The sequence below is a fragment of the Schistocerca nitens genome, chromosome 4 (genome assembly GCF_023898315.1).
Source record: "Schistocerca nitens isolate TAMUIC-IGC-003100 chromosome 4, iqSchNite1.1, whole genome shotgun sequence".
Classification (NCBI taxonomy): domain Eukaryota; kingdom Metazoa; phylum Arthropoda; class Insecta; order Orthoptera; family Acrididae; genus Schistocerca; species Schistocerca nitens.
Window position 1 is genome coordinate 748,252,694 of NC_064617.1, and position 72,089 is coordinate 748,324,782.

The following is a 72,089-nucleotide window of genomic DNA, read 5'->3' on the forward strand; positions in this document are numbered from 1 at the left end:
ATCTCTAAACAGCTACTGGGCGATTCTCGCACTGCATGACTTGCAGTGTCTCTTCTTCCGTCAGCTCGTTTTTAATGACCAGTTGCTGGGATGTGTAAGATACGTGAGATGTTGGTTCATAATCATCCAGACTCTTTTCTTTAAAAATCGCATGCTTGTCCAGAGTGTTATAAACAAATTTTGATTCTGCTTCTATCCTTGCTCTGTTCCGACCAGCTGAAGCTATAGAGATACATTTTTTTCTGATCTTGGGGCCTAACGAATGCAAAATGCGTCCTATTTCCATGGGATGTAAACATCCGATATTTTGGTTAACGCTTTTAACAATAACTACAGACAGGCCTGAGTGGTATTATTTGTAACGAATAGTGGCGCTTCTCCTTACCTGCGACTATAGATCTACAGGTGTTGTGGCTTCAACCAAGCGCGAAAGTGATGTCCCCATCAGAAGGAGGGAGAACGTCGCCCTCTAGATCATAATCTTTTCCTAAGAACTTACCTCGTTCTTCGCAAGTACAATGTTCCAGATTCTAGAAACGTTTTCTGCTGTATCTGATGCCTCTTTACGTAGACTCCGTTTCAGAAAATTACAGCCTCTTCGACAACTACTGTTTGAGTGGCCGTTCTTGAGTTCATATGCTCGTCGTTGATGGAGGCAAGAGCTTGTGTAATCATGCAACTCCGTGTTGACTGAAGTATCCACCGGCCTTTACGTGGTCATTCACAGTCCCGACGACCTGCTTCGCCATGGGTCCTTCCACCCATTGTATCCAATTACACTGTGTCTCTTGTTTCAGTACATTGTGCACGACACAAAGATAATAAACGTGAAACTACGAAAGTTAGTGCTTTGAACCAGGTTGTTTATTCTCCTAGCCACGGCTGCGCTCTTCCATATTTACCGGCTAATACCTATTGTGTCTTGAGTGGCCCTACTGAACTCGTAATAATAGCTGGTGGTAAGAATTCTAAACCTCCCATGTGTCATTCAAGGACCACAGACCTTAATATGTCAAATCTAGATACACTTTCACCAAATGAATCGACCCATTACCCAACAAATGCTGCATTCTTATCGGGCGTTCTGGATGTCGTCATCCATAAAAAAATGTGGCAACTCTTACAGATGTTAATACTAATTGTATCCTAAATTCTGATCATAGCCCGTTATTGATAGCCGTCAGATACATAGCCAGGCAGAGAGATAAGTCAGCCGTATAGGAATATTACGTGGGAACCATATAATTATTTACTTATTTATTTAACCTGACAAGATTAGGGCCATGAGGCCCTCTCTTACATCTAACCAGGCATTCTACTTATTTTACATTCATATGTTTTAGTAGGCATGTTAAACTACATCTAGTACAAAATGTGAAATAAACAATTAGAAAGGTACACCTGGAAAAATACATACATATAGAGTTTATATTCGTAGATCATAAGTACTGTTATAATTAGACATTATTGAAGAGACAGATTTTATATAGGAGTGCTGGCAGCAGGGAATATGAGGGAGACTCATGGTGAAGGGAGGAGAAGAATAGAGACATGATGAAACATAATTAAGAAAATATAAAGGAAAAGAAGATTGCGTGGCTAATAGAGATAGATGAAGAGGAAGGCATCTCAGGAGCAAGATAGGATGCGCTAGTTTTGCTATTTGACAGATGAGAGGATTGGCCTTGTACATTAATTTTGTGGAGAACTTTATGAGGATGATAGTAGGAAATGTTTCAACTTCTTCTTGAAAGCAGCAGGACATTGAATTTTGCGCAAGGTCAGGGGCAATTTGTTCCAGAGGCGGACAGCGGCAACTGAGAAGGAGTTTGCAAAAGTTTTTGTTTTGTGAGTGGGCACAGTTACGATACCAAATAAGAGTGACCTCGTGTTTCGATTATGATGGCATGACAGGTTTTTAATCTCTGAAGCAAGGTACTGGGGTGCTTGCGCGACGAGGAGTCGGTGAAGTAGACATAGAGTGTGGTAGTCACGCAATTTGTCCGGCCGCAGCCACCCTAGCTCGGAGTATGAAGCACTAACATGATCATATCGGCGAATGTTGCAGGTGTAACGCACACAGGCATTCATGGTTAACTCTAGCCGTCTTTTGTTTTCACTACTCATGCCTTGTTGAATCACGTCACAATATTGCAGGTTCGGTAGAACGAGTTCTCGCACGAGCTGGCGTTTCAAGTCCTGTGGAAATATGTTCCGAAACTTTTTGAGAGTATAGAGACAAGCAGACGTCTTTCGGCACACTGCGACTGCATTCTCCGCCCAGTTGAGGTGCTCATCCAAAGTTACACTCAAGTTCTTCACTGTTTTCTGATATGGTATTGGAGTACCGTCGAGCAGAATAGGAGGTAGCCGTTCGCGGGAATCTGAACTTATTAATTTCTGATAGGCTATTAAGATTACTTGCGTCTTTTTTGCATTTAGTTTAAGCCCCAGGTTTTTCGTCCATGTCACTACTGAAGACAGATCATCATTCATCTGGGCGATTGCAGTGTTTACATCTTCAGGTCTGACGCTTAGGTAGAGCTGGAGGTCGTCGGCATAGAAATGATATTTACAGGAGGACAGAACCGACGAAATATCGTTGACATATAAAGAAAACAAAAGTGGTCCTCAGACTGATCCTTGTGGCACACCCGAGGAAACATGTTTCCAGGAAGATTTTTTCATTTACGCAGACAACACATTGCTGTCTGTCTTTTAAGTAGCTTTCAAACCATCTCATTGCACTATCAGAGAAATTAAGCTGTTGCATTTTTCTGAGCAATATGTCCGTCAATATTGTTGCCTTTCGATTGTCGATGGCATATTTCAGGTCATCAGTTACTTTAATTAGAGCAGTGTTTGTGCTGTGATGTTTACGGAAACCGGATTGAAATTTGTCATATAGGTTGAATTCATGCAAGTGTTCAGTGATTTGGTCATGAACAATATATTAAAGTGCTTTGGAAACAGCAGGCGGTATGCTAATTGGTCGGTAATCACTAGGCAGTTGCGGGTTTTCGATCTTAGAGATGGGTCGAATTATGCTTCTTTTCCATGCAGTGGGGTGTATTCCGTTCACGAGGGAAACATTAAATATGTCAGTTAAGACAGGTACTAAGATATCGGCAACATTCTTAATCATGGTTATACCGATAAGCAACGACTTGCACTATCACTGGTGTTTTCTCCCATATATAGACTATTGAAGAGCTGGGACGGCAAGGTATGTTATTGGCAGATCTTTTGACCACAGCGGCTAACCTCAGCACATGGCCTTCCTTCCGTCGCACAAATTAGGTCCTGAATCTCCTCCCACGTTTCGTAGGTTGAAGATAATTAAGTACTGCATAAGGAACTTCTGGCAAAGGAAGCGTGATCCAGCACTAAAAACTGAATTAATTACCCTAAAAAATGCAAAAAATAAAGGAAACACGTAATCGACGCATGCCACTTTAGTCTCAAACTGAATCCCAGCTACTAAATCTGTCTGGAATGTTATTCAGAAAATCCTTCGTGAGCTGACCACCATTTAACAGACCTACTGTGGCTACGTCACCTAGAGAAAAGCCTCAAGCTTTGGCAGAATAAACTGCATCGTCATGGACTCAAAATTCTACACCCTTCAATCCCTGCAACATTATTACTGTCAATCACCAGTTACATTAATGGAAATCATAGCATCGATTTCACTAATCTGCTGGAAATTAATGAAGTTACATCTCACAAAAAATCATGTAAATCCCTCTGTATAGGTGGGATTATCAATATTATGTTATTAAACTTGCCTCCCAGAGTCCGAAGATCGTTGGTCGTCAGTAACTCAAAGTTAAAAGTAAGGCATCTTTCCAGTCAGTGGAAGCATACCAAGGTAATTGCTGTACCAAATGCAACAACAGACGATAGATATCACACAAATTACAGCATAGTTAGTCTCTTATCAATTTAGAAAGCATTAAAACGGGTCGTACTTCTCGGCTCCGCAAAGTATGCAACGACGCATTTCGTTCAAAACATTCTGCTCCGCTATAGTTGCTATGGCTAGTGGAAGCAATTACTGGTGGTTATAATGATGGTCAATCCATGGCTCTTATATATTTAGATACTGTTCTATCCCTCTGTAGAGTATGACATAATATTTTACGGTAATTACCGATGACCTCGCTGTTTGGTCTCTTCCGCGAAACCAATCAACCAATGTTTTACAGTACAAGTTAGTAACTTTACAGCTCTCACGGTATGTTGTCAGCTTAATTAGTGCGTATTTCTGAAAAGTAAGTCTAGTGTCTTTGTTAGTGATTCTGCTTCTGATGTCTACTCAATAGCCTCCGGCGTACCACAAGGTTCCCTTTCGGAACCGCCGCAGTTATCTGCCATACCGGACTAGCATCCAGTCAAAATAGTTCCTTCGCTGATGATACAGTGATACATTACGCTGACGGAAACGTACCGAACATTCATGACAATCTACATTGGGCTGTACTACTGCTGAAAAAATGGTGTAACCCAATTAACGAAGACCTAAAACGGAGAACAGGGGAAAACATTCTCGTAGTCACAAATTTTTGTACAGCGGTAGGAGGGAATGAACAATATACTAAAAATGGGTCTGAGCACTATGGGACTTAACTTCTGAGGTTATCAGTCCCCTAGACTTAGAACTACTTAACCCTAAGGACATCACACACATGCCCGAGGCAGGATTCGAAGCTGCGACCATAGCAGTAGCGCGGTTCCAGATTGTAGCGCCTAGAACCTCTCGGTCACACGGCCGGCATACTAAAAATCTCTACAAATGAAACGTGGGCTTTGGTGGGGGAGGGGCTGGTAGGCGGCCGTTTAAAGGCCACATTTTTAGGTTCTTTTTGAATAACGAAAACGGCGTCTTCTGGTGAAAACGTTTCCCAATATATAATTAATTTGCATTAATGTCACTACAAGAAAGGTCGTATGACGGGTGAAGATAGATTTAGGCCAAAGTCAGGCAACGTTTCATACAGGAAAAAGTCAACATCTACATACTCCCCTGCAGCTGTTCAATGAAGGAAATTCCTGGGACTGACTTCAAAACTATCTTGTTCTCTTTTAGTAACGTCTTACCTATAAGAAACACACATATAATAGAAGCTGCGAACAAAGCACACTGTGTGTTACTTGCCTTATATCCTGTAAATAAACAGAAGGTCGTAGCTTAACAGGAAACACAGTCTCCTACTTTATAAATCGGTAATACGACCAGTCATATTGTATGCCTGCCCATATGGGGAAATGCCAGGTCGACGCATCTTCATAAGTTTCAAGCTGCTCAGAATAAGGCTTTCGTATAATATTAAATGTCTGATAGTTCATTAGGAGCACAACAGTTGACAATGACTTACAAATAAATGTTGTTCTAACGAAGACCCGTTTTATATCTGAAAGCTTTTATGCTAAACTTGTTTCCCCCACCAACGCACTCATTCTTCAGTCATCCACGTATGGTATCAATAATCAGCAGAAACAGAAGTACTAAACTGTTACTGTTATTGCGTCGATTATCCGGACATGGGCTGGCATGCGGCATGCAGTATCCTAACCACTGTTCTCATTTATGTATGTTCTCGGTCACTCATCGTTGTAAATAATGTAATATCGCAAACTTTAATGTTGTAATTTTAATATTGTACATTATATATAATTTGTTTCTCTCTTCATTTTGCAATGTATGTTGTCTAATACTTATGTATAAGACTACTATAATTACACTCCTGGAAATTGAAATAAGAACACCGTGAATTCATTGTCCCAGGAAGGGGAAACTTTATTGACACATTCCTGGGGTCAGATACATCACATGATCACACTGACAGAACCACAGGCACATAGACACAGGCAACAGAGCATGCACAATGTCGGCACTAGTACAGTGTATATCCACCTTTCGCAGCAATGCAGGCTGCTATTCTCCCATGGAGACGATCGTAGAGATGCTGGATGTAGTCCTGTGGAACGGCTTGCCATGCCATTTCCACCTGGCGCCTCAGTTGGACCAGCGTTCGTGCTGGACGTGCAGACCGCGTGAGACGACGCTTCATCCAGTCCCAAACATGCTCAATGGGGGACAGATCCGGAGATCTTGCTGGCCAGGGTAGTTGACTTACACATTCTAGAGCACGTTGGGTGGCACGGGATACATGCGGACGTGCATTGTCCTGTTGGAACAGCAAGTCCCCTTGCCGGTCTAGGAATGGTAGAACGATGGGTTCGATGACGGTTTGGATGTACCGTGCACTATTCAGTGTCCCCTCGACGATCACCAGTGGTGTACGGCCGGTGTAGGAGATCGCTCCCCACACCATGATGCCGGGTGTTGGCCCTGTGTGCCTCGGTCGTATGCAGTCCTGATTGTGGCGCTCACCTGCACGGCGCCAAACACGCATACGACCATCATTGGCACCAAGGCAGAAGCGACTCTCATCGCTGAAGACGACACGTCTCCATTCGTCCCTCCATTCACGCCTGTCGCGACACCACTGGAGGCGGGCTGCACGATGTTGGGGCGTGAGCGGAAGACGGCCTAACGGTGTGCGGGACCGTAGCCCAGCTTCATGGAGACGGTTGCGAATGGTCCTCGCCGATACCCCAGGAGCAACAGTGTCCCTAATTTGCTGGGAAGTGGCGGTGCGGTCCCCTACGGCACTGCGTAGGATCCTACGGTCTTGGCGTGCATCCGTGCGTCGCTGCGGTCCGGTCCCAGGTCGACGGGCACGTGCACCTTCCGCCGACCACTGGCGACAACATCGATGTACTGTGGAGACCTCACGCCCCACGTGTTGAGCAATTCGGCGGTACGTCCACCCGGCCTCCCGCATGCCCACTATACGCCCTCGCTCAAAGTCCGTCAACTGCACATACGGTTCACGTCCACGCTGTCGCGGCATGCTACCAGTGTTAAAGACTGCGATGGAGCTCCGTATGCCACGGCAAACTGGCTGACACTGACGGCGGCGGTGCACAAATGCTGCGCAGCTAGCGCCATTCGACGGCCAACACCGCGGTTCCTGGTGTGTCCGCTGTGCCGTGCGTGTGATCATTGCTTGTACAGCCCTCTCGCAGTGTCCGGAGCAAGTATGGTGGGTCTGAAACACCGGTGTCAATGTGTTCTTTTTTCCATTTCCAGGAGTGTATATCATTAATTATACTTCACTAATGGCCTAGTCCTTGTACCACAAAATTTGAATTCAAGTTCTATACTCATACTCCCCGCACTACCACCAAAAAAGGTCTAGGATTCACAGTAAATTGCGAGCAGTGATTTCATAGCGTATCATGGAATTAACTGGTGAAGCTAGAATATCATAAGAGGTGTAATAGCATGCTCTACCTGGACAATTAGTTAATTATGATGGCAGTCTCGGGTGTACCGCCAAGTAACAGCCAACTATCGATTGCATCCAATCATATTCATTAGCTCTTAAGAAGAAATCGCTCTCATTCCAATCGTATTTATAGATTCAAATCACAGCGAGCTGTCACTTGAGAATAGCACAAGAGTCGAAATCGATCATAAATAAATGATCGTAAAAACGTCCTGCACAACTCTGCACGCAAGTAAACATTGAATGCAAAGATAGAACCTTTTTTATGGTTCTTAGTAGACCTGGTCACTATTCTTGAGAAACTGCAATACTGATGTGAGTGGAAAAATTTAATAATAAGTTCCCTCTGCTATTATTTCAATAATGTTGAGAGAGACAAGTTACTCTCTCGCCTATTTTTCGCATACGAAAAGTTATTAAAGATTTCATTGCAAACTGATGCACCCTCGGCGAGTCTCTAGAAAGTTAACGGCCTGAGCAGACGATGATGGAGCCTGGTAGGGTGCTAAAAGCATGAGGTATTTTTATGATCCTTAGCCCTTAGAAACGGCTTGTTGGGAGTTGAAAGCAAATGGCTGCGAGCCCATCCCTTAGTAAATCTTGCCGGACGGGCCCACAGCCATACAGGGCAGACAGGGCAGTCCCTCGCCCAGACAGGACTCGAACATTACAACCGTGCTACGTACCGCGGCGCTAGTGGAAGCCTGGGATTGGGCGATGGTCTAAAGGAGCGGGTCTTCACAGTGCAGTCGTAAACAGGGCATTGTGCAGAGCTATACATACAAAAATTTCACCTGTTTTCGTGTTCGCCGATAGTGCAAATAGGGAAGTGGTCCCACAGCCGCCTCGGTTGTATAAGAAAAACCCGGCGTCTGATAAACGTTTGGAGATAGAATCTGTATTACACCTTTTAGCTAGGAGTAACAAGCTCCAAGGCACAGGTGATTCAGATAACGGTCTTGGAGATTGCATATTTTCGCTTGTTGCCGTGGGAAGAGACACGACTTCGGAAAGTGTCATCTTCCCCCTCTGTGTAAACTTAAAAAAAGCCATTAATTGACGGTTTCTTTTTTTTTCAGAGACGCAGATTTTACTCTTGCCCTGGTTGGACATTAGTTTGTGCTGTCGTGGGGTAGGGGAGGTTTAGCAACTCTAGAGCTCTGTGGTTAGCTCAAGATGGTTTGTAGGCGATGTTGTTCATGCATTTTGCGGGATTGGTTTTTTTTTTTGACAGGTGCGGAGCACTTGGGTACGGGACTTTGGTCTGGTAAGCACTTCTGGTCGAACCTCTGGCATGTGTGGTTGGTACTTGGGACCTGTCCTGAGACTGACTTTACTTGCAAGTAGTTTAGACTGGGGAACCTGTAGTGAAGTTCTTACTGTACTGACAATGTGACTTCAAATGTCTCGGACTACTCGTTTGCCGAGGACACTTATTCGTTTTTGGTTTACCAGTCTTGACGTTTGGTCTCCTTGTGTGCTCTGTAGTATAAGTGAGCCAAATTGGTCCTTGGTACGACCTACAATTGGGTGTGTCACACACTGAAATCTACCGTGATTTCAGGGCTCTGGTAGAGAGTAAATTGCGATCCGCCTGCCTGATAGCTAGACGGTGAGATTTTTGCGTTTCTTTCGTGGCCGCGATCTATTCACAGGTGCCTCCTGCACGTCTCATCTCCGCCGCACATATCTCGCCAGCTGCAAGTTACATCGCCACACGAAGTAAACAGGGTAACGTACTACCACTCCAGCACTGTCAGGGCGTACAGATCTGTCGCCACTTGCTCTCAGCTGCACCTATATAGAGAGAAACTTCCGTAGATTTAATCAATCAAAGTCTGCTCAGCATCAGATCAATTCAGATTGCGTTATCCACATATTTAGGGCCAGAGAACTTGACGGACTACACTAGTTAAACTGCCTCTGCCACCCAGGATCCTTGTCCTGTGATGTGTTAAATTACCTGTTAGTTGTTTCTGGTTTTCAATCAATAACTTGTTTAGCATAATTTATGTCAGTTTTGGGAAAATAAATAATGTTAGTGTGGTGTCACCGCTAGACACCACACTTGCTAGGTGGTAACTTAAATCGGCCGCGGTCCTGTAGTACATGTCGGACCCGCGTGTCGCCACTGTGTATTCGCAAACGTAGCGCCACCACAGGGCAGGTCACAAGACACGGACTTGACCTCGCCCCAGTTGTACGGACGACATAGCTTGCGACCACACGTATCACGTCTTCCTCTCATTTGCCGAGAGACAGATTAAATAGCCTTCAGCTAGTCCATCGCTACTACCTAGCAAGGCGCCATGTGTATCATTGCTAATTGCTTACTACTATGCAAGAGATGTATTTCAACAAGAACAAGACTACATTAAAGTTAAGTATATTAAAATCTCTCTTCTTTTCTTTATAGTTTTCATCCAGTCTCCTGTTTCAGAATTTACGCCCGTCTGCGTTAGTTTCGCGTGCACCTAGCCACTCATTGTGTCGAGACCTTAGGGAATCGACACAACAATATTTTGGCGACGAGGATGGGATGCCGCGCCCACGTTGCAGTCTTTGTGTTATACTTGCTCTAATTTGCTTGTGTCATGGCTTCGCCGCATTCTCCAGATGTACTGTCCGAATTTTTTCGCTTGCAGAATCAGCAGACGCAGGCGTTATTGGAAGCCCTTGGACAGCTCGTCCAGGGTCAACGTGCGCTGCAAACCGATGCGGCGGCAGCCGCTTCATCGCTACCGCAGCCACACAACGCTGTCGCACCGCCATTTAGGCCCTTTGAGGCCACAACCGAAAGCTGGACTGAGTGGGCCGATCAGTTCAACTTCCACCTCACTGCTTATGGAATTCAAGGTAAAGAGCGGCAGCCGTTTTTGCTTTCTTGTGTCGGTGTGTCTACCTACCGTGTGATAGTGAAATTGTTTCCCCGACGCGACGTAGCAACTCTGTCCTACGAGGAAATTTTGTCGGCTTTAGATGCCTATTTCAAAGAAACAGTAAATGTAGTTGCCAAACGGTATACGTTTTTTCGTACAAAACGTACGGCCGGTCAGACTAACAGGGAGTGGGTAGCAACTTTGCAAGGACTTACTAGAGACTGCGCGTTTGCCTGTGAATGTGGCCTCCCATATTCAGATACTATGGTGCGTGATGCAATTGCACAAAACGTTTCTGATGTTCGCATAAGGGAACAGATTTTGAAGCTAGTTAATCCCTCCCTGCAACAAGTGATAGACATATTGGACAGGCAAGACACACTTGACTTTGCTCAGGAATCATTTGAAACTTCGCCAGCAGTGTGTCACATTAATCGGCCCGCCGGGCCCGCTGCACGGGACGCTAAGCGGCCCTCGCGCCCGACTTCGCAGCGGCCGCCTCGCTTGCAACCACGTGCGCCGCGTAAGCAAGCAAATGCAGTGCAATCTTGCCCGCGGTGTGCCACTAGACATTCGCGTGAAAATTGCCCGTCACGCCAAGCTATTTGCTTTTCCTGTCACAAGAAAGGACATGTACAAAGTGTTTGCCAGAAAAAGTTAAGATCAGACAATCACACAAATTCCAGGCCCTTTGCTTCGCGCCGGAATCGAACCCAGGACAATCAGGCTCGTGGACCTTCGCCCATGGACATTCATGTGGTTCATTCCCACCCGTCCAGTGACACTTTCGCTAACAGTGACTGTGTTCGTCCCACCCAAAGTGTGCGTCGACGTCGCCGGAAATCCCGTAACGTCGCAAGTGCTTCTGTACCTGTCTCAGTTCAATTTGCACGAGACAGTCGCTCTTGTCGTCAACAAGACAATAAACTTTTTGTGGACTTAGACTTTGCAGGAAAAGTGATACCATTCCAGCTCGATACCGGAGCTGCTGTTTCATTGCTCAATCACGACACGTACAAACAACTGGGCAAACCGCCATTGCGTGCCGCAAATGTTACGTTAACTAGTTACTCAGGACAGCATATACCTGTGTTCGGACAGTGCAGCCTTCTTGCAACATACAAGGGACAGACAAAACTTGTGTCATTTTATGTTCTTCGTTCCTCTAGTGCAGTGAACTTGTTTGGTTTAGATTTGTTTCAATTGTTTAATATGTCTATTGTAAATCAGGTCCTATCAGTGAATCAGACTGTGCCTTCCGCCAGTGTTTCTAGTCTTTGTGAAGAATTTGCAGACATTTTTGCACCGGGCCTTGGTTGCGCTAAGAACTATGAAGCGCATTTGGAACTGAAAGATAACGCGCAACCGAAATTTTTCAGAGCGCGCAATGTTCCCCACGCATTGCGTGATGAGGTCGCAAGAACATTGCACGATTTAGAATCTCAAGGTGTAATTGAACGTGTGCAGGCTTCTCTCTGGGCCTCACCCTTAGTCATTTTGCCAAAACCTTCCGGAAAATTGAGACTTTGCGTGGACTTCAAGGCCACTGTGAATCCACAACTTGTGACTGCTACTTTTCCTTTGCCCCGCCCGGAAGATCTTTTTGACAAACTGTGCCCGGGAAAATATTTTTCAAAATTGGACCTAGCAGATGCGTACTTGCAAATACCTGTGGACGAAGAATCCCAGCGCGTCTTAGTGGTTAACACGCATCTTGGCTTGTATCGCTTCAAAAGACTGCCATTCGGGTGTGCATCCGCCCCTGCTTTATTTCAGCAATATTTACAAACTATTTGTGCGTCGGTCCCTACTGCTGCGAACTATCTGGACGATATTGTGATCTCAGGAAAGACAGAAGCAGAACATTTGCAAAATCTCCGAACATTATTTCAGGTATTGCGACAAAATGGTCTTCGCTTGAGGAAGGACAAATGTGTGTTCTTTGCTCGGGACTTACCGTACCTGGGCCATGTCCTTAACGCCCAAGGTATACATCCGAGTCCAGAGCACCTTCGTGCCATTCAGGACTTGCCGTCACCGCAGAACTTAAAACAGCTACAGGGTGTGCTGGGTAAGGTAAATTATTATCATCGATTTGTGCGCAATGCTTCTTCCATTTCAGCTCCGCTTCATCGCTTACGCCGTAAAGGTGTTCCGTTCGTCTGGACGACGGAATGCGAACGCGCCTTTCGCCAGTTGAAATCGGCGTTACTTTCAAATACTTGCCTTACGCCATTCGATCCCCGAAAACCCCTTTTGTTGATGGTGGATGCATCGGATTTCGGGATCGGTGCTGTGCTTGCGCACAAGGATGGCTCGCATGATCGCCCTATTGCCTTTGCGTCAAAATTGCTCTCATCTGCGCAAAGAAATTATTCACAAATAGAGAAGGAAGCTTTGGCTCTTGTGTTTGGTGTAACAAAGTTTCACGATTTCTTGTATGGTCGTCACTTTACCATCATCACGGACCACCAGCCTTTGACATCGCTTTTTCATCCGAACAAGCCTGTACCTCCACGTACAGCGCAGAAATTCATTCGCTGGTCGCTTTTTCTCTCGCAGTACCGCTACGATATCTTGTATCGGTCCACTGCTAAGCACGGCAACGCTGATGCGTTGTCCCGTTTGCCTGTTGCTGAGGATAAAGCATTCGATTCTTCCGAACTTGCTTGCATGTTCATTGATTCGGAAGCCGATGACGTGGTCGCATCGTTTCCGATTGATTTTCGTCGTGTAGCTACAGCCACAGCTGCTGACCCTGTCCTTGCTCCCGTTTTGCGTTTTGTTGCTACGCAATGGCCCTTGTCAAAGTCACGGATCGAGGATCCTTTGGTTCGCCGTTTTTTTGCTCACAAGGAGAGACTTTTTGTACGACGTGGTGTTTTGTTGTTGCGTTCCGATAATGATCAATCCCGAGTCGTGGTCCCACGTTCGTTACAGTCCTCTGTCTTACGGCTTCTTCACCAAGGACATTGGGGTATAGTGCGAACGAAACAACTTGCTCGACAGCACTGTACTTGGTTCGGAATCGATGCTGCGATTACGAATATGTGCTTCTCTTGCGTGGCGTGTGCCGAACAACAATCCGCACCGCCGCGGAAATTCTTTGCATGGCCGAAAGCCACTTCCCCTTGGCAACGCTTGCACATCGATTTTGCTGGTCCATTCTGGAATGCTCGATGGTTGGTTGTGGTCGATGCTTTCAGTAATTTTCCTTTTGTTGTCCGGATGTCTTCCACGACGTCTTCTGCCACAATCCAAGCCTTGTCTGCTATCTTTTGCATTGAAGGTCTTCCGCAGACTATTGTTTCCGACAATGGCCCACAATTCATGTCCGCAGAATTTCAGTCGTTCTGCAAGGCCAATGGTATTCAACATCTGACATCCGCGCCGTTTTCGCCTCAGTCGAACGGTGCCGCTGAACGATTGGTCCGGACTTTCAAGTCACAGATGTTGAAGTTGAAAGAGTCGCATTCACGGGAGGACGCTTTGTTGCTCTTTTTGTCTTCGTATCGCTCTCAGCCCCGCGATGGTCGCTCGCCGGCTGAATTGCTCCATGGTCGATCTCATCGAACTCTGATGTCTTTGCTGCATCCGCCACATCAGGTTCCTGGCAGCGGCAGACTCCTGCTTTTGCTCCTGGCGACGTTGTCTATTATCGCAACTATCGCGGTTCACAGCGTTGGCTCGCAGGGCGCATTCTTCGCTGCCTCGGCCGCGCGATGTATTTGGTTTTGGGGGCCTCTGGTGAGGTGCGTCGGCGTCTCAATCAGCTGCGCCTCTGTCGTCGCCTGGGTTCTGCCGCTCCCCGTCTGCTTTCAGCGACGGAGCCGTCAGGTCAGCGCCCTGGGGACCCATCTACTGGCTCGCCTCATCCCCAGGTGTTACCGACGATGCCTTCCATTTTGCCTCATGGCGTCGCGCCGCCGCAGCCGCCGCCGGCGCCGCCAGCAGCGGACGCTTCGCTGCAGCCGCCTCGCGCCTCCCTGGGTCACGCGCCGCCGCTTGCTTCCCGTGACCAGCCGTCCTCCGCCATGGACCTCTTGCCCGCTCCGGACCAGATGTCGTCTTCGCCCGTCGGGTGCTCCGACCACATGGAGGTCGACCCCGCGGCTCCTCTTATATCATTCCGTGCGCAAACACCTCATGTTGACGTGCACCCTGGACTAGGTTTGCAGGCGTTTCCTAGCTCCCCTCGGACCGAATGGCCGGGTGCGGGTGGCACAGCCTCGCCTGTTGTTAGGCTCCCCACCTCATCGCATACGTCAACATGGGGTCCTCCCCACGGCGGGCGGAAGCCTTATCTCACGACCGTTCGCCGATTTGCGGGGGAGGAATGTGGTGTCACCGCTAGACACCACACTTGCTAGGTGGTAACTTAAATCGGCCGCGGTCCTGTAGTACATGTCGGACCCGCGTGTCGCCACTGTGTATTCGCAAACGTAGCGCCACCACAGGGCAGGTCACAAGACACGGACTTGACCTCGCCCCAGTTGTACGGACGACATAGCTTGCGACCACACGTATCACGTCTTCCTCTCATTTGCCGAGAGACAGATTAAATAGCCTTCAGCTAGTCCATCGCTACTACCTAGCAAGGCGCCATGTGTATCATTGCTAATTGCTTACTACTATGCAAGAGATGTATTTCAACAAGAACAAGACTACATTAAAGTTAAGTATATTAAAATCTCTCTTCTTTTCTTTATAGTTTTCATCCAGTCTCCTGTTTCAGAATTTACGCCCGTCTGCGTTAGTTTCGCGTGCACCTAGCCACTCATTGTGTCGAGACCTTAGGGAATCGACACAACAGTTAGTACACTAAATTTAGCATAAATTCTCAATAATTTATATAGCCGCATTAGAATTACCTTTCAATGTATTACATTTCCTAGTGTATATTTCGAAACACTACGTTGTCAGTAATTAAAACTTTAACAGCAAAGTTCGCCTGTTAATGTTTTCTTTACTGCCAACGCACTGTTGTGAAATATAAGCTGGCAAATATAACACATTACTGAAATAAGAGCAGGGAGATTTCATTATTAAATACTCCAATCATATCAGTATCGCAAATTCCTCAAGAATAGTAAACCTGTCATGAAATCGAAAAAAAAAACTGGTTTTTCTGGTGAACTTCGGCTTTCTATGTGTTTGGTCTAAGGTTTCAGCCTGCTTTCTGCAGTGCTGCAGCGAGGACGTCCTGTTTACGTCCCGTCCGCGTGGTCGCGAGTGTCCGTAGTTGTTTATTACTTCGTCGCCGCTAGTTTAGAGTCCATCACTACCGACTTAATGGCACATTCATAAAGAGAAACCACCATCAAGATCAGTTTTCAACCCGATCATTCACGGCCGTGAGCTTTTGAAGTAGAACGTTTCCTACGTGACGACGTTAAAATTGATCCGCAGGGCATAGTTGGTACCCATCTATCTATTACGAGCTTTGCTGTCTACGTCAAATTAGTGAGTAAAGAGGAGTGCTACTGAATCGTGCGGGCACTTGCGAACGATCTACAATTCAAACATTTATGGAAAAGAGCCACCGTGGTACAACAACCGAGTTAGAAAACTGCTGCGGAAGCAAAGGGAACTTCACAGCAAACATAAGCATAGCCAAAGCCTTACGGACAAACAAACATTACGCGAAGTGAAATGTAGTGTGAGGAGGGCTATGCGAGATGCGTTAAATAGATTCGAAAGTAAAGTTCTATGTACTGACTTGGCAGATAATCCTAAGAAATTTTGGTCTTATGTCAAAGCGGTAGGTGGATCAAAACAAAATGTCCAGACACTCAGTGACCAAAATGGTACTGAAACAGAGGATGACAGACTAAAGGCCGAAATACTAAATGTCTTTTTCCAAAGCTGTTTCACAGAGGAAGACTGCACTGTAGTTCCTTCTCTAGATTGTCGCCCAGATGACCAAATGGTAGATATCGAAATAGACGACAGAGGGATAGAGAAACAATTAAAATCGCTCAAAAGACGAAAGGCCGCTGGACCTGATGGGATACCAGTCCGATTTTACACAGAGTACTCGAAGGAACTTGCCCCCCTTCTTGCAGCGGTGTACCGTAGGCCTCTAGAAGAGCGTAGCGTTCGAAAGGATTGGGAAAGGGCACAGGTCATCCCCGTTTTCTAGAAGGGACGTCGAACAGGTGTGCAGAACTATAGACGTATATCTCTAACGTCGATCAGTTGTAGAATTTTGGAACACGTATTATCTTCGGGTGTAATGACTTCTCTGGAGACTAGATATCTACTCTGTAGGAATCAGAATGGGTTTCGAAAAACACGATCGTGTGAAACCCAGCTCTCGCTATTCGTCCACGAGACTCAGAGGGCCATAGACACGGGTTCCCAGGTAGATGCCGTGGTTCTTGACTTCCGCAAGGCGTTCGATACAGTTCCCCACAGTCGTTTAATGAACCAAGTAAGAGCAAATGGACTCTCAGACCAATTGTGTGATTGGATTGAAGAGTTCCTAGATAACAGAACGCAGCATGTCATTCTCAATGGAGAGAAGTATTCCGAAGTAAGAGTGATTTCAGGTGTGCGCAGGGGAGTGTCGTAGGACCGTTGCTATTCACAGTATACATAAATGACCTTATGGATGACATCGGAAGTTCACTGAGGCTTTTTGCAGATGATGCTGTGGTATATCGACAGGTTGTAACAATGCAAAATTGTACTGAAATGCACGAGGAACTGCAGCGAATTGACGCATGATGCAGGGAATGGTAATTGAATCTCAATGTAGACAAGTGTAACGTGCTGCGAATACATAGAAAGAAAGATCCCTTATCATTTAGCTACAATATAGCAGGTCAGCAACTGGAAGCAGTTAATTCCATAAATTATCTGGGGGTACGCATTAGGAGTGATTTAAAATAGAATGATCATATAAAGTTAATCGTCGGTAAAGCAGATGCCAGACTGTGATTCATTGGAAGAATCCTAAGGAACTGCAGTCCGAAAACAAAGGAAGTAGGTTACAGTACGCTTGTTCGCCCACTGCTGAATACTGCTCAGCAGTGTGGGATCCGTACCAGATAGGGTTGATAGAGGAGATAGAAAAGATCCAACGGAGAGCAGCGCGCTTCGTTACAGGAACATTTAGTAATCGCGAAAGCGTTACGGAGATGATAGATAAACTCCAGTGGAAGACTCTGCAGGAGAGACGCTCAGTCGCTCGGTACGGGCTTTTGTTAAAGTTTCGTGAACATACCTTCACCGAAGAGTCAAGCAGTATATTGCTCCCTCCTACGCATATCTCGCGAAGAGACCATGAGGGTAAAATCAGAGAGATTAGAGACCACACAGAGGCATACCGACAATCCTTCTTTCGACGAACAATACGAGACTGGAATAGAAGGGAGAACCGATAGAGGTACTCAAGTTACCCTCCGCCACACACCATCTGGTTGCTTGCGGAGTATGGATGTAGATGTAGATGTAGATGTAGATGTAGATGTAGATGTAGATGTAGATGTAGATGTAGATCTAGATGTAGATGGCCATATTGGGGCAGTCTTTATCGACCATAGGGGGCTTGGCCTCCGTACGATACGAGTCTTCGAACTCTCGTCCGAGGTACCAACAGACCTAGGCACCGCGGCTTTCCAGCCTTACGACAGAGTGGGCAGCCACGTACCTGTTTCTTAATGGGGTGCGACAGATCAAAACTAAACTCACAAAGCATCTACCATCCTATCTTGTCATCGGTGGATGTAGGGCGATTATTATGTATGACGGACAGACACACACTTGCAGCTGTTGTGACCAGTAAGGACACGTCAGGTTCGATTGTCTCTGACGACGGCTTGCTCAAATCCCGACAGGTGACTCTGTGATTCCTACGGTCACCTGCGGAAACACAAGAGACGGCGGTGTGCTTCATTGGACGAGTGCTGGCAGCGAATGTCTGACATGGGCTGTGGACAATCCGACGACGGTAGCTGCGGTACAGAGGCCGCAGTAACATCCCATCCAACAGATCGCCATGGTGACGGCTTTAGTCCCTCCGACCCCACAGAACAGTAGGATCACATGCAGACAGCTGCTGCCGATTACCAAGCAATAGTGCCGATGGAGTCTGATCCAGGTACCGAAAAAGCTACCAGCAGCCACCAACAGTCGATGGTATATCACGGCGACTGGGCGGACGACGGTGAGGATAAATCCTTGCCCTTCGTGTTGGAAGACACGCTGGGGAATTCACCCCACCAGTGTTGATCCTTTTCTACCATTAGTGACAGCGATTAGACAGCCTGACGTCACGTGCACACACCCCTTACAGGGTGTTGATGGCCAACATGGGTGTTATGAACAGACCTCAAACTTATCGTGTAGCGACTATAAAAGTAAACACAATAAGGACGCTGTTGTGTACATAGTTCCGCGTAGTCAGCACGTACACAACTAGAGCGCGCCCCGCTAAGCACAACAATGCAGGCGCAGCGCTCGTCCGTCTCCGCACTACGAGATGGAGCTGCCTTAGAGACGGACCAAATTCGGCTTCTGCCGATCCGCGTATTAAAATGTAACGCAGCCAATGTGATTGCTGCTAACGTAGAACCTTTTCTCCTCACTGATCACACTCACGCAGTGATACATGAATGCACGAGGTATTATAACGTGTGTACAGACCTCCAATTAATCAGTCTGCATTTGTCTGCACCACTCTATAGTCAAGTTTCAGTCTGCACCTAAGAAGATTATCATAAATGGCTCTGAGCACTATGGGACTTAACTTCTGAGGTTATCAGTCCCCTAACTAACTAACTAACCTAAGGACATCACACACATCCATGCCCGAGGCAGGATTCGAACCTGCGTCCGTAACGGTCGCGCGGTTCCAGACTGTAGGGCCTAGAACCGCTCTGCCACCCCGGCCGGCAAGATTATCATATTCCTGTACATAGCCGTGAAGATAAATGAATAGACACTTATTCAAGTATCAGAGATATGTGAGAATAAGATTAACGTACCAAGACCAAAGGAACTTCAGATTGTCAATTGTAAACAGCATCCAGAATCAAAGTTGCGTAATATCTATGCTTTTCATTATTTTAATAAATGTGTGTGAAAATTAATCTAGTTCTGTTTAAAGTAGGCCACTGTCAATCTTCTACTCTAAGCGTGCAAGTGGCATTTCTATCGTCTGACCTAACGGAAGAAGATAAACAAGCCACGATAAGACCACGAGACATATTGCTGACACCGGCCTACTTCGTTAGAGCGACAAGTCAAATAATCTGATGATGTATGTACCGAAGGTCTTACAGTACACACACCACAGGCGCGCGCTGAGTTATCCTTACTTCAGGATATGTTGAATTCGGCTTCCATCGATAAAGCCCTTCTCCAGGCGGTGTAAGTCGACGACTTCCCAGGCATGTATAGTTATGATGCATGCGTCTCTCCAGCTTCACCCACAGGCAGCGGCGTCGTTGTACATCTTCGGGAAGGGATAGTGGCGGACGATATCCTCTTTCTGCCTGGTGCAAGAGGAATGGCACCCACAGTATTTGGGTGTCCACCTTATCAATATCTATGCACCTTCCGGACGGTTCTTTGCAGAAGACGTCGCCCCGCTCTTCCAAGGGAGCCTCGACCATTGCTACAGCGACCATGACTACAATTACGTACTGGCACCCAGGGACCAACTCCCATGACATAGTCCGTACCCGGAACTCAGACGCTAGTCCGAGCCCTACAGATGGAAGATACTTGGGCACATCCTCACGGTCACTGACCGGGATTCACACACTTCTCGAGTCACTCCTCCAGTCGTATGGACAGGATTTTTGTCTCACGCGCTCTTGCTGCTGGGACGCAGTATGCGGAACTGCGGTCTGTAGCCTTCTCAGACCAATCAGCTTACATTTGTGCCGTCACCATACGGCTACAACAAGTGTGATGAAACTGCAGCCCGTGGAAATTAAACATCGCTCACCTGTGGTACCCGGATTGCCGCCAAGCCGTTGAGGATACCTGGCATTCGTGTGAAAATCGCCTCCATGAATATCCCATAACGATACACTGGTAGTTGCACTGCGCCAAACCGACACTGAGGCGAACGCTGATAACCTACGGTCACGGCCACGCTGGTTGGCGTAGACTTAAACTCGATTTTTACTTATGGACACTGAGAGACTGCGATTCTATGGCGCCGTCTCTGGAACGACAAACGGCCATCACCTGCGCTATGGCTCAGATCATTCCTAATATGTGACGCCACCTAGAGAGGCAGGGAAACTGAGGAATACAGAAATACAAGTCACTTAGGAATGAGATAAATAGGAAGTTCAGGCATACTAAGGCGAAATGACTGAACGTAAAATGAAGGAATCGAAAAAGAAATGATTGTCGGAAGACTTGAAGCAACATATAGAAATGTCTAAACACCCTTCGGTGAAATTAAAAGCAAAGGTGAAAACATTAAGAGCGCAATGGTAAATTCAGTGATAAATACACAGGAGGGAGTAGACAGGCGGGAGAGCACACTGACGGCCTCGATGCGGGGGATGACTTGTTTGATAATGCGATAGGAGAAGAAATAGAAGTTGATATAGAACAGATAGGAGATCCAGAGTTAGATGCCGAATTTGGAAGAGCTTTAGATGACTTAGGGTAAAATAAGACAAACAGGATATATTTCATTTAATCAGATTTTCCAAATTCTTTGGGGAAGTGGCAACAAAAGGACTATTCACGTTGGTGCGTAGAATGATGAATCTGGCATTCATGAATCACACAATTCCGAGACTGCGAGAGCTCAGAAGTGCGAGAATTATCGCACCATCAGTTTAACAGCTCATGCATCCCCGCTGCTGACAAGAATAAAATACAGAAGAACGGAAATGAGAACTAAGGGTCTCTTAGACAATCCGTTTGGTTTTAGGAAAAGTAAAATCACCAGAGAGGCAGTTCTGATGTTGCTGTTGACAAAGGAAGCAATTCTACAGAAATTTCAAGACACATTCACAGGATTTATTGACTCGGAAAAAGCTTTCGACAGTGTAAAATAGTGTGAGATGTTCGAAATTTTGAGAAAAATAGTGGTACGCTGTAGTGAAAGACGGATAATTTACAATATATACGAGAACCAATAGGGAACAATGAGAGTGGATGACCCAGAACGAAGTGTTAAGATTAAAAAGTGTAAGACAGGGATGCAGTCTTTCACCCCTATTGTTCAATCTATAAGTCGAAGAAGCAATGACAGAAATAAAAGAAAGTTGCAATAGTTGAATTAAAATTCAAAGTGAAACGATATCAACGGTAAGATTCGCTGCCAACATTTCTGTCCTCTGTAAAACTGAAGAACAATTGCAGGATTCTCTGAATGGAATGGATAGTCTAATGAATACAGAATATGGACTGAGAGTGAGTCAGAGAAGTGGCAGAAATGAGAACAGCGAGAAACTTATCAGGTTTGTTGACCACTGTTGTTGTGGTCTTCAGTCCTGAGACTGGTTTGATGCAGCTCTCCATGCTACTCTATCCTGTGCAAGCTTCTTCATCTCCCAGTACCTACTGCAACCTACATCCTTCTGAATCTGCTTAGTGTATTCATCTCTTGGTCTCCCTCTACGATTTTTACCCTCCACGCTGCCCTCCAATGCTAAATTTGTGATCCCTTGATGCCTCAAAACATGTCCTACCAACCGATCCCTTCTTCTAGTCAAGTTGTGCCACAAACTTCTCTTCTCCCCAATCCTATTCAATACCTCCTCATAAGTTACGTGATCTACCCATCTTATCTTCAGCATTCTTCTGTAGCACCACATTTCGAAAGCTTCTATTCTCTTCTTGTCCAAACTAGTTGACCACTAAGTAGATGAAATTAGGGAATTCTTCTACTAGATAGCAAAATAACCCATCATAGACGGAGCAACTAGGGCATAAAAAGCAGAGTGGCACTGGCAATAAGGTCATTTCTAGAGTCAAACATAGGCCTTAATTTGAAGAAAAACTTTCTGGGAATTACACTGCATAGCAGTGAGCCATGGACTGTGGGAAAATCTGAAGGAATAGAATCGAAGCATTTGAGATACGGTGCTACAAAAGAATGTTGTAAATAAGGTGGACTCATAAGGAGTGCAATGAGGCTCTCCATTGAATCGGCGAGAAAAGGAATATATGGAGTGTACTGACAAGAAGGGAGAGGATGATAGGTCATCTATTAAGTCATCAGCGAATGAATTCCACAGCACTAGATGAAGAGGTAGAGGGCAAAACTGCAGAGGAAGAGCGAGTCTACCGAGGCTTTCAGTTTCTGAATTTTACTACAGGAAAATTTTTCCCTACGATCATAAGACGTAACTGCAATAACCAAAAGGTACCGGTACTTTGTCGAAACTTGAATATGGAAGTATGTTCGCACTGGAAGTAGATATTTACTGAGTTCGCGATATACAGAGTGAGTCACTAAAGATGTATCACCTGTTTTTTTTTTTTTTCGTTAACGATTCCAGATATGGAAATGAGGTTTTCAGCGCTTGATACCATGACCTTTCGTTACAAAATAAACAGTCCTAACTCTTATCGTTCGAGATATTGAAGCATGTATGATTTTTTAAGTAGAATGTTATATTTTTTTAACTCCAGCCGAAAACGCTTGACAAGGCAGTGATATGATGCTTGTAAACTTCGAGGCTGAAACTGTTCGGAAAACAATCGGAGAAATCGTCTAAAACTAAAAAGCAAGGCTACTGCTTTGTAAACACGCTCATGCAAGTTTACGTCATCGTATTAAGTCTTTCAGCTGTTTACGTGTTTGCTGTGTCGAACTAATTGGAATTGTCATCTATCAGCTGTTCATTTCTCCTTCGAAATTCCTTGCATGCAGACATGTACACCAATGAGAAGTTAGACATGGTACTTTTACAAGGAAAATGTCAAAGAAATGCTGTCAAAACGGTACGGCTGTGGGGGGATGTCTACTCTGAACCTCGCTGTTACTCGCGTCAGGCACTTGCACGAATTGTTAGGTCACTAGTGCGAACAGGCATCTTCAACGTCAGATAGGGGACGAGAACAGAGACAGCAACCGACGGAGCCCTTGAAGCAGCTGTTGCGGCTAACACGCTTGTCATTCCGCATGGTGGGAAATACGTGTTGTCAAAGGTGGGATCAGCCACACGATTAATATTTACGTCTTGCGTTAACATAAAGTCCACTCTTATCATCGGCCCTTTGTCACACTCTAGGACTTGATTTCGGAGGTCGTGTGGAATTCTGTCAATTTGTTGTACAAAACTGCTCATAAATCAGAAAATTAAAAGATGGCCCCCAAAACCAAACTGTGTAGTTATTAGTTTCTAAATTAAGAACAACGAAAGGCAAAGATCTAGGTATGATGAAATTTAACAAATATTTTTTAGATCAGTGAGCATTTGAGAGTAAAATTACACAATCTTAGCGACATATGCTTTAAATAAAATCAGAATACTCTTAGATGCTTTTAGCAGTGAATGAAATAATGTACATAAACTTAGAGTAACACCCAACTGAACCTCAACTGAACACATCCAGAGATATTTAATTCAATTTAAAAAGTCTTTTGAGAGAATATGTATGCAACATTTGTAACTAAGAATTTGAAAGTGAAATTTTTGCGCTTATAATAGCTGAAATAAGAAATTTGAAGATTAAATTTTTACAAAATATTCGGAGCAGCGCTTTGGCATTGCATGCGCATCGCACCGGTCGGTAGAACCCGTAACACTCCACAAGGACGCGGCTCAATAGACTAAATTAACCGGCTCTACAACACACACAAGACTATTATTTCAAACCCAAAATGAACGCGCACAATACAGTCTGGCAACAAATAGCTGAATCTCACTCTCTTGGACTGAGGGAATAGTTGCTCACGTTCCTTCAATACCGTCCTGCCGCGATGGGTAGCCGTGCGTGTGCGGTCTAAGGCGCTAGTCACCTCACCTCACCACGGTTCGCGCGGTGCCCCCCCCCCCCCCCCTCCGGGCAGTGGTTTGAGTCCTCCCTCGGACATGGGTCTGTGTGTGTGAAGTAGTACGTAAGCCTAGGGACCGATGAACTGAGCGGTTTGGTCCCATAGTCCTTAACACAAATTTTTTTCAATACCGTTCTGTTTTACAATACGTGAAGGGATGTCGGAATGTCTTTCTAAGTGTGTGAGTAACTGTATGTTCACGGTTGTGGGTAAATACATACAGCGTAGACAGGGCGATGTGTGAAACTGATAGCAATTACACGCTTCCGCTGTTGCAGAAATCTGCTCCAGATGCTGCAGATGCCGTGTTGAGCTGGAAGTGGTAACCAAAGTACGGAGAAATATTCTTCGAGGCTCTGTTGCATAGCAGTCAGATTGCTTTCAGTTCTGAGAAATGTCCAGGTACTATTGTGGATTTGAATAATCCATGAAGTGACTTCTTTTCCGAAGAAAACATCGAACTATATCAGTAGAACTGAACGCTCCCGTCGGAACTGTTCTCAAGCTGGTATTTATTATTAAATCACAATAGAAGTATACGCTGGGTGTAGAATATCACGTACCTTCTTGAAATGAACAATATTTTATTGTTCTATTAACTGATTTCCCTCCATATACACATATATTTTACAATGTGAATCAAAATCTCGCAATGGCGTTGGGTTTTACATTACACGAATGGCTCTCCTCTTCTAAAATTACTCTTAAGAAAAACAAAAGCTCTGTATTCTAAGAATAATTATGTGAGCGCTGACCGCCACAGAGTAATAAACAATATCTTTGTCTCTCTCTCTCTCTCTCTCTCTCGCACTGTCACAGCAAGTTACGCTGCCTGATACATCATACCGCCCAGTTAGCGAGCATTACCCACGTAGGCTCACCTTGCGAGACAAGCGGCTAGTATGGTGTGTCGTAATTGCAGTTACTACAACGCTGCGGCACTACTAAACGTACGCAACAACGTCCACCTCCTAACCGGGTAACAAACGAGAGATGTAAACGTGCAGATTGCATCTGGCTCAGCATCTATCCTAAGCGCACGATGGAAAACGCCCGCAGTTCAATGGCTGGCCATATGCCCTTACAAGACTTCTCGTGATTTATTTCTATGGGGAGCACTCAAAGGTGTAGTCTGTCGCGAAGCCCCGACTACGTCAGACGATGTGCGCCGTCGAATCGCCACACCATGCAACGACATATTATACCAGCCAATGTACTTTCATTTATTCATTTACGTCATTAAGGGCGGTTACAAATGGGCCTTGCAGTCGATGATAAACGAACTGAGCACATGCTTAAGTAAATTATACAACTACGTATCATGAAGAAAAATATTGATTTTGTGGCTGACATGTCGTCAGTCATTCACAACAAAATATTTGGCTTACTTTTTTATTATTATCTTTTACTTTTTTATTATTATCTTTTATTCCGTCTAATTACAATTTCGAATATCATCTATAGATGTATTTGTCAGACAGCCGATGTTTTACCTTTAGCAAACATTCAGTCAACTCCACGGACGGCAGGACTTTTCTCACTCTTTTATTTTCTTTTTTTTCTTTTTAGGGAAGTTAATACATTAGTTTCTTCTTACCGTTTATAGTGCTCTTCATTATGAATTACGAACCACCGACTTTTTTGTTTCAGTTTTGACGAGTAAGCAACAACGAACAACGAGGAGGGTTTAAATGGAACTGATGGAACTGTAGCGGTCTCCACGAAAACCTAGAAACGTACACACATTCGAAACAGTTTCCCAGAACCTATCTGCTGCACTGGAAGCTAGCATATGCCGTAGTTCCATTCACAACTATCACAGCTGATCCTCTATGAATGTCGTACAGGAACTGAGATTTTATCTTAGTACTCTAGGCCCATCTTTGTGTAACGACTTACTAATGACGTAGCTTGCCATGAGAGCTCTGCCTGGCAGTGTTCACAAGCGTTGTTAACAAGCTCTATGTCACTCTAATAGTCTTTCCAAGGACTACTGAACGCAATTATGAAAAGTGTACGATTTCATTAAGAACATATTATTTCTTTCAGTGCCTCAGTTGATAACATAGTTGAGAGAATTATCCATACAGAACGTTGTGTGCCCCTCAGCATACTACACTCCTGGAAATTGAAATAAGAACACCGTGAATTCATTGTCCCAGGAAGGGGAAACTTTATTGACACATTCCTGGGGTCAGATACATCACATGATCACACTGACAGAACCACAGGCACATAGACACAGGCAACAGAGCATGCACAATGTCGGCACTAGTACAGTGTATATCCACCTTTCGCAGCAATGCAGGCTGCTATTCTCCCATGGAGACGATCGTAGAGATGCTGGATGTAGTCCTGTGGAACGGCTTGCCATGCCATTTCCACCTGGCGCCTCAGTTGGACCAGCGTTCGTGCTGGACGTGCAGACCGCGTGAGACGACGCTTCATCCAGTCCCAAACATGCTCAATGGGGGACAGATCCGGAGATCTTGCTGGCCAGGGTAGTTGACTTACACCTTCTAGAGCACGTTGGGTGGCACGGGATACATGCGGACGTGCATTGTCCTGTTGGAACAGCAAGTTCCCTTACCGGCCTAGGAATGGTAGAACGATGGGTTCGATGACGGTTTGGATGTACCGTGCACTATTCAGTGTCCCCTCGACGATCACCAGTGGTGTACGGCCAGTGTAGGAGATCGCTCCCCACACCATGATGCCGGGTGTTGGCCCTGTGTGCCTCGGTCGTATGCAGTCCTGATTGTGGCGCTCACCTGCACGGCGCCAAACACGCATACGACCATCATTGGCACCAAGGCAGAAGCGACTCTCATCGCTGAAGACGACACGTCTCCATTCGTCCCTCCATTCACGCCTGTCGCGACACCACTGGAGGCGGGCTGCACGATGTTGGGGCGTGAGCGGAAGACGGCCTAACGGTGTGCGGGACCGTAGCCCAGCTTCATGGAGACGGTTGCGAATGGTCCTCGCCGATACCCCAGGAGCAACAGTGTCCCTAATTTGCTGGGAAGTGACGGTACGGTCCCCTACGGCACTGCGTAGGATCCTACGGTCTTGGCGTGCATCCGTGCGTCGCTGCGGTCCGGTCCCAGGTCGACGGGCACGTGCACCTTCCGCCGACCACTGGCGACAACGTCGATGTACTGTGGAGACCTCACGCCCCACGTGTTGAGCAATTCGGCGGTACGTCCACCCGGCCTCCCGCATGCCCACTATACGCCCTCGCTCAAAGTCCGTCAACTGCACATACGGTTCAGGTCCACGCTGTCGCGGCATGCTACCAGTGTTAAAGACTGCGATGGAGCTCCGTATGCCACGGCAAACTGGCTGACACTGACGGCGGCGGTGCACAAATGCTGCGCAGCTAGCGCCATTCGACGGCCAACACCGCGGTTCCTGGTGTGTCCGCTGTGCCGTGCGTGTGATCATTGCTTGTACAGCCCTCTCGCAGTGTCCGGAGCAAGTATGGTGGGTCTGACACACCGGTGTCAATGTGTTCTTTTTTCCATTTCCAGGAGTGTATTAACCGTTTCTATTTCTGAAATCATTCATACGTTACTCACCCTGTATAGAGGGTGGTCTACTGATCATGACCGGGCCAAATATCTCAGGAAATAAGCGTCAAACGGAAAAACTACAAAGAACGAAACTTGTCTAGGGGGAAACCAGATGACGTTATGGTTGGACCGCAAGATGGTGATGCCATAGGTCAAACGGATATCAACTGAATTTTTTACATAGGAACCACCATTTTTAATACATATTCGTGTAGTACCTAAAGAAAAATGAATGTTTTAGTTGGACCACTTTTTTGCTTTGTGATAGATGGCGCTGTAATAGTCACAAACAGATGGCTCACAATTTTAGACGAACAGTTGGTACCAGGTAGGTTTTTTAAATTGAAATACAAAACGTAGGTACGTTTGAACATTTTATTTCGGTTGTTCCAATGTGATACATGTACCTTTGTGAATTTATCACTCCTGAGAACGCATGCTGTTACAGCGTGATTACCTGTAAATACCACATTAATGCAATAAATGCTCAAAATGTTGTCTGCCAATCTCAATGCATTTGGCAATACGTGTAACGACATTCCTCTAAACAGCTAGTAGTTCGCCTTCCGTAATGTTCGCACATGCATCGACAATGCGTTGACGCATGTTGTCACGCGTTGTCGGTAGATCCTTCAACTTTCCCCACAGAAAGTAATCCGGGGACGTCAGATCCGGTGAACGTGCGGGCCATGGTATGGTGCTTCGACGAGCAATCCACCTGTCATGAAATATGCTATTCAATACCGCTTCAACCGCACGCGAGCTATGGCCGGACATCCATCATGTTGGAAGTTATAGTGCTACAACGATTAAAAATAATATTACGTCGATGTCAAACCTTATTTTCTTGATATAAAGAAGAATTGACGATATTAAAAATATAATTATAATCTTATTATTTTAATTTTTGTGCTCAGTGAATCAAAGACTTTCTAGTGCACGGAATAAACTAGCATTGTTTGTACTACGAAACTACATATGATGTTAAGTGAGAACTGATTATATGTAAGACATTTTGTCTGGGCGGATTTTGTTCTCGTACTGGTCGGTAGAGAAAGAAAAGTTTCTTAATCGATGTATGTCATGTGAATGTATAAAGGCTATAAAAAGGAGAGAGAGAGATAATCCTTGCGGACAGTCACCATATTGTATAAGAAGAGGTAAATACAAGTTATTCAAAACAAATATCTCTAAAGTGTATCGTCTTGTGATTTCTAAAGACTGAAAATTGCGGTGTTTAATCCAAACCTGTCCTGAATAACAGCAAAGAACATTTATGTCATCATATATTTTCTTCGTTTGACCACAGTTGTGATTCGCATGTTACTTTTTGTTACGCGACGTGTTAATAATATTTTCATTATACGCGCAAAAGTGCACACAGCTTTAATCGAACCTGCATCTTACGGAAAAGATAACTCTTAATCAGTAAAATTAAGCGAATACCTGATTTTCATAAATGTGTAGACTTGAAAGCGAACAGCACTGCACAATCGCAGGTTCGCAACAATTGAAAGAAAACATAACAGGGACTGAACAACTTTAAATTTTAACGCCGTCAGCGTTACGAAATATGAACGACGTAAGTTAATTAATTAAATATTAACAGGATGAGAATTATTAAATTTTAAAGATTAAATCATTGCAAGAATTTAAAGCATTTTAGCATCATTGCGGTTCTTTGCAATCGTACTTGACAGATACCATCATATCTATTTAAAAGACAGTGCGTAAATAAAATTGCCACCTAAACTGTAGTAACATCGGTAGAAAATTACGTAGGAAATGAGCATACATTGTACGATTTAGGTTACCATCGATAAAATGGGGGCTAATTATGCTTCCTCCCACAATGCCGCACGATACATTAACCCGCCGAGGTCGCTGATGTTACACTTGTCGCAGACATCGTGGATTTTCCGTTGCCCAGTAGTGCATATTGTGCTTGTTTACGTTACTGCTGTTGGTGAATGACGCTTCGTCGCTAAATAGAACGCGTGCAAAAAATCTGTCATCGTCCCGTAATTTCTCTTGTGCCCAGTTGCAGAACTTTACACGACGTTCAAAGTCGTCGCCAGGCAATTCCTGGTGCATAGAAATATGGTACGGGAGCGATCGATTTTGATGTAGCCTTCTCAACACCGACGTTTTTGAGATTCCCGATTCTCTCGCAGTTTGTCTGCTACTGATGTGCGGATTAACCGCGACAGCAGCTGAAACACTTACTTGGGCATCATCATTTTTTGCAGGTCGTGGTTGACGTTTCTCATGTGGCTGAACGCTTCCTGATTTCTTAAATAACGTAACTATCCGGCGAACGGTTCGGACACTTGGGTGATGTCGTCCAGGATACCGAGCAGCATACATAGCACACGACCGTTGGGCATTTTCATCACAATAGCCATACATCAACACGATACCGAACTTTTCCGCAATTGGTAAACGGTCCATTTTAACACGGGTAATGTATCACGAAGTAAATACCGTCCGCACTGGCGGAATGTTACGTGATACCACGTACTTATACGTTTGTGACTATTACATCGCCATCTATCACAAAGCGAGAAAAGTGGTCCAACTAAAACATTCACATTTCTTTACGTACTATACGAATGTGTAATAAAAGATGGGAGTTTCTATTTGAAAAAAACGCAGTTGATATCCGTTTGACCTACGGCAGCGCCATCTAGCGGGCCAACCATAGCGCCATCTGGTTTTCCCCTTCCAGCTAGACGAGTTTCGTTCGTTGTAGTTTTTTCGCTTGATGCTTATTTCGTGAGATATTTGGCCGAGTCACTATCAATGGACCCCCTGTATAAACAGCCACTACAAGGAGTCATCGTCCTACTAAAAAAAAGTTATTTTCTGGTGTATCTTGTGTTGCTGCTCGATTACATTTGTATGTGAGTTTCCACTGCATTGACACCAGCCTTCAGTCGTTTTGTGAAAGCAATATTTTCCTGCACCTTATGGTTCAGCCACAGTCGATGCCAAAATGTATAAATACTAGGTAGCGCGCAGTGTACGTCACCAAATCTATGGAAACTCGAAGTTATATGCAGTATCAATATGATATTTTCATAAAAAGGGAACACCTTCTCTAAATTCCGCTAGATTATCTACAATAACTGCGAAACAAGGTTGAATCTGATTACTTTGCCGGCCGCGGTGGTCTAGCGGTTCTGGCGCTGCAGTCCGGAACCGCGGAACTGCTACGGTCGCAGGTTCGAATCCTGCCTCGGGCATGGGTGTGTGTGATGTCCTTAGGTTAGTTAGGTTTAAATAGTTCTAAGTTCTAGGGGACTTATGACCTAAGATGTTGAGTCCCATAGTGCTCAGAGCCATTTGAACCATCTGATTACTTTGCCTTGCTGTTTACTTCAGTCTCTGACATTCGCCGTTTTTTGTTCATGTATGCCATGGGCCCAGATTTTTTTCCGCAACATCGAACGGTTTGAACAGAAACTCTTTGCTTCTTCTTATAGAGCTGATTGAACAGAAACTCTTTGCTTCTTTTTAGAGCTGATTGGTGTTGTGCGTAAAATACTTTACTGTCCTTCAGCACTGCCTGTATATTAGACGGAATAGCAGTAAAATGGTCATATATTCATGATAAAACCATCTTGCCTGCTTCTGCTCGCTTTACAGCGTCAGACATTGGATCCAGTAGTCGTAAAGTATCTTCCAGCTCCATCCGTGGCTCATCCTTTAGTGAGGCGGTCTTCATGACGTTGCACATCCGCATATAGGGACAAAAACCTATTTCCCATACAGACTTACTGTTCTTTAACAATATGTCAAACACAGTACTGCAACAGCATGCTGTGTTCACGATAGAAGTTTGAATGTAATTGTTCTGTTACCGTCTACAAAATTGCAAAAAGCGTGGTATTTCAAATATTTCATTATTATTTCTTCTAGAGCTGTAAATAATTTTGACAATTAGATCTGTTCGCTGTCCAGCCTATGCCGATTATGTGTGGGTTTCGCTGGTACTAAGGTGTTTGCCGGCCGCGGTGGTCTAGCGGTTCTAGGCGCGCAGTCCGGAACCGCGGGACTGCTACGGTCGCAGGTTCAAATCCTGCCTCGGGCATGGATGTGTGTGATGTCCTTAGGTTAGTTAGGTTTAAGTAGTTCTAAGTTCTAGGGGACTGATGACCACAGATGTTAAGTCCCATAGTGCTCAGAACCATTTGAACCATTTGAACTAATGTGTTCCCTACTGACGGCATACTTCGGACATTGTCTGCTATAACAACAACAATCCGTTTATTACCTACCTCATCGATAACGTCAATGAAAATAACTGCACAGTATTGGGAAGTCTGCATACGCCATCCATGCCGAATCCTCTTCTTTGAACCACTTCGTCCGGTCTGGTGATTAAGAAATCAACCACATTCTGGGTGGCACCAACCGACAATACATTCACATTTAACGCGCACAAGTACTACGTGATCATCAGAAAGTGACTGTGAGGTGTGGATTGTTGAAGGAAAGGTTAAAGGCCCAGTCTACTTCTTCACAGAGCCTACACTTAATGCAACAACGTATGTAGACATGTTGGTGCTGTATGCTGTGCCCCAACTTCCTGGTGATGTGATCTTTCAACAGTATGGCATGCCATGCCATTCTAAGGACATTGTGACGGATTTCATGAATCATGAGTTCCCAGATCGCAGGACTGGGAGAGGTAATGGAAGTGCTTGGTCACCTAAAAGCCCAGTCATTACGCCACTTGATATGTACCAGTGGGATGAGGGCCGTCATCACTAATCAAGTACATCGGACTCTAGCTCGAGATCTACCAGATCTGCGCCAACGTATTCATGCAGCTATCGCAAATTCTGCAAAACACTTGGAGATAACTGGAATACACATGTCTGTCAGGTCACTAATGGTGTGCATGTAGAGGTGTATTAGGTGTGCAACATAATTTTGAGCTACCGTGCTTGTAAAAACATAGCGACAATACGCTGATCAGCCAGGACATTGTGAGCACCGACTTACTACCGATATAAACCCGCCCAGGTGATGGAAGCGTCATCTGGCGAGGAATAACTGCTAGTCAGGCACGGTGGATGCACTGTCAGTGAGCGGGCTGTCCGTGTGTAGAAAGGGGAAGCCGTGCGATCTATCTGGGTTTGACCTACAGCAGAGTGTAATGGCCAGGAGGCTCGGCACGAACATTTCGGAAACTGCACTACTTGTCGGGTTTTCGAGGAGCGCCGTGATGGGTGTCTTAAACACGTGGCGAAAACGATGTGAAACCACGTCCAGACGTCGTGGGTTGGGCTGCCACCGCTCATTACTGGCGTCTGACGTCGTAGGCTGGGCAGACTGGCCAAACAGGACAGGACAGCAAACTGTGGCAGAATTAACATCAAACTTTAAAGCTGGGCAGAGTACAAATGTGTCTGAACACACAATGCACCGAACACTCCTAAAGATGAGCCTCCGCAGCCTTCAACCTATGCATGTGAGAGTATTAACTCCATGACATCGGCCACTACGACTGAAATGTGCACATGTGCATCGGTACTGGACTCTGGTGCAGTGACAGAGCGTTGCATGATCTGATGAATACCAATACCTACTTCATCTTGCGATGGGAGGGCGTGAAATCTTCGTCTTCCAGGGGACCAACTCCTTGACTCCTGTACTTCGAAACGGAGACAAGCTAGCGGCGGCTCCATTATGCTCTGGGGAACATTGACGTGGGAATCCAAGGGTCCAGCGTAGCTCGTGCAAGATGCCAATGACGGCCAAGGAGCATCATACACTGGTTGCAGACCACGTACATCCCTTAAAGACGATCGTGATTCCTGACGGCTGTGGCATTTTTCAACAAGATAATCCGCCATGTCACAGGGCCAGGAGTGTGAGGAGTGTCAGTGGTTCGAGGACCACAGGGGCGAGCTACAGTTGGTGAGTTGGCCCCAAACTCGTCAGTTGTTAATCCGATCGAACACATCGGGATGTGATTGAACGTGGCGTCAGATCTCATCGCCCCTCTCCTAGGAAATTGTGGGAATTCGGTGACTTGTCTGTGCACATGTGATGCCAACGCCCTCCAGCGACCAACCAAGGCCGCATTGCTTCCATAACATGACACGTCGCCGCCCTCATCAGTGCCTGAGGATACTAGGTAGGTGCTCATAATGTTCTGGCTTATCAGTGTAAACATCTCAATTATCTTTCAAGTTATTAAATTTTATTATATGTTCAACACGGGGATACTTTATATATGCTGCGCATATTTGGTACTAAGTGTTCATACAGCCTTCTCCGAATGCATTAAAACAGCTACTTCATACACCCCTCCCACCCCCACCCCCCCTGTCCCCCTAGCAATGCTTTCGTCAATCCTGTGCGAGGTTGATGGAAAAACAGACGCGGTACGGGTAACGGTACTCAGTCGACTTAAGCGTGGTCGTCGATGCAGAAGGTGTAGGTTCAGAATTCCTTCTTTCAATTTGTATTTTAGTCTGGCTTCCTTCTCGTAGTTGCGCTTAATAGACTGTGGACATACCTCAAACTTATACAGCGATGACGTAGTCGCGATGGCCGCGCGGGATTAGACGAGTGGTCTAAGGTGCTGCAGTCATGGACTGCGTGGCCGGTTCCGGCGGAGGTTCGTTCTCCTTTGGGCATGGTTGTGTGTGTTTGTCCTTAGGGTATTTTAGGTTTAGTAGTGTGTTAGCTTAGGGACTGATGACATTAGCAGTTAAGTCCCATAAGATTTCGACATATTTGAACATTTTCGTAGTCAAAAATGGTTCAAATGGCTCTGAGCACTATGGGACTCAACATCTTAGGTCATAAGTCCCCTAGAACTTAGAACTACTTAAACCTAACTAACCTAAGGACATCACACACACCCATGCCCGAGGCAGGATTCGAACCTGCGACCGTAGCAGTCCCACGGTTCCGGACTGCAGCGCCAGAACCGCTAGACCACCGCGGCCGGCTTTTCGTAGTCGCGGTGTCATTACGTAACAATACGGTTTCTTTCAAGACTTTCGTCTTGTTTCTGTTTACCCACCTGTAAGTTGTACTTCATGCACTAGCAGAAGGTCTAATTACTTCGAAAGAATTAACGAAATAAATATCCATAGACTCGAAAAAAAGTTCTGCATGTTCCACAGCTTCTCAGCATAAGGTACCCTACCTCAGTTACTGTTAAAAAAGTGCCTCAGTATTCGCTGCCGGTTTCATTCATGAAGCATCAGGTGCCACCGAAATTGCGGTAATGTGAGCCAGAGCACTCCACAGGCAATTCCCACCTCCGATCACGCAACACGTACTGAAAATCACCGATTTTTTCAACAGCAGCCGAGGTTATGATTTACGTAAACCATCAAATATCAATAGACACTGCGAGGGATTTATATTCTTGAGAGCCGGCCGGTGTGTCCGAGCGGTTCTAGGCGCTTCAGTCTGGAACCGCGTGACCGTTACGGTCGCTGGTTCGAATCTTGCGTCGAGCATGAATGTGTGTGATGTCCATAGGTTAGTTAGGTTTAAGTAGTTCTAAGTTCTAGGGCACTGATTATCGCAGATGTTAAGTCCCATAGGGCTCAGAACCATTCGAACCATTTTTTTTAATTATTATTATTCTTGAGGAACGTCGACCGCATCATTTGGTTGAATGTAGTACTTCGAACACAATCTAGTGAAAATATTCATGTCTAAGACTATTTCATTAGCATCAGGACAAACTTGTCTTACAGGCTGAGCAATTATAACAATCAAATAAACAAGTTATAAAAGTGTTTAAAATTATACATTTTTCAGTCGAAACACCTATGCTGCTAGATTTACTTTTGAGTCGGGTAATCATTAATTCATCTACGCAAAACCGTGAAAACTATTGGTCTCTATTCAGTGCCATATACTTATAATCAATTAACGCTGACCGTCCAGTCAAAGAAACCAGTAAGGATTGGATACCGGATGACTGAAGTTTTTTTTATTACTGTCAGATCTCGTGAAATTTAGGGAAGAATATTATAAAATATTTTCTTTACTGCCCCACAAAATCCTCTTTTGTGACTATCCAGGATCTCTTTCTAAGTACGCTTAAGTATAATCCTACTTAATAAATAGACTCGTAACGCTGTTAAACATTTTCACATGCAGAATGAAGTCCCGAAAAAAGAGACAAGTGATGTCAGCTTCGATTGAATCGCATAATTAGAGGTATTGGTTCCGCTACGTACCTGGAAACAAAGAAATATTGACTCACGTCACGCAAGACATTACATGAATGGAATCTGAGCGTACTACAGTCATATTTTCGGGGTTCATAAAAGATTTGTGGAATTTTCCATCTGCGGTATTTTGTGACAAAAGAATCTCTATCTCGAAAACGTTTGTAAACTTATCTCAACGGCTCCTATCTACCCGCATACGGGAACCAAATTTTCCGAGCGATAACAGCTGAATATTTCAATCATGGGGAATGTACCAATCGATATTCTCCGAGTAGAAACCTAACATTCCAATTGTGAACAGAAATTCAGACGTATAGGACGCAGACAATGGTAACGTTATCGCTCCACAACAACTATGGATCCCAGTTCTGTAGAGGCGGAGGCACCAACTGATATCCCACGCAGTACATGAATAACAAACACGTCAGAGGCGAAAATTGCACCTCATACGTTTACATTTCATTTCCCATCCTTATTTGTTTCCAAACTTGCCGGCGTTGCAGACTTGGTGCACATTCGCGGACGAATTTGTGAGACGAACGTGTATCTCTCATTTTGGAACATGTACCCTCCTATTATTCCCATTATAGCCTCTGCATTCGCGACGATTTTAATTAAAATGACTGGTATCACTAACCCGAGAGTACTGATATCATTAAATCATACGTACTTAATCCACAAAGAATACTAGCCATTCTACCAGCGTTCATGTTAACATAGATGCGGATAGAGGGAGAAATGCAAAAATTGTATGGAATGAGACGGACTTATTTAAAAAAACGTAAATACGTGTGGAAACATACGAGTAGACTAATCTACAGTATCTGTCTCTCTCTCTCTCTCTCTCTCTCTCTCTCTCTCTCTGCATCCCACATATATGTCTCCATGGTTTTCTAGTTTCTCATGCTTTCTCGTCTTCTTCTATTTTTATTTTCTTCATTACGTCCTTTATCCACCTGCCAAGGATGCCATCAGTGTTTTGCTTACCCTTCTTCCCTGGAGATGGTACAAGATCTTCTTTGGCCATCTGTCGTCTATAATTCGCAACGTATGTCCATACCAGGCGTGCTGCTGCTCTTGTATCCCATATGTGGTGCTTTCTTGACTCTAGGTCATTTGCCTACATTTGCTAATCGTTGCATTTATTACATCATATCGCCGAGATATTCTGCGCGAACTTCTGAGACAGTGCATGTCTATATCTGTCTATAACACTCACATCCTCAGGTCGTCATAGGCTTTAAAATACTTTAATAGAGCATTTTCTTTACTTCCCAACTTACCTTAGAAGATAATAACAGACGGTTTAGCTTCTGGATTGCTGCTTTCCCCTGGGCTATTCGTTACTGTACCTTCCAGTTACTTGCCCCATCCTCCGATAGGACACTGTCAAAAAATATATATCATTTGTTACATGCTTCCATATGTGGCTCTCTGCTACTTTCTTTCCTTCATTTTCTCCACTGCCTAGGCATTCCGTCTTTTGAAATTTTACTTTCTAAACCCAGTTATCATATTCTACTAACATTTTTAGCAACAGATATAATGTTCTTTACTGGCCAGCGCTAGCTGATCATTTTCAAAGAACAGAGTGTACAAATATTGATCCCTTGTTATCTGAATGTCCATTTCTGCACATTTCCTTCTGCACACGTCGAAGGGTTTCTGGCTGTATATTTTAGACAGCTTAGGAGATAAGCAGCATCCATGTTTTAATTTTTTTGTAATGTAGAAGGAATGTGACAAAATTTTATTCCTTTCTTTGATTACACAGTCTTTAAAATCGTATAGGTTGCATAATCTTGTAACATTTGTCTTTTTAAACCCACTTCCTCTCACGACTGCAAACGGGTACTTAAACAGCAGTGTATGTTTCGCCTTCTCGAGATCTAGGAACATTAAATGCCTACAGAGATTGCTTTCCTGTCTATTGCCATTAGTTGTCATGAAGCAAAAATCTTGTCAATACAAGATCCTCCCTTACGGAACCCAGTTTGCTCTTCAACGTCCATCAACATACTTTCAATCCTCTTTTAGAAACCGAGCATACAGCCAGCCAATAGAGTTTGGGACACTGACTCAACGAAGATTTCTCCCATAGCTTTGTAAACCTTTCTTACAGAAGCGACTTAGATACGCCAGATTCCAATGCTTCAGCACTTTTTATCTCTCTAGCATGTATGCATTGAAGTACTTCCTCAAGGAGTGCCATAATAAATTCTGACAAGCTTCAGTAATTCTGTTGGTATGTTTCCTGGTTCAGTAGATTTCCTATTTTCCATTTCTTTCACAGATCATCCAACTTCTGCTGGGGTTATTCGGTCGACAGTATGTGCAAAGACTAAATGAGAGTATTCCGTAAGGTGCGTGTTAAGGCATTCTTGCAAGTTACTATCCTTGGCGTGTGTTCAGGATTCCGGATTCTCGAAGGCGAGTTCCTCACCAGCTTTTGTCATTCATTTTAAATCACCTCCGAAAAAAAAAAAGATTCTGCTAGTAAACTTTGTGATGCCGTTAATCCTCTACATATTCATTCATCCGTACGATACATGCTCCTTACCTTACCACTGTTGCACCTAGAAGTCGTCGAGGATAACTTCTAAATCAGATATTGGATCAACACTGTCAAATTCTCTCATTCTCAAAGACGATGTGGAGAGGTTTCACAATTAACTAAAATGTTCAGCAATCGAACTCTCTTCCTCCGGGTAGCGTTAGCGTTGCCGTCAGTTGGCGACAACTTTGGCCACAGAAGTGCGTATAGAACATTTAATAGCAGTTTCTCTCTAACCGAAAATATCGAATATAAAACAAATTATAGAAATTTTCTACTCACTAGGAGACATCTTTGCACAAATAATGCGAACTGTTTTCCTCAAGACATGGATGTGTAATACAGCTAATTTTTGATCATTTGTTGTTTTCCTGCTTGCCTTTTTATGTGATAAGACGTTTTCTTCTTCTTCACGTACACATTTTAATGTAATTTTAATTCAGGAATGAAACTTATGAACCATACAGAAAATTACAATCATGCCAATAACAAGTACAGTGAGCTCGTATTCTTGTTTTCATCTTCAGTAAGAGTGGCGTCCAAATCACCGTGAAGCGATGAGAGAACTGAAACGACCGCGGCTGGTTTCCTGCCCATATTGGAAAAATACAGACTAGTGTTCCATGGGCACTAACCTCCTTGTAAATAAAACATCAAAAATAAATCTTTCGTCATTTTTTTAAAAAACTCTGTGTACATCCTTTTAATATTTTCTGTCTTTTCCGGCAGGGGAATGGCGAAGATACCTGACCAAAGTAGACGACAAAAGATTAACTTCCTTGTGACGTCGGCACAATTAGTCTGTAGTCTTCCAGGTTACCTGCAATGTCCATCGTCATCGCAAACATTACGGAGGAATTTTGCGCAGTACTGGGGAAAACCACTTGAGGGAATAGGAGAATTTTGTAGCTCTACTTCGTCTTCGGAACCAAGTCAGTCACAATGACTTAAGTCCGGGGAGTATAGTGGATGGTACAGTACTTTCCTGTACCATCGACTGAACAGAGCAGCCACAGCTTGCTCTGTATGGGCCCACTCATTGTCGTGCAAAATCATGGGTGGGTAACGCAGAAAGCGTCGCCGCTTCTCTCGCAAAGCTGGTCGCAGGAGATGCTCCAAAATCGGTTAAACGATTTAAGTCCTTGTGACTTTGATTTGATTCCGAAGATGAATGAACGACGCCGTGGCATTCGCATCCGAACTGTTCCAGAGATTCGACAGGCATTAGACCGCTCCATTCGCACCGTCAAGAGAACAGGCTCTGCTAATGGTATACTACGCCTTCCACATCGCTGGCAACGGTTTATACACAACGCTGGTGACTACTTTCAAGGACAGTAATAGGTGCAAACAAGTATCTCTGTTGTATCGGATGTGAATAAATAGTTGCCACTATTTAAGTTCCAGTCCTCGGAGATGATGAGTTGCGTAAGACGGAACACTTTCATTTCGTGAAATGTTCATGCTACCTGAACTAGGTTTATTTCCAGTCATAGTATCAGAGGTGCACGAAATTTTGTTGGATCGTTAATAGTCTTCCAAGACTAAAAGCCTGTTGCGGTGCAAACACCGACAAATGAAGTTCTCATGCCAGGCTATGTTGCAGTATGCGGCAAATACGATGGGCGTTCAATAAGTAAGGAAACCCTTTTTTTCTGAAAGAAGGCTGGTTTTTCACAGGATTCTACTACTCCAAACTATTGTGCCTCTTTTGGCTACATAACCCTACTTTGCAACATAATCTCCTTCCAATGCGAAGGCCTTACGCCACCTTACTGGGAGGGTTGTGTGCCCACGTGTTACCGCTCCATTGGTCGACGTCGGAGTCAACGTAAGGGTGCATCAATAACCTCATCGGCATCCACTACTGTTTCCCGTGTGGTGCATTTTTCATTATGCCAAACAGGTGGAAGTTCTAGGTGCGACATCCGGGCTGTACGATGGATATTTCCAGACACATGGATATCTCCATACACATTCTGCAAGCGCATATGTATAACTACGATACTCTGGTTTTCCGCGAGAAGATACTCAGTGACAGCTCTCTGCTTGGAACGTACCTCCATTACGGACGCCATTTTGAAGGCTACGTATACCGCCACCACCTCTCGGAACTTCATGTAGCTATAGGAGAGGAGCTGAAGCGGGAATACTCCACCATGTCCACAACATATTCCGAATTTTTCCAACCGTAACCGGCCAAGAAGAAACATGTGTTGCATTACTTATTGAAGGCCCATTGGATACAGTTTGAGTCATCAAGGTAAAACGTATTTCTCCCTTCGCTTACTTTATATGATACACATACAGATACAAGATCAGCCTCAACTATAACAAATGAAACTAAATGCTAACTTCTGGTTTATGAGAAGATTCTTCTGTAACCCTGTGTATTGGGTGTACTTACACATTTTGTCTCCCTGCACTTGTACCAGGAAGTAAACAGTCGAAAGGCTTCACACAACGACGGCATCTGATACAGGAACCCCGTGAAGGTGCTTCATAATGCAACAGCCGAGTTTGACAGTCTTACCCTTACGATTTAGCAGATTTCTCGGATGTCTTAACTAAATGTTTCAGCGTCGTCATTAAAACCCGTTGTACCAGCCTTTTCAATAGTTTTTGAGTACCATTACAAGAACTACACTGACGGAAAAAATCGCCACACCATAAAGTAATTAATGTAGAGCAACTACATTTCGGGAATATATTTATCCGAGTAATATATTCAAGTGATTAACACTGCAAAATAACAGGTTTACGTAAGTTCGAGGTAAGTCACTGAAATGTGAAATTCTGGTACAGTAGTAACCTTTGTACCCGCCATAATATTGAATGTAAACAAACAAATCTGTGTGCGTTGTGTTGTACAGGTGTCTGATGTCAGTTTGTGGCATGCAGTGCAACGCCTCCTCTACTCTGTCAGTCGATACTGGGACGGATAATACTGTCTGTTGTTGACGCTGGAATTTTCGGCCTATGATGTCCCCTGTATGTTCGATAGGAGACAGATCTGGTGATCGACAAGGCCAATGCAGCATATGGACACACTACAGAGCATATTAGGTTGCACCCGATATATGTGGATGAGCTTTATCGTGTTCGGAAATAGTGCTTGGGAAGCGATCCAGGAATGGAAGCACACCTCGTCCAATCACCAGACTGACGTTCAAAATTGCAGTCATACTAAATCGCATCCTAGACCACAACTCCCTGTGTAGGTCCAGTATTCCTAGCAGGCAGACACGTTGTTTACAGGTGCTCCGCTGTCCTCCTTCTAACCTACACACGGACATCACTGACACCGACTCAGAACCAGCTTTCGTAAGAAAACACGAAGGACCTCCACCCTGCTCTCCAATGAGGTCTCACTTGACGCCATGGAAGTCCAAATGCCAGTGGTATGAGGTCAGTGGAATACACGCTACAGGGCGTCTGACTGAGAGATGTCCTTGAAGTAACCCATTTGCAACAGTTGGTTGAATCATCCTGGTGGCAACTGCTCAGATTGCTGCTGCAGATACAGTATGACGCGCCAGAGCCATACGCCGAACACGATGGTGTGCCCTCTCGGTAGTGCCACGTGGCGTCCGGAGGCCGGTCTTCTTGCGACGGAACATTCTTGCGAGCAACACTGCCTGCAGTCATGTACAGTGGCTACATTCCTGCCAAGTGTTTCTGCTGTATCGCAAAAGCTTCTCGTAGCCATATTACAAGACCTTTTTGAAACTCAGTGATGTGTTCATAATGGCGTCTTTGTCGCCTTAAAAGCATTCTCCACTAACATCAACTCACCACGTCTAGCTCAAAGGTAACTAACACTCACGACCGTTAAGGGGTGTAGATAAACCCAAACTGATTTGCTTGTTCGCTGTGGCGCGACTGGCACGAAATCTGAATAGGTATCTTCTTTCAGATGTAGAAACACGCCTACCAACTTCCGTTTATTTCGCACAACACGTTCGTGTTGCCGGCCGGGGTGGCCGAGCGGTTCTAGGCACTACAGTCTGGAACCGCGCGACCGCTGCGCTCGCAGGTTCGAATCCTGCCTCGGGCATGGATGTGTGTGATGTCCTTAGGTTAGTTAGGTTTAAGTAGTTCTAAGTTCTGGGGGACTGATGACCTTAGAAGTAAAGTCCCATAGTGCTCAGAGCCATTTTTCGTTGGTGACCTTTTTCCGTCATTCCATTAAGGAAAACTACACTTGCGTTATTATATCAGATGATAGAAGTTAAGAGAATTAAACACAAAATATGCCTGCCCCCACAAAAGTAGATCTACGTCTTACATAAAGCATTGGTATTACAGGCCCACACAGAGTCACGCCTGGAAAAACGTCTACAAACAGAGGTAAATGCAATTTGGACTGGCAGTTGCTCCGGTGGAATTTAAGTTACGGAAATAGTGAAAATGGACGATATGGTTATAGCAGGAATCAGACAGAAAAAAATGATCCACACTGACGCCGATAACTAACAACTCTGCTAGTGATGGTATGGACACGAAACTGCAGAATTGTTGCTTCACACATGGCTCTGAGCACTATGGGACTTAACATCTATGGTCATCAGTCCCCTAGAACTTAGAACTACTTAAACCTAACTAACCTAAGGACATCTCACAACACCCAGTCATCACGAGGCAGAGAAAATCCCTGACACCGCCGGGAATCGAACCCGGAAACCCGGGCGTGAGAAGCGAGAACGCTACCGCATGACCACGAGCTGCGGACGGAATTGTTGGTGCCAGAGGGATTAGACATTGATTTGTGCTGAGTACTTCTGCCCGCTGCCGGATGTTTTGAACGCTCTCGACAACAGTCTTCGTCTCGAATCGGGTAAAACTAAAGATGATGAACTCAAATCCGCATACATCGGTATTGTCAGTGACTGAATCATTTATAGGTGGAATGGTCGTGTGGTGAAATAATGAAAGCCTTAGTGAGAGCCAAAACATCAGACTAACACAGCAATGCGCCAGTATGTGACAGTCAATACAGATTAAGTAGCCATGTGAACGAACCTCACACTACGTCACGCTGACAGACAAAATACTGCTGGTGCATGGCAGAGGAGCGGCTGTCACCCTTACGCCTGTCTCCTTTAAGCACCTCCAGCTACTAGATTTCCCCTGTAGGTGAACTTCATTTGGACGATAATAGGCTCCACGTCTCTTCTGAACAACAGCGTTCTCGGCCTCGGGAGTGCGCGGAAATCGCCGTGTCCCGATTTCACAGCGTAACGGCGCTTTCGCTCCAGCTGCACGGTCTTGGAGGTGGTAATTAATGTAATTTTGGATACGACCTAGCTCTGATTAATAACTAAGGTCGTGGGCGTGAGGCGTACTTAATTAAACGCATCCTCGTAAGGCCAGAGCGCCAGGTGCAGCGGCTCGATTTTAATTTTCTAATTTATTTGAGGAGCTACACGGAGCAGTTAGAGCTACGGCCGTAAAACCGAATAGATTTACGTGTTATTCCGCACCTTTGCCTGTTACACCGAAAATAAAATCGACTATGAACGAGGCACAAAACTTTACGATTAACAATAATTTCTATACGGCGCATATCGCCAAAGCTATCAGCCACGAAATTGAAGACATTTATGAATTACAAACGTTTAAATCCAAAGTTAGACTAAATAATTACGGGTTTCGTAAATATTGTTAGTGTTATAATACTGGCGCTGAGTGGCTTTCAAATTCAGAATATCGTAACTTAACATAACTATTACTTCATCAACAAACACCCACACACTCACGCATGTACACACCTGCGGACATAAACATGCATACATAAAGGTATATGTAAAACGACTGCACAGTAAATTTTGGATTGAAACAATGCATATGGCGTTCATGTTGTAGTCTTCAACCCAATGAGCGGTTTGATGCATCTCTCCACATTACTTTATCCTGTGCAAGCCTTTTCTTCTGCAAATAACTACTGCAACCTACTTGCAGTTGAACCGGCTTAATGTACTCATATCCAGGTCTGTTTCTGTAATTTTTAATCCAGATCCCTCCCCTCCATTTCCAAACTGACGTTTCCAGGCTTATGATTTGTACTGTCAACCTTTAATCTGGTTACGCCATACATCTTTGTTCTCCTCTATTCTATTCAGCTTTTCCTCAGTTATTCGATCTGATTTAGCCATTACATTTCCAGAACTCTACTGTAGCACTACTTCTTCTCGTCTAAATTACTTATCATTCACGTGTCACCCACTTCACACAAGTTAACAAGCCACATACGTACCTTTACAAAAAACTTCCTGACACATCAATTTACGTTCCATGTTAACAAATTCTTTTTTACCAGAAATATTTTTCTCCTTTTTGTCAATCTCTACTCCTCCCTGCTTCCGCTATGTTCAGTTATTTTGCTGACAAACAGCGGGTGCTACATTTAATGTATCAGTACCTAATTTAATCCCCTCAGAGTCACTTGATGGATTCGCCTACGATCCATTGCTTTTATTTTATTCTTGATGTTCATCTTATAATCCATTCTCAAGACACTATCCATTCCGTTCTACTGTTCTTCCACATCCTTTGCTGTCTGTGACAGAATTACAGTGTTATCAGCCATCCTCAAGGTTTTCCGTTCTTTCATTCCTTTTCCAAATTTAACGAGCTAGTTGTTGCAAATGGATATTTAGTTTTAATTCACATAATCAATTAACACCTCACGGCAAAATTGAAACTTACAGCAACCGTTCTGTGTGAGTTCCAAGAGTCAGTGCATGCATTAAAGGTAATTATTTGGGGGAACTGAACTCAGGAATAAGGATTATTTGATTCCATTGCTTGCACACTTTCTTTATGATTTGGGTATGACTGCTTCTTCACCAGTGATATTAACACCGTATTTGTGGTGTCACCGCCAGACACCACACTTGCTAGATGGTAGCCTTTAAATCGGTCGCGGTCCGTTAGTATACGTCGGACCCTCGTGTCGCCACTATCAGTGATTGCAGACCGAGCGCCGCCACATGGCAGGTCTAGAGAGACTTCCTAGCACTCGCCCCAGTTGTACAACCGACTTTGCTAGCGATGGTTCACTGACAAAATACACTCTCATTTGCCGAGACGATAGTTTAGCATAGCCTTCAGCTACGTCATTTGCTACGACCTAGCAAGGCTCCATTATCAGTTACTATTGATATTGTGAATCATGTACCGTCCAGACCGACGTTCACCATTAATGGATTAAAGTTAAGTATTCCACCAGCTACGTCCGTTTTTCTAAATTCTAATTTCCTTGTCCTGTTCCAGACCTCACGCCAGCCTGCGTGAGCTAAAACGCGTGCCCATCAGCCTCCTCTAGTAACACGGTGTTGGCTCTCCTGCCAACCAAAACATTGGCGACGAGGCAAAACAGTGTTCTTACCGATATTGCCCTGATTTACTTGTGTAATGGCTTCGCCATAGTCTCCAGATGTACTGTCCGAATTTTATCGCTTACAGAATCACCCAGACGCAGGCCTTACTGGATGCCCTTGGACAGCTCGTCCAGGGTCAACGTGCGTTGCACAACGATGCGGCAGCAGCCGCTCCACCGCTACCGCAGCCACAACATGCTGTTGCACCATCTTTTCGACCTTTTGATGCTGCACTGGAAAGCTGGACGGAGTGGTCACGCCAATTTGGATTCCATCTCGCCGTCTACAGAGTTCAAGGTAACAAGTGGCAGCCTTTTTTGTTATCATCAGTCAGCATACAAACGTACCGTGTGATAGTCAAATTATTTCCTCGACGCGACGTAGCAACTCTGTCCTACGACGAAATTTTGTCTGCATTAGATGCATATTTCAAAGAATCAGTCAATGTAGTTGTGAAAAGGTATACCTACTTTCGTACAAAACGTACAGCAGGTCAGACTAATGGGGAGTGGGTTGCAACCTTGCAAGGCCTAACTAGGGATTGTGCTTTTGAGTGTCAATGTGGACTCCCTTATTCAGATACTATGGTCCGTGATGCAAATGCACAGAACGTTTCCGATGTTCGTATAAGGGAAAATATTTTGAAACTAGTCAATCCCTCCCTTCAACAAGTGATGGACATATTCGATCGGCAGGACACACTTGACTTTGCTCAGGAATCATTTGAAACTTCACCAGCCGTGTGTCAGGTTAACCGGCCCGCCGGGCGAGCTGCACGGAGCAGTACAGCCCTCGCGACCGGCCGTGCCGCTGCCGCCAGGCTCTCAGCCATGGGTGCCGCGCAGGCAAGCAAATGCAGTGCTAAGTCACGCCCGCGGTGTGCTACTAGACATTCGCGTGAGAATTGCCCGTCACGCCAGGCTATTTGCTTTTTCTGTAATTAAAAATGACATGTTCAGAGTGTTTGCCTGAAAAAGCTCAGATCGGAAACTCACAACCATTCCAGGCCCTTTGCTTCGAGCCGAATTCGAACCAAGGATACTCAGGCTCGTGAAACTTCGCCCATGGAAATTCATGTAGTTCATTCCACTCCACTCAGTGCCACTCTTTCTAACCGTGACTGTGTTCGTCCCACAAATACTGTGCGTCGGCATCGCCGGAAATCCCGTCAAGTCACAAGTGATTATGTGCCAGTGTCAGTTCCCGTTGCACGAGACAGACGCTCTTGTCGTCAGCAGGACACTAAACTTTTTGTAGACTTGGACATTAACGGCAAAGTGATACCATTCCAGCTCGATACCGGAGCTGCAGTTTCACTGATCAATCAAGACACGTACAAACAGCTGGGCACACCTCCGTTGCGTACCACAAATGTTAACTAGTTATTCAGGTCAAGATATCCCTGCGTTAGGACAGTGCAGCCTTCTTGCAACATACAAAGGACAAACAAAACTTGTCATTTTACGTCCTTCGTTCTTCTTCTGCAGTGAACTTGTTTGGTTTCGATTTATTTCAGCTGTTTAACTTGTCTATAGTAAATCAGGTCCTATCAGTGAACCAGACTGTGCCTTCAGACAGTGTTTCCCGTCTATGTGAAGAATTTGCAGACATTTTTGCATCGGGCCTTCGTTGCGCTACGAACTATAAAGCACATTTGGAACTGAAAGTAAACGCGGAACCGAAATTTTTCAGAGCGCGCAATGTTCACCACGCTTTGCGTGATGAGGTCGCAAAAACATAACACGATTTGGAATCACAAGGTGTAATTGAACGTGTGCAGGCTTCTCTCTGGGCATCACCCTTAGTAATTTTGCCAAAACCTTCGGGAAAATTGAGACTTTGTGTGGACTTCAAGGCAACAGTTAATCCACAACTATAGTGCGCGTCATATATCTTGGCGGCCGAGTTTAGGTTCGTTCTGCGCATCTGACGTCACAAAATACAGTCAGCCAATGAACAGAGAACGACGTTGCCAGATTTCGACTGCAGTGCAGAGCACGGACGAGTGTCTTCAGTTTTAGAAACGTTCAGTCATAAATAAAGTAATAGAACAAAAGCAATGTCTTGATAGCAGACTTTCTTTTATAGAAAGTTTGGAAAAAGCATTCTTTATACCAATTGCTTCATATTCTATTAATTAATTAATTAAACCAAACAAGCAATAAGACTCCTAATTCAGGCGATAGCAAGGAAAGGTGTTTGTTTCAATCTCACGAACTGCTTTTTCGCAATAAAGAACAGCGGTAATTGTTTATTTCCTATTGTACTTCGACGAAGCGTGAGTAATTCGTAGTCATACCAACAGTGTTTATAAGTAGTTGCGTGAGGTGTTAGAGTCCTTATGGAATTACACTGTTCGATGAGCTGAGGTAGCGGAACGGTTAAGGTGTTGGGCTGCCAAGTGAAAGGTTATGAGTTCAAACCTTGTGTGGTGCTTAATATTTTCTTTATTTAAAAACAATATTGGAGTGCCTTACTTCACGAATTTTATTCGTTTGAATGAAATTTCTAGTGCTTTGCCTCTTCATTAACTTTTTCGCTGCTGCAGACACGTGCTCCCCGCATTCCGCGCTGTGCGCGATTTTGTCATCACTGCACTTCTCGCCTGTGCAGACACATGGTGTACCCACTGCTTTGACACACTTATCATTCGATTTCACAAAAACTATTTGGCCAAAAAATTTGATTTTTACACGTCTTCTTGACTGATACCCTCCCCCCATAAATGACTTAATTTTGTTTTGATGTGCAGCATTAAATGTAGTAAACCATTGCACGAAATTTTGAAGAGTTTGCAGAGGTAAAAGTCCATAGCATATACTTTCCGTATGGTCGATTTTAGTTGCCACAATGTTGAGAATGAAATGTGGACAAGATACCTAAATTTCATATAATATTTACTGTATAACAATATCTCATGTAATTTAAGTACCACATAGGTGTCGTATGTAATATTGAGAAATATTCCGTTAAAGGCGCTGCAGTCTGGAACCGCAAGACCGCTACGTCGCAGGTTCGAATCCTGCCTCGGGCATGGATGTTTGTGATGTCCTTAGGTTAGTTAGGTTTAACTAGTTCTAAGTTCTAGGGGACTAATGACCTCAGCAGTTGAGTCCCATAGTGCTCAGAGCAATTTGAACCATTTTTTTGAGAAATATTCCGTCTTTCGCGACTCTAATAAAAGTTTTATTTACACAGGGCGCGTCTGGCTTTATTTTAAAGCACTTCCATCGGTGAAAGGTATGGCGCATACAGAATGGTATTCATGTTTTATTTCTTGTTTTTGTTCCACAGTCGCAGTTTACCAATGGTATTGAAATATATCCCTCTTCTGCAACTGTAATAAGCGACTTATTTAGACCAGACGCGTTTCTCTCTTTTGAAGCATCATAAGAAGACTGTATTTTGTGTCCTCCATTGCCAAGTCACCCTTCGTAGTTTTGTGCTGCGGTAGCACAATATTCAACGTTTGTGTTGGCTCATCAGCGTTTTAGCAAATAAATGCTGTTTGTGTGTGCCACACACAAATTTATATTTGACATAGCTCTGAGCACTTCACTGACAGGCGATATATTCAAGTCCTAATGTTTTTGTAAGTCCACAGTTTTGTTTAATGTGTTTTGTCTACTTCCTTTTGATTGATTGAAGTGCTTTAAAATAAAGCCAAACGTGCCCAGTGTAAGTAAAACTTTTGTTACAGTCGCGAAAGGTGGAATATTTTCCAATATTACATACGACACTTATGTGGTACTTAAATTAAATGAAATATATAGGTATCTTGTCCGCATTTCATTCTCAACATTGTGGCAACTAAAATCGACCATCCGGAAAGTATACTCTATGGACTTTACCTCTGCAAACTCTTCAAAATTTCGTGCAATGGTTTACTATATTTAATGCTGCATAATAACTGCGTTGAACATCGAAACAAAATTAAGTCATTTATGGGGGGAAGGTATCAGTCAAGAAGATAGGTAAAAATCTAATTTTTGAGCCAAATAGTTTTTGTGGAATCGAATGATAAAGAGTGTCAAAGCAGTCGGAACACGATGTGTCTGCACAGGCGAGCAGTGCAGTGACAAAATCGCCCACAGCGCGGAATGCAGGGAGCACGTCTCTGTAGCAGCGAAAGGGTTAATGCGGCCGTGGTGGCTTTACTTCATGAACTGCGCCCTCCCCCCTATACGTAAGCTTGCGAACTATGTTATACTATGGCGCTGCTTCTCTTGGCGCGTGCGTCGTGTGCAACTGGCAACGCAGCAATCTCCCGTGTCTAGGCGGGCATGCGCGAGCCGCCAAGATAAAAGAATTGAACTATAGTGATTGCAACTTTTCCTTTCCCGGAAGATCTTTTTGATAAACTGTGCCCGTGTAAATATTTTTCGAAGTTGGACCTAGCAGATGCGTTCTAGCAAATACCGGTGGACGAAGACTCCCAGTGCGTTTTGGTGGTTAACAGGCATCGTGGTTTGTATCGATTCAAACGACTGCCATTCGGGTGTGCATCCGCCCCTGCATTGTTTCAGAAATATCTCCAAACTGTTTGTGCGTCGGTCGCTACTGCAGCAAACTATCTACTATCTGGACGATATTGTGATCTCCGGAAAGACGGAAGAAGAACATTAAGCCAATCTCAGAACATTATTTCAGGTCTTTCGACAAAATGGTCTTCGCTTGCGGAAGGACAATTGTGTCTTTTTTGCTCGTGACTTGCCCTACCTGGGACATGTACTCAATGCCCAAGGCATACATCCCAGTCCCGAGCACCTCCGTGCCATACAAGACTTGCCTTCGCCGCAGAATTTGAAGCAGCTACAGAGTGTGCTGGGAAAAATCAATTATCATCGCTATGTGCGCCACGCCTCTTCCATTTCAGCTCCCCTTCATCGCTTATACCGTAAAGGTGTTCCGTTCGTCTGGACGACGGAATGCGAACGCGCCTTCCGCCAGTTGAAATCGGCGTTGCTTTCCAATACTAGCCTTACGCGATTCGATCTCCAGAAGCCCCTTTTGTTGATGGTGGATGCATCGGATTTCGGGATCGGTGCTGCGCTTGCGCACAAAGATGGATCGCACGATCGCCCTATTGCCTTTGCGTCCAAATTGCTCTCGTCTGCGCAAAGAAATTAGTCTCAGATCGAGAAAGAAGCATTGGCTCTCGTATTTGGTGTTACAAAGTTTCATGATTTCTTGTATGGTCGTCACATTACCATCATCACAGACCACAAACCTTTGACATCGCTGTTTCATCCGAACAAGCCTGTACCTCCCCGTACAGCGCAGAAATTCATTCGCTGGTCTATTTTCCTCTCGCAGTACCGCTACGATATCTTGTATCCGTCCACTGCTAAGCACGGAAACGCCGATGCGTTGTCCCGTTTGCCTGTTGCTGAGGATAGAGCATTCGATTCCTCCGAATTTACTTGCATGTTCATTGATTCGGCAACCGATGACGTGGTCGAATCCTTTCCGATTGATTTTCGTCGTGTAGCTACAGCCACAGCTGCCGACCCTGTCCTTGCTACCGTTCTGCGTTTTGTTGCTACGCAATGGCCCTTGTCAAAGTCACGGATCGGGGATCCGTTGGTTCGCCGATTTTTTGCTCACCAGGAGAGACTTTTTGTTCGACGCGGTGTTTTGCTGTCACGTTCTGATAATGATCTGTCCAGTGTCGTGGTCCCACGTTCGTTACATTCCTCTGTCTTACAGCTTCTCCACCAAGGACATTGGGGTATAGTGAGAACGAAACAACTTGCTCGTCAGCACTGTGCTTGGTTCGGAATCGAAGCCGCGATTACGAATATGTGCCTTTATTGCATGGTGTGTGCCGAACACCAATCAGCCCCACCGCGGAAATTCTTTGCATGGCCAAAAGCCACTTCCCCTTGGCATCGCTTACACATCGATTTTGCTGGTCCACTCTGGAATGCTCGATGGTTGGTTGTGGTAAATTCATTCAGTAATTTTCCTTTTGTTGTCCGGATGCCTTCCACGACGTCATCTGCCACCATCCAAGCGTTATCTGCTATATTTTGCATTGAAGGTCTTCCACAGAATATTGTTTCCGACAATGGCCCACAATTCATGTCCGCAGAATTTCAGTCATTCTGCAAGGCCAATGGTATTCGATATCTGACGTCTGCGCCGTTTTCGCCACAGTCAAACGGCGCCGCTGAACGATTGGTCAGGACTTTCAGATCACAGATGTTGAAGTTAAAAGAGTCACATTCTCGGGAAGACGCGTTATTGCCCTTTTTGTCCTCGTATCGCTCTCAGCCCCGAGATGGTCGCTCGCCGGCTGAGTTGCTCCACGGTCGTCATCATCGAATCTTGATGGCTTTGCTACATCCGCCGCATCAGGTTCCTGTGCAGCGGCTGACACCTGCTTTTGCTCCAGGCGACGTTGTCTACTATCGTCACTACCGAGGTTCACGGCGTTGGCTCGAAGGGCGCATTCTTCGCTGCCTCGGACGCGCTGTGTATCTGGTTTAGGAGGCCTCTGGTGAGGTGCGCCGGCATCTCAACCAGCTGCGCCTCTGTCGTCGCACGGGATCTGCCGCTCGCCGTCTGCTTTCAGCGACGGTGCCGTCCGGTCAGCGCCCTGGGGACCCATCTACTGGCTCGCCTCAGCCGCAGGTGTTACCGACGCTGCCTTCCATTTTGCCCCATGACGACGCGCCGCCGCTGCCGCCGCCTGTTCTCCCGCCGGCGACGCCCGCAGTGGACGCTTCGCTGCAGACGCCGGGCGCCTCCCTGGGTCACGCGCCGCCATTCGCTTTCCGGGACCAGTTGTCCTCCGACATGGAACTCTTGCCCGCTCCGGACCATATGTCGTCTTCGCGCGTCGGGTGCCCCGGCCCGATGGAGGTCGACCATTCGGCCCCTCCTGTCTCTCTGCGGGCGCATACACCGCATGTTGGCGTGCACCCTGGAGCAGGTTCTCAGGCGTTCGCTAGCTCCCCGCGGTCCGAATGGCAGGGTGCGGGTGCCACAGCCTCGCCTGTTGTTGGGCTCCCCACCTCGTCGTATACGTAAACATGGGGTCCTCCCCACGGCGGGCGGAAGCCTTATGCCACAACCGTACGCCGATTTGCGGGGGAGGAATGTGGTGTCACCGTCAGACACGACATTTGCTAGATGGTAGCCTTTAAATCGGCCGCGGTCCGTTAGTATACGTCGGACCCGCGTGTCGCCACTATCAGTGATTGCAGACCGAGCGCCGCCACACGGCAGGTCTAGAGAGACTTCCTAGCACTCACCCCAGTTGTACAACCGACTTTCCTAGCGATGGTTCACTGACAAAATACGCTCTCATTAGCCGAGACGATAGTTTAGCACAGCCTTCAGCTACGTCATTTGCTACGATCTAGCAAGGCGCCATTATCAGTTACTATTGATATTGTGAATCATGTACCTTCCAGACCGACGTACACCATTAATGGATTAAAGTTAAGTATTCCACCAGCTACGTCCGTTTTTCTAAATTCTAATTTCCTTGTCGTGTTCCAGACCTCACGCCAGCCTGCGTGAGCTAAAACGTGTGCCCATCGGTCTCCTCTAGTAACACGGTGTTGGCTCTCCTGCCAACCAAAACAGTCTTGTTCGTAGTGTCCTTCCCAACGCTAAGTTGATTCGTGCTTGTTATCTTCTCTTACAAGTCCAATATCATGCCTTGTTCTCAACTTCTACTCTTCGACCAATTATTCGCCGAGAACTTTAGTCAGCTATGTTAGAATTATAGTACTTTTTATCCGCAGTAGTACGTGTATCCTCGATATGGTTCTTTTGATCGTGCTTTGATTTGGCTCTTCGGGCGAGCCACGGGTCCATGCTCTGGTGTGTTTCTGGTTGGGTTTGTGTGTGAGGGGTGGGGGGGGGGGGAGCAATTATAGTTTTTCACTGTCTCTCTTCACTCCTCACAAAATAAGATTTTCCGTGATGTCCACATTTAAATTCGACAGATGCCTAGGATTTCAGTAGTAATGACAGTAAAGTATGTGAAATGTTTTAATATAGACATAATTTACTTTATATTTTTGTTTGAATATACTACAATTGTTTTTATAAATGTGTTGTTAGTTTCAATATTTTTAGGAGATGATTTTTATTCTTTTATATTTTTTATTAACCTTGCTATTGTATCTCTGGGATTTATTTGAGTTTGGGGTGTTTACACCAGTCGTTAGTGAATCAGTTTTTCTTTCTGGGAGGGTCGTTACTTCCATGAACCGCTCCCTCCTCCCCTCCCCATTTCCCGAGATTCGCACCTGTTTTGGACATCAGTAGCGCAGCACTGTGAACTAAACAAATGTCTGCAAGTACCAGTAATGACTGTAATACTCAAGTCTTAACAACCAGTCATGACATGTAAATGGTAGCAAATTCCACAGCTGACTCACCACTGAACGCCGTATCTCGTTTTTAAAAGTAGGTATTCCGGAGGCAGTTGTTTGTTATCAAACCTGAGCAGTAGTCAAAAAAGGACCTACCTGTAAACAGATTGGTCGTACAGGTTCAGCTATCACCTAAAGTATTCTATTTCTTCAATTTATTCCTTTTCTCAAAGGGCTAAATACAGAATGTTCTACCGTCTCTACAATTTTGATCCCAAAGTTTTGGAACGTCCTGCGTAGGAAGAAGGATAGTGTAGTGAAAGGTAAAATCCCAGTGACCACCTGCTGGGAACAGGGTATTCTGGTGTCCCTGGTTCTCTGAACTGTTCGGATAACCCGTGACACAGTAGATCCTGCAGAGAAACTGAGAGAGGGACACAACACCCTAAACATTTTGCCTTCAAACACAACGGCTACAGATGCCTGCGGACTTCGATAGAAAAATATTATCTTATAGTGCTATTTGCTCGTTAGCATCTTGATTTACTATCAACGGTACCACAAGAAAGGATTCACCACCATGTTTGTGAACAGAGGACGTACTCCTAAAATCATTCAACAAGCTTCGAACGGCCTACGGCCATATCATGTATTTAAAATTTGCTACTGAATAATATGGCGATGTGAGAGCTCATTCTGTCTGTTTAGTAAAACTCATTCCGGTTCTGTACACTAATTAAAACTATTTTTATTAGTCGGCTGCTAATATACGCGAAACAATTAATGGGAATGATCCCGCCAACTCATACACGACTGAATTCTGAGAATTAGACACTTTGTAGCAAGTTCTCTCTATTGTGGTATCGAATGCTTTCCCAAGAAGGATTGTGGGAGAATGGTCTACAGTAGTGTACACTCTGGAGGAAGAGACACGTATCTCCTCGTTGCTTAATGGAAGAGCGCTGTACAGCTTCTGAAAGCCATAACCTGTGCATTAGACCGGCCACATCACACAATCTGAAAACTTCAGACACCGTATTGTTAGAGACCATACGCCTTTGGCGACTGAAGATGAAGGGTTAAAATGCAGAGCTTCTATAAATGATTCAGTCGTTCTCAAAGCTGTATATCTCACAAAGTAGTACGTCTACAAATATAACTCAGGGCGAATGTAACTGTAGACGCATCAAGTTTGCTTTTTTCAGACTACAAATGTCCAGTTAATGAACAGACAACAGACATCCAGGTTGCAGTCTAGTTAGTTCCGTATATTATGTAGCAACGTCCTGTTAATGATCAGCACAGCAGCAATGATGATGCGTTCTCTGAGGTTTTCCATTGGGGGTACGTAAACACTATCCTAAATGTGCTTCCAACTTACGGTTTTAATTGTTGCACGATCTGCAGACCGTACGATCTGAAATATAACAGCCGTCGCATTATCTTCCACGCAGTTTGCTATGGTATTCCAAGTTCGTAGCTTGCACGGACCATTGATATTTTTAGACTGCGTACGAAACTTTCTATCAACTTACACGACTGCAAGTGATACACTCGGTCGACCGGTACTTTTCTGTTTGTAGAGACAAAACAGTGTTCCTAAATTGTGGATACCAACGCGCAGTATGTTCTTTTCCGTAGTTATTCCTGTATGCACGCTGCATTGTTGGAACAGACTAATATCTCGCATATTCCAACACACAAAATCTCTTTCCTTGCTTTATTTTCATTTTGTAAAAGCACTGCGCTCTTAACGCCAACTTGTGGGCCCAACGCACACTTGGTGAGTTTGGGATTCTAGTCATTCTCCAGTTATTCACTGTGTCATGGGAAAGCGCTATCCACATGTATTAATGGCGGTACTGTCACGTAGGCAAGGTATAAACGGGTAGTGAATTGGCGGAACTCTCATTTGTATTCAGGTGATTCATGTCAAAAGGGTTGCGACATGATGCTGGCCTCACAACGGGAATTAATAGAATTTCAACGCGAAATGGCAGCTGCAGCTACACACATGATACATTCCGTTTCGGATATCGTCAGGGAATTCAATATTCCGAGATACACAGCGTCAAGAGCGTGAGTAGAATACCAAGTTTCAGGCAATACCTTTCACCATGGACAACTCAGTGGCCAACGGGTCTCACTTAACGACCTGGAGCAGCGACGTTTGCGTAGAGTTGTCAGTGCTAACAGACAAGCAACACTGCGTGACGTAACCACAGGAATCAGTGTGGGACATACGATGAACGTATCCGTTAGGACAGTGCAGAGAAATTTGGTGTTAATGGGCTACGGCTGCACACGACCGATACAACTGCCTTTGCTAACAGCACCAAATCGCCTGCAGCACCTCTTCTAGGCTCGTTACCATATCGATTGGACCCTAGAAGACTGGAAAATCGTGGTCTGGTATGATAAGTACCGATCAGAGTTTGCATGAGCTGCTGGTAGGGTTCGGGTGTGGCGCAGATCTCACGAAGCCGGGAGCCTCAGTTGTCAGCAAGGCTCTATGCAAGCTGGTGGTGGGCTCCACAATGGTGTATGCTGTATTTACATGGAATGGACTGGGTCTACTGGCCCACTGAACCGATCGTTGACTGGAAATGAGTATGCTCGGCTACTTGGAGACCATTTGTAGCCACTCATGGGTTTTATGTTCCCAAACGAGTCATGTCACTGGGCCACAGTTGTTGACGATTGGTTTGAAGAACATTGTGGACAATTTGAGCCAATAGTTTGGCCACACAGATCGCCAGACATGAATGACATCGAGCATTTATGAGGCTTAATCGTAAGGTCAGTTCGTGCACCAAATCCTGCACCGGCTACACTTTCGCAATTATGGACGGCTATAGAGCCAACATGGCTGCAGCATGGGTAAATATTTTTCCAGGAAACATCAAACGACGTTTTGAGTTGATATACTTCGCAAGGCAAAACGAGGTCCGATTCGTTATTAGGAGACACCTCATAACTTTTGTAATCTCACTGTATTTATACACATGTTACTTTGAAAAATACAGTACTTTTGAAACGAATGAATCATTTATACACTGTCCTGTCACATTAACAGACCACCTGTCAAAAGCCTTAAAAGCCAACTTTTGCTGCGCGGACTGCTGCGAGTCATGCAGAAAGAGAGTCAATGAGGTTCTAAAGGGATTCGGAGCTTGGCCGACTCCACTGAGGTGACCACTTGCGCTACATTTCTCGATTGAGACTCCATGGCGCCTACACCATGTCAAGGTGGTTCCACAGATTCTAGATCACATTCAAATCCTGGAGTTTTCTGGCCAGCGGTTAACTCATCGCCGGGCGAAGTGGCCGTGCGGTTATAGGCGCTGCAGTCTAGATCCGCAAGACCGCTACGGTCGCAGGTTCGAATCCTGCCTCGGGCATGGATGTTTGTGATGTCCTTAGGTTAGTTAGGTTTAACTAGTTCTAAGTTATAGGGGACTAATGACCTCAGCAGTTGAGTCCCATAATGCTCAGAGCCTTTTGAACCATTTGGTTAACTTATCCTGGTGTTCTTCAAACCACGCACGTATACTGCGAGCTGTGTGAGGTGTTGCATTGTCCTGGTAGATGCCGTAGTGCCGAGGCGAAACGAACCAGATGTAGGGGTGGACATGATCCGCAAGGATTAATGCACACTTTTGTTGGTCCATTGTACCTTTCAGAATGACGATATTACACAGGAAATGTCACGAAAGGATTCCCCAAATCATAACGCTTTCTAGTCCAGCCTGAACCGTTCCAACGATTCTTGCAGGGTGTTTGCTTTTAGATGTTTCACATGATACATCTGAGAAGGCCGTCTGTCGTCTCTCAGTGGACGTCCACTGCGGTGTCGGCGTCGTAATTCCAGCCTTCCACACCGATTAACAGCAGTCAGCATTGTCGCATGAACTAGGCGTCTGCTGCTTAAGTCCATACCCAGCAACGTTCGGTGAATACACGTGTAGGAGGCACTGTTGGTAGCCCCTTGTTTCTCATCTGAGCTGTCAGGTCCTCAATAGTTGCGCGTCTGTCCGTTTCTACACATCTCTGCAGCCATCGTTCACCCCGTCATCCATGGCCATTGGTGCACCACAGTTACACCCGAGCGCCAGTTTTGGAAAGCACCATTTCGCATTTCACGGTATACTTCGATCACGGAGCACGCGGACAGTTTACAAACCCTTGTCCCGAAAGCCAATGTTCATGCCCTTTAGGACGTCATATAAATCGCCCCGTTTCGGTATTACGACAGCGGAAACACTTTTTTCCGTGTCCCCCAATCACTTTATATTCCATCCACTGCTAGTGGTCCCACCTGCCATCCGTCAGTGGTTATAGTATGTTGACGTCGAACACGGGTGTTGGTCACAATAATGTGACTAGACCGTGTAGTTGCCCGTCATTCTGACGTGTCGAGAAACGACCATAGGCCTAGAACAGTAACTGAACAGAACGAAAATTGGCCTCTTCCTAAAGTAAAATCTCTTCGCATTCCTTGTCGTTTCATTATTCACCAGAACAAGCCTTTCAAATCGTAGCGGACCTACTGCTGATTGACGCGGCAAGAAACCGGAAAAGATGTTATTGCATGAACACGTCACGGAAACCTTCATAAGGTTAGGGTTGAAAGTCCTGTCGACGTCAAGGTCATGAGGAATGGACCACAACTTGGGGTAGGGTACGCTCGAATAAGGAACGCAGCCATGTCCCACTCAATTAAATCATCCCGCCCTTTACTTGTGCGTTTAACGTACATCGCGAAGATCTTGATGCCGACTGGAGGAAGGGATCTGATCTCCCGTTCTCAAAAATTGTAGTCGAGAATGTGAAGATACTACTGCACCGATATACTTTTCGTTTATATACTTTTTTCTTCTCTACAAATAGAACTGCAGTAGTAGAGTTTTTATACACTCCTGGAAATGGAAAAAAGAACACATTGACACCGGTGTGTCAGACCCACCATACTTGCTCCGGACACTGCGAGAGGGCTGTACAAGCAATGATCACACGCACGGCACAGCGGACACACCAGGACCCGCGGTGTTGGCCGTCGAATGGCGCTAGCTGCGCAGCATTTGTGCACCGCCGCCGTCAGTGTCAGCCAGTTTGCCGTGGCATACGGAGCTCCATCGCAGTCTTTAACACTGGTAGCATGCCGCGACAGCGTGGACGTGAACCGTATGTGCAGTTGACGGACTTTGAGCGAGGGCGTATAGTGGGCATGCGGGAGGCCGGGTGGACGTACCGCCGAATTGCTCAACTCGTGGGGCGTGAGGTCTCCACAGTACATCGATGTTGTCGCCAGTGGTCGGCGGAAGGTGCACGTGCCCGTCGACCTGGGACCGGACCGCAGCGACGCACGGATGCACGCCAAGACCGTAGGATCCTACGCAGTGCCGTAGGGGACCGCACCGCCACTTCCCAGCAAATTAGGGACACTGTTGCTCCTGGGGTATCGGCGAGGACCATTCGCAACCGTCTCCATGAAGCTGGGCTACGATCCCGCACACCGTTAGGCCGTCTTCCGCTCACGCCCCAACATCGTGCAGCCCGCCTCCAGTGGTGTCGCGACAGGCGTGAATGGAGGGACGAATGGAGACGTGTCGTCTTCAGCGATGAGAGTCGCTTCTGCCTTGGTGCCAATGATGGTCGTATGCGTGTTTGGCGCCGTGGGTGAGCGCCACAATCAGGACTGCATACGACTGAGGCACACAGGGCCAACACCCGGCATCATGGTGTGGGGAGCAATCTCCTTCACTGGCCTTACACCACTGGTGATCGTCGAGGGGACACTGAATAGTGCACGGTACATCCAAACCGTCATCGAACCCATCGTTCTGCCATTCCTAGACCGGAAACGGAACTTGCTGTTCCAACAGGACACTGCACGTCCGCATGTATCCCGTGCCACCCAACGTGCTCTAGAAGGTGTAAGTCAACTACCCTGGCCAGCAAGATCTCCGGATCTGTCCCCCATTGAGCATGTTTGGGACTGGATGAAGCGTCGTCTCACGCGGTCTGCACGTCCAGCACGAACGCTGGTCCAACTGAGGCGCCAGGTGGAAATGGCATGGCAAGCCGTTCCACAGGACTACATCCAGCATCTCTACGATCGTCTCCATGGGAGAATAGCAGCCTGCATTGCTGCGAAAGGTGGATATACACTGTACTAGTGCCGACATTGTGCATGCTCTGTTGCCTGTGTCTATGTGCCTGTGGTTCTGTCAGTGTGATCATGTGATGTATCCGACCCCAGGAATGTGTCAATAAAGTTTCCCCTTCCTGGGACAATGAATTCACGGTGTTCTTATTTCAATTTCCAGGAGTGTATTTTGTTTTCATGTGCGTTCTATTACTGCCTTGAATGGAATTCTTATTCTTCATTTTCTGTTGCTTTGTGCTTATACGTACATTTACTAAAGTACTGTTAAAATATTTTAACTGCATAAAGTTGTAATTACGCTTGAAAGTTTAAAACATTGTAATCTGCCTAATAATATACGAGAGACACAAGGTTTGAAAGGTATCGAGAAATCGCTATGTCTAACGATAACACAGGATTAAGCGTAAAAAGTGCAGAAACTGATTATCGACATGCTTGAGCGAGGGAATGGCGTTTTTCAAACAGCAGCTTTAGACTGCATTTTCCGTATATAGCGCGAATTGTCTCCAGTGCGTGAATTTCAAATATAAATCATCGTTCTTCCGGTAAGGGGGATTCATTTCACAAGGCAAACTTGTGAACTACGGTGTGCGAGCAGTGGAGTAACCTGTTTGATCGGCACGCTGTTTTCAGTGTGCAGCGCGGACCATGAACATAATGGTCGCATAGATCAAACTGAATCTCATTATAAATCGTTGCATCTGAACAGAATACTGTGAAAACTATAAATCGGACAGCGAAGAGACAAGTTTACCAAACTGACGGCTTTCTGTACTCAGCGCGTAGTGTGATCTTTGCTCATTGACAAACATTTCACGAAGTTAGTCAATAGCTATGCTGGTCGAACAGTGGTGAGATATGAGTGAAGTGAGCTTAGTGACGTTAGTAAAAAAATTTTCTTCTACCTACAGCACGTCTGGTCAACATCATCGAGTACAGATATTTCAACTAGGAGACTGTAAATGACGCACTTTTTAATGTACCCGAAAGGCTATTTTCCAGAGAATATTGCATGCAGCAATTCTTGATAAGTATTAAGCTACAGTAATATAGCCTACCAGTTTCCAGCTTAAGATGATGACACGTCATGGCCCACAGCTTTCCCTTCATCGGACATTATGACTGTCAGGAGGCTCTGTTCTCAAAAATATGTGTCATAAAGGCTTTTGTAATAAACACAGAATATCTTTTGCTGAAGTTACTCTTAAAACTTCTAATTGTTGTTACCTAGCTCAGTTTTCTTAAGCTTCGTGTGTTTGTCATCCTTTACGTAATTTAAAATAGTTAAAGTGATATAAATGGGTTTTATTCAATGCTCATTCAAAGCAAAATCTTATATTTTTGCGAATACTCTCTCTATTGTCATTGCCTTCATTCTTGAAGGAGTTACGTGTGTATACATTCATCTGCAGCGACACATGTTTCTTTATTCACGTTTTCTCCATTTTTCTTACATTTAAATGTGAAAATAAAAGTGCTCAAAACAAAATGATCGCGGACTCATCTACAGACTTTGTCTTCAGTTGATAAATTTGTGTATTTGCAGCTTGAGTGAGTGAGTGAATGTGTGTGTGTGTGTGTGTGTGTGTGTGTGTGTGTGTGTGTGTGCGTGTGCGTGTGCGCGTTACTACATTAGTTTGCATGTGTGTCTAAACTACATGTTGAAATGTGTGCTGTTTTATGCAATGTGTTACTAGAATAAATGCAGCGTATAGTCACCATCATCTCCTTCCAAGGATTGGTTCTGGTCTCTATCATCCAGCCATCTATCTCTTACAAAGTCTACCTAGTTCTCCCTTTTCAGTCGACCAATAAGTCATTATCTTCCCGGCAACCTATTTTCTGTCATTCTCTCATCATGGTCTTTACACTTCATTATATTCTGTTCTACCTTGTCATGAAATGAAAAGATATTTAAATCTGATCATATTGTTTCATTCCTTATTTAATCCATTTTATTATACCCTCTTACATGTCTCTCTACTGCTTGTATACGTGATTTTTCTTTTTTTTCTGTGCATGATTAGGAACCCTATACAAAATTAGGTGCACGCGCAACTTCATAGAATTTCATTTGTGTTTCTTTTCTTGTTTTCCTTTCCGAAATTCTCCCAGTGGCTCAGTAGATACCTTGATATTTATATACCTTCTTCTCAATGCCTTTGTCATAATTAGAGCTGATGTAGCATCCTAGGTAATTGAAGTGGGATACTTGTTCTACAAATTTTTCATGTATTATTATTTTCAACTGAACTGATTCTTTCCTTTGATGGCATTATCTTCGTCTTGTCTGTAGATAAAATTGAAATGTGCTACGTTTTGTCTCTATTTATATACTGCTTTTTGTAAGTTATCTTCTGCGTCCTGTGTAATTATTTGGTCATCAGTATATAACAAAGTAATGTTATGATAGATCCTATTTTAATTCTCAAGTGTATTTCATCTCTCCACGTCCTAATTAGGTCGTCAGTATATAAATTAAATGACTTTGGTGATAGACTGCACGCTTGTTGAATATCTCTATGTATTAAAATTTTATCTGATGTTTTCGAACCTGAACTTATAACTATTTGTGTTTACATATTGGCTCTTTATTGTAATAATAAGACGATTTGGAAAACCTTTTATTTCCACTATGTTCCCCAAAAGCATCTTTTTATCTTATGAAATGCTTCTCAAAATCTATAAATGCTAAATCCGTTACCAAGCCGAATTCCCGATGTTCTTCAATAATTTTTCTTATTATAAATATCATTAAACGAACGCCCCGTTCTGAAGCCTGAATGTGCTTCTGAGATTACTGCTTCAGTGATGGTTTGTAGCCTTTGATTAAGAATATTCCCATAAATTTTATATGCTGCATTTAGTAAACCCATTCGTCTATAAATTCCTGTGCCTTTCCTATAGTCTTTTTTTAAATATAGAAACAATTTTAGCTGTAATCGATTTTTCAACAGCAGAACAGTTCTTCCAACAGATATTTTAAAAACATTGAGGAAACAATATTCGAAAATGGTTCCTCCATACTTCATTAATTCAGCATTAATGCCATCAAGACTAGTAGCTTATCTACTTTTTGTTACACGTAAGGTTGCTTGTAATATTTTTCTATCTGATTTACAGAGTTATTATTAAATTTTACAGAATTACTTTCTTCATTATCTGTGTCATACCACAAATTTTTGTAATGATATACCCATTAATTATTTGTTCTTTATTAACATGCTTCACAACTTTAAACACTATATTCTGTCTTCCGTTAATGTCACGTGCAATAGTAGCAATGAATCTTATCCAGGATTCAGTGTGATATAATTTTATTACATTCCTTGTTTTATTTCTTCTTTGTTTAATTATTTTCCAGACATAATTCATTTGTGTTTGTAAATAGGTGTAATTAGTATTTTCTCTGGTATCTCATTAGCTGTTTTTTACTCTTTTACATATCCTTTAGTACTGTCTTTAGTTTCAACCATTTGCAATTCGTGGGTGAATTCTTGTTGGTAAAGTACCCTTTGCTCTCTTCCTGTAGATGACTAACTTTATATTTCATGTTTTGGCTTTGGGTTTCACTCTCGTTTGTTTATTTCCTCCATCCTGCCCATATTTCAATCTTCGAAGTAACTAGAAATTAATCAGACCCTACATCATTTACTCTACATACATAAGCATCCCGAATTTGAGAGATTACATTTTTATTAGCTATTACATAGTCACTTTTGAGCATGATCCTCTTGTGTTCCAGTTGTAGTTATTTATGTCTTTCTTTCTGAAGAAGTTATTTGTAATTTTTAGCTGATTAAATGTAGCAAAATCTCTTAACGTCTTGTGATTTTCATTTTAAGCTATTTCAGCAAATGTGCATACTGTATCTACTGCTGGTAACTTTACATCGTATAATATTCGCCATTATGCTATTTGCCTACGACTAATAAGGAAAGCATTGATGAAACGTGTAAACAGCGAGAAAACTTTAACATAGCAAGTACATACTGGATGGCTTTTGTTTACTTCACATAACTCGTCACAGTGTAGTACTGTAGGGCTATTGTGGGATCTGGCTTACCTGTTTTGAAGAATATTAGTAGTTGCTTCACTTCGAGTGAGTGTAAGATTGTGTGAATTCGGGGAACAGTAAAAATTTTATATTTTTAAATATTCGAGTACTACATACTAGGTAACGTATGGTCATTTCAAAAGAAACGTATCTGATTTTCTCCACTTTTTGGTCTAATTCTGCTTCAGTGTACAGCAAAACCCACTGTTTCAGTTTATTAAATTTCTTGTATGAACACAGCCTTTTCTGACAGAAGTCACATTACACGGGCTTCCTTGTCGTTAGAAATACATCACCTTGGTGGATAATTCAGCTCAAGCAGAGTATGTTAATACACTTCAGAAGGACACGGTACCATCTAAATTTGCAATGTAAAAACAAGTACGTTGTCCAATGCAAAACTCAAGTTCTGAAGTTGAATTAGAGATAGCACGACTGAAATCAGCAGACTTTGAACGCGGAAAGTTTGTTGGAGCTAGACTGATTGGGCATTTCACTTCGTAAATCATTAGGGGACTCAATATACCGAGATCCACAGAGTCAAGAGAATGTCGAGAATACGTCGAGAACACCTCTCACCACGGACAAAGCAGTAGTCGATGGCCTTTAATTAACGAGTGGCGCCATGGACACAAGTCGTCAATAATGCACTGTGCAAGTTGGTGGTTGCTCCATAGTGGCGTGGAGTGTTTATATGGAATGGACTGTATTCTCTTGTACAACTGAACCGATTATTGACAGGAAGTGGTTATATACCCTTACTTGGAAACCATTTTCAGTCATTCATGGGCTTCAAGTTCCTAAATAAAGAAGAAATCTTTATGGATGACGATACGCCGTTCCACCGGGGCACAATTTTCGCGACTAGTTTGAAGAACATTCTGAACGTTTCGAGAGAATGATTTGAGCACCCATATCGAACCACATGAATCCCATCAAACATTTATGAGCCGTGATAGAGAGGACAGTTCGTGCGCAAAGTCCTGCACCGCCAACGCTTTCACAATTATGGACGGCTATATAGGCAGTGTGGCCCAATATTTCTGGAGGGGACATCCAACGACTTGTTGAGTTCATGCCACGTTGAGTTTCTGCACTGCGTCTGGCAAAAGAAGGTCCGACAAATATTTGGAGGTATCTCATGACTTTCTTCTATTGCGTGTACTTTCCTATACTTCCGCCAGTGCACCGTTAGAACCAACAACGCCCATCCTGTTTGTTGCGTTAAGCCACGCTAAGAGCCCAGCTGAAAACACTAGACACAGATATGAAATATTGATAATCTGAAGTCTCATAATATACTGCCCGACAAAATCAATCAAGCACCCAGGAAGCGAAGAGGAAAGTAAATTAAACTGCATGGATTGAAATGCTATGTGAAGTCAGTAATTAGAAATTCCTATCAAATTTATGAATGGCTTGGAGCTATTAGCCTACTTATCACTACGATGTTACACCCCCTCTAGCATAGGTGTAAGCGCTGATTCAGTTGGGTATCCTGAGCCAAGTTAGGCTACAGTTGTTTTAGCTGGTCCTTGATATCCTGGTTACTGGCAACGGGACGCAGTTCACGTCAGAGCTGGTGCCACAAGTGCTCTAACGGGAACAGAACTGAAAATCTTGCGGCCACTGGAATTAACTCACCATAATGCAGCCAGTTCGTGTCCGAACGAGCATTGTTCTGCTGAATAATTACACCACGATTCTGTCGCAGGAATGTTAACACATGCGTGTTTAATATATTCATCACGTACCGTTATGCCATCTGAGCACACCATGATGCCAGTAGCAACGCTGCTGTGTCTTTCCAAAATAGTGGGAGAATGGAACCTCGAGGCCGCCACCATACTCGCCGACGATGATCAAAGCGACGCCATTCATCAGCAGTCCATGGTTCCAGGCAATGACGCCAGTCCCAACGGAACCGTTTTGTATTGTGCTGTCGATGGCAGTCTGCGCATGGGGCGGTAACTGCCTAGTCCAGCTGCTGCTGGTCTCCAACCACTGGTGCAGACTCCCAAAGTACGTTACAGGGAGTCCATGACTTGTTCTCGAAAGGATAGTCGCTGATGTGATAGCGTTACGATGCGGCGAGCCTTGCTTGTGCTGGTCAGACGTTGTCGATCAGAACCTAGACGACGAAGCCCTCACGTTCCCCTGTGGCTCATCATCGGACGATTGTCACGTCCGAGTGCCCCACAAATCTGGATGCTGCACAGACCTTTTTCGTACTGTTAGGATTCATCTCTGCGTTCTACACAGTGATCATTCAGAATCTGACAATGTTCACGCACCTTGGATACCCTCCCATGCCTCGAAACAACACAAATACTAACGTACATGAGTGACCATTCTGTCTGCCATACAGAGTTGTAACCCTAACTCGGTTATTCGGAGAAAAAAGGTCCGATCGGGCGAAAAATTGAAACCACAGTGAAAATCCCATGAAGCTTAATACAGATGTGTTCGGCAATGTCTCCGGTATGCCCGTCGATCGTTTCATGTCACTCTTTTCAGTTCTGAGCTCTAAGCGTTTAGAGGGGTCTCCTGCCAAATGTGGGTGGCTGCCGGGAGACTTCGCCTGGTCTCATGCAGCCCCAACAAAGCAACTACGAGACTTGGAACTTAAATAGTGGCAACTATTTATTCACAGCCGGTACAAAAGAGTTACATGTTTGCACCTGTTACTGTCCTTCAAAGTAGTTACCAGCAATGTGTAGAACCCGTTGACAGCAATGTGGAAGGCGTAGCATACCGTTAACAGCGCCTGTTCTGTTGATGGTGCGAATCGAGCGGTCTACTGCCTGTCGAATCTCTGCAACAGTTCTGAAGTGAATGCCACCAAGTGATCCCTTCAACTTCGGAATCAAATCAGTCATAAGGACTTAAGTCGGCCATCCTGATTTAGGTTTCCCGTGATTTCCCTAAATCGCTCCAGGCAAATGCCGGGATGCTTCCTTTGAAAGGGCACGGCCAACTTCCTTCCCTAATCCGATGGGACCGCTGACCTCGCTGTCTGGTCTCCTCCCCCACAACAACCCAACCCAACCAACTTAAGTCGGGGGAGTATGGTGGATGGTATTGTACTTCCCAGTCCCATCGACCGAACAGAGCAGCCACAGCTTGCGCTGTATGCGCCCGCGCATTGTCGTGTAAAATGATGGGCAAGCTCACGAATCGTTTGGCATCGATCACCGTCCACTAATGTGCACTTCTTCTTGAGAGACGCTAGGACAACCTGCCCGATGCATGTCTGCCACAGTTTGCCAATCTTCGTTGAAGGCTTTTGCCCATCGTGCCACTGTTTGTACGGCAATGCCGATTCCTCGCACGCCTCTTGAAGACCTTGATGACAATGTCGTGCTGTACGACCTCTGGTACATCCAAACTTGATCCAAATCCGTTGTTCCTGTTTCGAAAATGTAATGACACCGTTACGTTAGACCGCTCGCTCACAAGTGACTGTGTTTCCCTTGATTGTGAGCACGCCGGTGACGTGGGACCGAGTCCATTTGTTCGTAGATGCGGTAGGTATGTCAACAACGTGTGCTACCAGCGACAATAGCAGATTCCATTGCATAGTGTCTCCACAGTAGTGTTGCCACTATTTAAGTTCCAACCTACGTATATGCCGTTCTTTCTTCGTGACATTAGGCAGCAGCATACTACAAGGGCAACGAAATTCTCCTGTAGCTTTTTCGATGGGAAGTCTTTGATCACCCATCATACATCCCTAACGTGGTTTCCTCTGATTTTTGCCTCTGCTCACATGAACTGCTGACTATGAAGACAACGTTTTGGCACGGACAACGAGCTGAAGACCAGCGTAGAGAATTTGCGGAAAGCAAATTAGTTGGCTTCTATGATGAGGATATTGGAAAGTTGGTACAACGCTACGACAAATGTCTAAGTCGGAGCGGCACTGTGTAGAGAAGTTGCTGGAATGTGTAGCTAACTGTCGGAAATAAAACGTTTTTGATTTTCTCAGTGATTTCCATTTCGCAACCTATCGGACCGTACATTCCGCTTCGACCTCGTGCATACCAGACTACGGTGTGTACTTTCATGAAGTTACATTGACTATGTGTTCAGAATACTTCATTTGTTGTGAGGTAGTTTACATAAATGCATGAAGTGTAAAAGTTCCATAATCACCAGCTATAAAGTCGGTAATGGATCAAATTCTAATTTGTGATTAAGTCACGCATTGTATTTATCAGATTCATAAGTAACGTCTAGGAAAATTATTAGCATGACCCGAAACTTGCCCGTTAGAAGCTACATTTTCGTTAACATTTGCATGTTTCCTCCTCCACAAGGACGGGATCTCTACATATGCATCTACGTGATTACTCTGCTATTCACAATAAAGTACCTGGCACAGGGTTCAGTGAACCAACTTGAAGCTGTCTCTACACCGTTCCACCCTCGAACGTCGCGCGGGAGAAACGAGCACTTAAATTTTCCTGTGCCAGCCCTGATTTCTCTTATTTTGTCGCGATGATCATTTCTCCCTATGTAGGTGGATGCCAACAGAATGTTTTAGCATTCGGCGGAGAAAAATGGTGATTGAAATTTCATGAGAAGATCCCGTCAAAACGAAACACGCGATAATACAAAACGAGCTGCCTTCTTTGCACTTTTTCGATGTCATCCGTCAGTCCCATCTGATGTGGATCCCACACCGCACAGCAATACTTCAGAATAGGCCGGACAAGCGTGGTGTAAGGAGTGTCTTTAGTGGACCTGTTGCACCCTCTAAGTGTTCTGCCAATGAATCGCAATCTTTGGTAGGCTCTACCCACAACATTATCTATTTGATGATACCAATTTAGGGTATTTGTAACTGTAATCACTAAGTGATGCTAAGTGATGATGATGAAGTCCCATACTCGTTCACATAGCATAGTGGAACGATGCGGGAGACCCGCACCGCTGTACTAGGCAAGGTCGCAGTGGAGGTGGTTTGCTATTGCCTTCCTCCGACCGTAATGGACCCCGTGCTCGGGAAGCGAGAATGCTACCGCAAGACCACAAGCGGCGGACAATCAGTGAGTATTTAGTTGAATTTACAGTCTGACTTACGCGTAATTGAAATTTAGCGGATTTCTTTCAGTATTCGTGTGAATAACTTCACACTTTTCTTTATTCAGGGTCAGTTGCGACTTTTCGCACCATACAGATATCTTATCCAAATCATTTTGCAATTCGTTTTCGTCATCTCATGACTTTACAAGACGTTAAATTACAGCATCATCTGAAAACAAGCTAAAACGGCTACTGAGACTGTCTTCTATGTCGTTAATATAGATCAGGAACATTAGGGGGCCTATAACACTTCCTTGGAGAACGCCGGATATTACTTCTGATTTACTCGACGACCCTCCGCTTATTACTACGGACTGTGACCTTCCTGACAGGAAATCACGAATTCAGTCGCACAACTGAGGCGATACTCCATAGGCACGCAGTTTGGTTAGAAGACGCTTGTGAGGAGAGGTGTGGAAAGCCTTCTGGAAATCTAAAAATATGGAATCAGTTTGACATCCCCTGTCGATAGCACTCATTACTTCCTGAGTGTAAAGAGCTAGTTGTGTTTCGCAAGAACGATATTTTCTGAACCCGTGCTATGCGTCAATAAATCGTTTTCTTCGGGTACTTCATAATGTTCGAATAAATTATATATTCCAAAACCCTACTGCAAATCGATGTTGGTGATGTGAGCCTGTAATTCTACGGATTACTCCTATTTCCCTTTTTGGGTATTGGTGTGACTTGAGCAATTTTCCAGTCTTTAGGTACGGGTCTTACTGTGAGCGAGCGGTTGTATATAATTCCTAAACATGGAGCTATTGTATCAGCATACTGTAAGAGGAACCTGACTGGTATACAATCTGGACCTGATGCCTTGCTTTTATTAACTGATGTAAGCTGCATTGCGCCACCGTGGATATCTATTTCTATGTTTCTCATCTTGGCAGTTGTTCTTGATTGGAATTCAGGAATATTTACTTCGTTTTCTTTGGTGAAGGAGTTTCGGAAAATCGTGGTTAATAATTCTGCTTTAGTGGCACTGTCATCAGTGACTTCGCCGTTGTTATCGCACAGTGAAGGTATTGATTGCATCTTGCCACTGGTGTGCTATATGTATGACCAGAATCTCTTTGGGTCTTCCGCCAGATTTCGAGACAGTTTCGTTGTGGAAATTATTGAAAGCATCTCGCATTGAAGTACGCACTGTGTTTCGAACTTCTCAAAGCTATTCCAATCTTGGGGACTTCGAGTACTTTTAAATTTGGCATGCTTTTTTCGCTGCGTCTGCAACAGCGACCTGAATCGTTTTGTGTACCATGGCGTATCAGTACCATCACTCACTAATTTATGTGGTATGTGTCTCTGAATTGCTGTCAATACTATCTCTCTGAAACCATTCCACAACTTTTCTACGCTTACATGATCAGATCTGAAGGAGTGCAGACTGTCTCTTAAAAAGGCGTTAAGAGCATTTTTATCAGCTATTTTAAATAGATATAATTCGCGTTTCTTTTTGATGGTCTTAGGAGTTACGGTATTCAGCCTAGCAGCTACTGCCTTGTGGTCGCTAATCCCTGTATTCGTGACGATACTATTTGTCCAGGATTATTCTTTGCTAAGAGGTCAAGTATGCATCCGCAACCATAAAAGTTTCAAGTGGGCTCATGAACTAATTGTTGAAAATAATTTTCTGAGAAAGCATTCAGCATTTCGGATGACGTTTTATGCCTGCCGCTGGCTTTAAGCGTATAATTTTTCCAGCACATCAATTGTAGATTAAGATCACCACCGACTGTAATTGTATGAGTGGGGTACCTATTTGAAATGAGACTCAAGTTTTCTTTGAACTGTTCAGCAACTATATCTTCTGAGTCGTGTTTTGGTAAAACAACTCAATTAATAATTTAGTCCGGTTGTCAAGTATAACCTCTACCCATACTATTTCGCAGTAACTGTCTACTTCAATTTCGTTACAAGGCAAACTACCTCTGACAGCATTAAGTACTCCACCACTAACTGTATTTAATCTATCCTTTCTGAACACTGTTAGATCGTTTGAAAAAATGTCGGCTGAACTTATTTCCGGCTTTAGCCAGCTCTCTGTACCTACAACTATTTGAGCTTCAGTGCTTTCTTTTATATCTTGGAGCTCTGGTTCTTTCCCAACACAGCTACGACAATTTACAAATACAATGCCAATCGTTTATACAACTTCCTTACTGTGTTTTACCTGCCCCCTTTCAGACAGACTCCCTTTCTGTGTTTCCCTGAGGCCCTCTAACCTAAGAAACTGCCCAGTCCCTTCCGCACAGCCCCCGCTGTCCGTGTAGCTGCTTTCTGTGTGTAGTGGACTCCCGAGCTATTATGCGGAACCTGGAAACGCCTCACCCGATGGCGCAAGTCAAGAAATCTGCAGCCTGCACGGTCACAGAAATGAGCCTCAGACCCTCCACTCGGCTCTGCACCAAAGGACCACAGTCGGTTCTGTCGAAGATGCTGCAGAAGATGAGCTCCGGCTTAATCTCGCAAGCAAGACTGACAGTCTACC